Source organism: Lactuca sativa, chromosome 9 (assembly GCF_002870075.4).
Source record: "Lactuca sativa cultivar Salinas chromosome 9, Lsat_Salinas_v11, whole genome shotgun sequence".
Lineage (NCBI taxonomy): Eukaryota > Viridiplantae > Streptophyta > Magnoliopsida > Asterales > Asteraceae > Lactuca > Lactuca sativa.
In genome coordinates this window covers 7,478,441-7,550,529 of record NC_056631.2, presented here as the reverse complement: position 1 = coordinate 7,550,529, position 72,089 = coordinate 7,478,441, and the positions used below count along the sequence as shown (strand labels likewise).

Below are 72,089 nucleotides of genomic sequence, written 5' to 3'. Positions count from 1 at the left end.
TTTGAAACCCAAAATTGTGGATTCGTCATCGGAGAGGAGTGAGGCCTGAATTGCTTGTACCAAAAACCCTAATTCGTCGGTGTCTTAGTCGATAACTTGCACCAAAAAATAGTAAATCGCTATGAGAGAGGAGTGAGGCCTGAATCGCTTTCATTGAGATGGGATTTCTTGAAGCAGAGATGTATAGCAGTACGATAGGGCGGGGATAATTTACTCATGCGGCACAACTAGACGAATCAAGGAGGTAGAGCTAACCCACAGGAAATCTATAGAAGTTCCTGCCTCGAACCTTGCAGTTGTCGTAAAAAATACACAAAAGTATTGGGCTAACAATATACGTATAGTTGTTGGTCGCCATTTTGTGATCTTTAGAAATGAACGCGAGTTTCTAAGAAAAAAATTGTAGAATGGTTATATGAGTTGTCGAGGTGTATAGCAGAGATGGTATTGTGATTAGGGTTTGCAGAGAGAAGGGAAGAAGAGAACGAAGGGAGATCTGAAGCGGGGTATTTAAAAATTTTAGAATTTTAAGAGAATTTCGTTTCCCACTTTTAAGAAACGCGCCTTTTGAGTAAAAACATAAAGCAACACTGAGAGAGGATGCACATTTTAGATAAAGTGCCCTCCGTGTTTTTAATTTTTTCACATCAGACACTAATTTAAGGCACGCAATAATGCGTGACCTAAATCCTTCAATTTTTTGAAGAGATGACACTTTTTTTAACGTCACTCTCTTTTGCATAACATAAATCAATGAGTGTCATGGTTTGTGCGTCGTAAAAGGGTCTTTTTCTTGTAGTGATCGAAAACACCAGATTTCTCTTCATCTAGCACTCTTTCCGCCTTAGAACTCGTTTTGGAGCATCAAAACATCCATTTTTCATCAAATTGAGCTTTGTTGTTATTGATTTCAAGGCCGTGAACCCTTCAAATCTTCATATTCACCAAGAACAGACCGTGAAACCTTCGAACCTTCAAAGGTCGTAAACGCTTCAAGGGCAGTAAACTGTTCACGGTGGCGAACAGTTTACAGCCGCAAACCTTCCCAAGCTGTGAATCTTGGTTGCAAACCCACTTTTCCACTTCGATCGAGTATCGGTAACATTCCTTAACCAAAAGCAAGTGTTTTCTAACACTTTATCTAATGGATTCGCTAATTTAGATACATATCTATATTTAAATGTTATTAGGATTTTGTTAAGTGCCGTGTTCATCAACCTGAGGGTCTTCATTCCCAGCTACATTTTCTGACACTTTCACGCAACTAATAGTGAGTTCATACTCCTATACTTTTGCTATTTTAACGTTTGGGGGGGGGGGGGGAATACAAGCCAAACACAAATGATTTTGTGAACCTATACAGAATGATTAAAACTTATGCAATCGATACAATCAAAAGATTTCCATGTTTTATAAAATATTTAGATATTTTATCTCTTTTGTAACATGCTGAGCATAAGGGACATTTTTTAGCTTTTAGCCAAAATTGCATAGTTTTCAGATCAATAGATGAACCAAGTACATAACATACATGCAAACTATAATAGGTATAGTTTGGGGCTTCAATATACAATTTTACAAATTCAAAGCTTATACATTGATAAACATATAAACTATGACAGACTTAGTTTATGATATACATTACTACTTTCGGATTTCAAGAGTATATCATTAAAATAATTATCTAAGTATACTTATTATTACTCTACAAAGTATACAAATGGATTCAAATACAATAGAAAAATACAGAACTACACGTAAACTAGTTAATACATGATTGTGAGACAACTCTTCAATTATACCTTTCGGGGTACAGGTTAAATCCTATCATTTAGTGTAACCAGAGTCTCCTGTAGGGAGAGCATGAGATTTGTGAATAGATCTATTCGGCACTGACAATTCCACACCTAAACTGCTAGCTATAGTTAGGCAGGCATGCCTGAGGCGACAAATATCATACCGTCCGAAGCCTGAGGAACGTCGTAGAGGTTATCAGTCATATCAAACGTGGTTATACGACTCGCAATAGTATAAACTAACCTTTCCTTTACAATATTTCATTCTTCATTAGTTTTATTTTCATTAATAGAACTACTACATACTACAACTGGAGGATTCCATGGATTATAGTACTTGGTTTTATTTTAAGTAATAAAACTAATATACATTACTGGTGGTAACCAACGTTTTCAAAACAGAACATTTTATACATTACTGGTGGTAGCCAGGGTTTTCTTACAAAAGGTCTCATTCAAAACAATATTATGAAGTAGAAATGGTGGTAACCTGGCATTTGAACTAATACTTTATGGAACACAGTAACAAACACATATGTTAGAAAATATTGGATTTTCTTGGATAACATACAAATACTCTTTTACAGATTCAAAGATAGGTTTACATTCAAAAACATGCTTATGAACTCACCAACTTTAATGTTGATACTCTTTTCAAAACCACTTGTATTCTCAGGAAATCAGTAGACAGGTACTCCCGAAGCTTTTGAGAAGATGGAGCGTATAGAGTCACATCTTTTATATTTTCTTATACTTTTGGTATATACAAACTATGTATCAAACAGATGTAAATATTATACTTATTCAATGTAATGGTTGTGTTTACTTTGATTACTATGATGCAATTTTTGTGATACTGTACATGACGTCCTCCACCCCCGAACGTTTCTGGCGTTTCAGTTTGGGGGTGTGACAGATTGGTATCAGAGCACTTGTTTATAGTGAACTGAGTATACCGAACCTTATATGGTATACAACTATAAACACTAAAGGAGCCGAAGCGCTCTGAAACTAAAAGTATACTTTTAAAAATTTAAGTATTTTTACAAGAAGTATACAAGTATACCTACATAGTAAGAACTACATAAAAGTATTTAGGACGAATTAGACATTGCGGTTAAACCTGAATGGTTATGTAATCATATGTGGGGCCAATATAACCTGATCAACTATATTTGTCTGAGATATGACCAACATGTGTATGGGAGTGGCTGTGGTGTCGCCACAAGTCTAAAACTTACCAAATCTGATACTAATGAAGCACATAGTTAAAGTACTATAGGATTATTTTATAACACTATATCACTACATAAGGTCGTTACAAGTAGTGAAAATCCTCACAAATGAAAGACTTGCAATTCCTTGTTTATGTTAGTAAACCTTTGTTGTAGATCTTTGTTATCGCTATAGGATTAAGATATATCTTACTCGAAAATATTTGATTCGTAATCAATGTATGAGGCTTATCGTCATTTTTCCCATGTATTATTTAGAGAAATATCCCTCCCAGGAAGAGACCCAACAGAAAGAACAACAACCCTCCAATAATTCTGCCACCACCACCTCCTCGGTTTGACCCTGCAATGTTTCAGGTAGCGGTTACGGCCGTTGTGGCTACCGTGATGTCGCAGATTAACTTTGGTGGCTCTAGCGAGTCGGTAAGTGGTACCGATCCCCTTAATCTTGATGGTGGTAGGGGCATCATAAGGAGTGTTCCTACAAAGACTTTATGAACGTGAAACCCAAATCCTTTGACAACAATGGAGGTTTCATTGCCCTAACCCGTTGGTTCGAAAAGATCGAATTGATCTTCGAAATCTGTGCGTGGCCCGAGGCAAGCAAGGTGAAGTTCGCTGTCTGCACCTTCACCGATAGAGCACTAACTTGGTGGAATAGCCGAGTCAAATGCCTTACTCTGCCAGTAGCCAATGTCATGGGTTGGGAGAGTTTGAAAGAGTTAATGCTTGCAGAATATTACCCAAGGGCGTGAGATGCAAAAGTTGGAGCACGAGCTCTGGAACCTAAAGATGAAGGGTTCCGACATTGCTACATACACTGCTAGGTTCTGTGACCTGGCTCTTCTATGTCCCGGGATGGTCACCCCGGAAAGCAAGAAAATTGAGAGGTACATATGGGGATTGACACCCCCAACTCAAGGAAACGTATTGGCTGCTAAACCTCTCACTTTCGACATGTTGATATGTTATATGTTATAAAAATTACATATGGGGATTGACATCCCCAACTCAAGGGATGTGATACGTGCAATCAGCCGAGCTCAAGTAAGTGATTCCTAGAATACCCATACATGTTGATATGTTATATGTTATAAAAATTTCATTCTAGATTACGGATAAGTACCTGACCAATATTTTGGCCATATATCATGACTCATAACTCTGATTGACGTTATTTAAAATGATCTGAAAACTATACACAATTTCAGAAAACTTTTATGTTTTGAGAAAATGTTGATTCTCGATAACCACGACGTGGTGAATGTAATCTTCACGGTTCTTAGCGCTGACTTTGAGAATACGGGATATACATGAAGACCACGATATGGTGCCATTACCACATCGTGGTGGCCAGATTTTAGGCAAGTATATATATCCAAACATTAGGACAAATTGGGAGACCTGGAGGTGACTTTTTGGAGAAGTATTATGATAAAAACCCTCTGGAAAACCTTTAGAAGAAGAGGAAACGATAGGAGCTCAAGATTTGAAGAAATCTAGAAGAAAACATCATCAATTCACTCGGTTTAGTAGACTTTCATTTAGTTATATGAAACCTAAAACTATGAGTTAGTTTCTTACTTTATGGATTATATGAATTTAGTTTATGCATGTGTTTGATTATCATTACCTAGCATGTTAAGGTTTGTATCTTTGTTGCTTTGATTCAAGTTAAGTTTAGCTTAGTGACCATTAAATTACATGAACTTATTACCTAGTAATTTAGTGACCATTAAATTGCTAGAGCTAGGAGTGGCCACATCTTAGATAAAGTAATAAAGGTAATAAATTTAACTGTGTTGGAGAACATAGTTGTGTTTGATTAATTGTATTGACCGTAGATAATTATCTTAGATATACCTTACATAGCCCAATCATCATTAATAATCAATTTTGTGTTTGCCTGTGTATGACCATTGCATAGTAGAACATGAATTGCTAAAAATATTAGTAGATTGAACCAAAATTGCTAATTGCATATAAATTGGTAACCAATTTCATTAATCCATAAATAAGAACTAACCATAGGAAATAGGTGGATTCAAAACTAAACGCAAGTGTTTTTATTATCATGATTACATCCGTTTTTAGTTAAGAGTTTGTTTGAAGTTAATATGAACTTGCAAAATCAGATAAAACCCCCCACTTTAGTTAATTGTTTTTAGATTAATTTTTATTAGTTAAATTATTAGCTAAATCTCTTCTTTGTGTTCGATACCCAACTTACTTTACTATACTATATACTGACTAGGTACACTGCGTATAGGTGCATTAGTAGATAAGTAGTCAGATTCATAAATTTAAAGCTAGATAGGTATAACTTGTGCACATCAAATTTTTGGTGTCGTTGCCGGGGAACGGCTTGTTTGATTTTCAATTTAATTGTTTTAGGTTAAGCGATCCTTTTTGTGGGGTAAAAACCTCATAAAGTGATTTTTTATGTATTTATTTTTTTGTCTGATTTGTAACCTCGTCGTGGTCATCTTTACCACGTTGTGGTCACATTGTAGTTCATTTTTTGTTTTTGTTCATTTTACGTGTGTGTTTCCTAGTTTTTTTAGCAGGAAATATGGGGGACATCACGACCATGTCAATGGAAGAGTACAAGCGACATATGTGGAACAAAAATAGTTGGGGTCTCGATCCAGCAAAAATCCCAACCACGACAAAGTTTGAACTAACGGGACATATTATTGGCATGCTAAAAGATCTACCTTTTTACGGGAAGGAGCACGAGGACTCCCACGAGCACATAGAAGGGGTGGTGGAGATTTCAAATTATTTTAACGCTCCAAACGTAAGTAAAGATGTGGTGATGCTTCGACTTTTACCTGTCACATTGAAGGGTGAAGCAAAAGAATGGTTCAAATCACATCCCTTTGGAGTAATCATGACGTAGGCTGAATTTAAGAACGAGTTCATCAACCAGTTTACTCCTCCTTCAAAAGTGGCGAATCGACTCACTGGTCCTCACTCGACTCGTTGAGTCAACCCTATACTCAACAGGTTATCACAGGTCGCGAATCGCGGGGCAACCCAACTGGACTCATCGAGTCCCTTATGGGCTCGGCGAGTTCCTCCCATGACAACACTCAAACGATCCTTTGAGGTCAAATCTGCTTCACCAACCAGTAGATCTAACCTCCTAACACTCGAAAGTCACGTAAAGGTTCAAACTTTATGTTCATGCAATGCTTATAAGACCAAAAATGGAGAAATAACCTTTAAAATGGGGTTCTACTCTCAAGGATCACATGAAACCTCATAAAGCTCGAAGCTTGGAACCTTTTGGACCTCTCAAGGTCCAGATCTATCATCTATACCCAAAGGGACCTCATATGCTTCACAATCTAACTCAAAATTGTGCAAAGGAAACCCTAGATTCAAGGAATCTACCAAATACACGAAATGGGAAGGAACTTGTACCTCAAAATGTGAATCTCAGTGTGAACAACACGGATCCAAGCTCCACAGCCGATCTAGCTTGGATTTTCCCACTCCTTCTTGCAAGATCACACCAAAGGATGAAGAATTAGCCTCCAAAATGCTCTCTAAGCTCTCTTTGCTCTCTAGGGCTTTCACAGGGGAGTAGTGGACGCAAATGATGGCCATAAGGGCATTTAAATAGGGCTCAGGCCCTGAGATTTAGGGTTTCACTTAACAGTGCGGACTCGCCGAGTCCACTCATCAACTCGTCGAGTCTGGTCATTAATCCAGACAGAAAACGCAATCCTGCTCGGCGATTCTGAGCGCCTACTCGCCGAGTTCCTCCCTAAAACTCAATATATATACTTAAAATAAGATACATGGGAATTCGGATGTTACACTCGTGCCATGGAAAATCAGGTGAAGCAAGGAAACACAATGTACATGGATCATAAAGAACTTGAAGAGCAATTGGAAAAAGAAGAAAAGCATTCGAAACCTCCAATTCCAACACCAATGATTTTTGAGGTGTTTGCTTATACAAGGTCACCGGATCAAGTCACAAAGATAGTTAAAGAAAAAGAAGAAGAATATGATGAGCCTCATTTTGACAAGAAAAAACCCAGAAAGAGATAAGACAAAAGCCAAAGACATGGGAATGCGGAAAGAACCCAAACGAAAGCACAAAAAAAATGTCAACCCAACAATGCAAGAAAGCTCAGGAAAGGAATTCAACAGACGAGTTGCCTTCAAATGAAAAAGGTTCAAGATGATGGAGAACGGGGAGTTCACACTTCCACCCGATGCAACGTAGAGTGGGAAGGAGTCCGGCATACGACTCTTCTAAAAGAAGTGCTTCTCGGGAGGCAATTGAATGTTTTTAGAGTTTCCATTTTCTTTTCTTTTTTATTTAGTATTAAATTATTTTTTCGTTTTAGTTTTAATTTACCTTAACCGAATGATCGTGTGTTTCTTTAGTCTTTTGATCTTATTTTCTAGTGATGAACAAAAGTGAAGCAATGAAGGGGCTTAATTTGAAGAAGTTGTGTGATTTCTGAAGATCATAATTGAAGAACAAGTTTTTGAATAAGTGTGGGGTTCCTACATAATGAAGAGAAAAGCATTTTGAAGCGTATTTACTGAAAAGAAGAGTAGGGATGGTCTTACACATTACAAAGAGTCGATGCCCACCTGTTTCAATCTTAGAAGATTCTCTGAGAAGACGCCACGATGTGGACATCATCAACATGTCGAAGAAATAATTTTAATCGCGAATGAATATGACTACACCACGACGTGACATCCTTAAACCATGTTGTGGCGACATTATTTTGCTCGACCTTGATGACCATTTGCTTGACACCACGCCGAGGCTTTGTTTTCCCACGTCGTGACAGTGGTTCAACTCATTTTTCAAGAAGGGTTCATTGATTTCATTCGATCCGGCACATCTTCATTCACAAGAAGAAGGTCCAGAAGTATTGTTTCCAGCAATTATACGAGAATTCTAAGCTTTCCACACAAGTCTCAGAGTTCGATCTCGCCACTACTACCCAAGAGGAGTCTGTTCCAGTTCTTCCTTTTTAATTTTTACGTTCTTTAATTGTTTTAGTATGTAATGGGGACATTGCATCATTCAAGTGTGGGGTAGGGGGTTGAATTTAGGAAAACAAGCATTCTGATTTAAAAAAAAATTAAAAATGACCAGAATTTTCAAAAATATATTATAAAGACTTGAAATAATAATCTAAAATTAAATCTAGTGACAATTAACAAATTAAATGCTAGTATTGTGTGGGATGATCTGTGACATCCCCATTTCACGGCCAGAAAAAACCGATTTAATTTATGCTTTTAAAATAAAATCAAAGTAATCATTTGATTAAAAGAGTTGCGAAATTTGTTCCTAAAACAAAATATGATAAAGAAATTTTTGAAAGCATTTCTTAAAGAAATGTATTTTCATTATATAACAAAATCTCGGGATGTCATGTTCCAATACAGACCAAAAGCATAAATAGTACAAAATAGACCTTAAAACAGTTATTTACAACTACAAATCTATAATCCAAAATATCTTGATAAGTCATCCAACTTATGCTCTGGTGCCACTACCTGTAATACAAAGAAAAACTGAGTGGGTCAGGCTTGGGAGCCTGGTGAGCATATAGGGTTTTCAACCCAAAAATAATAAATTTATTAATTTTCATCAACCAAAAATAAATTATTATATTAATTTCATTAAGCAACAATAACCCGATTACCCATTCCTCTTATCCTCACTTTACGTCCCTAAAACAACTATCACCAAGGACCTAGCTTAAGGATCATCATCGGGTTAACAACACTCCTTAAGGGTTCTACAACTTCTTAAGGTTCCACCCTAAGAATCCTCTATCATTCACTCATTCATTCCAAATGATTGTCCTAAGGTATAGTCACAAAGTCCATCTTTGCCAATAGCACACCTGTCAACGTTCCCTATTAGGCATATCTATCAATATTATCCTTTAGGCGCAGCTGCCAGGATTGTGTTGTTCTCAACCAGGCGCGGTTGCCAATATTATCTATTATGCACAGCTGCCAATATTTTCCTTTAGGCGCAGCTGCCAAGATTATGTTGTATCTATTAGGTACAGCTGCCAATATTATCCATTAGGCGCAGCTGCCGGGATATTTAGACTAAAATTGGTGAACATGTAAATCAAAAACACCTAAGGGTTATGGCGTAGCTTCCAATATTCATCTATATTATATTTCAATCCTCATTATTTATCTACCCATGTTCTACCCAACATATTCGTAGATATAAAAATCCATACACAGTTTAAATAATTTAAAACATGTATAAAATATTCATTCAACATCCATCTCAAATAAACAAACAATATAAGTATACACATAGCATGTATTTTATACAAAATACTTCATATCTATATGTAAGATGAAAGTGACTATACACTCACCTGATAAGACGATTATTGGACAACACTACAACTCTTAAAGTAGTACTCTTCGATGAAACCGAGATATCTTCACACACCGGGCTTCTCGCGGGCAAAGCTTTGACTCGAAACTCTTTTCTTCTCGGGATCTTCGGAGCGTTGGGACTTGCTTCGGGTGTCGGGATGATATCGCGGCTTTGGGGTGCTTCAAGAGGGCTAGAGAGGGTGTAGAGAGTGAGAGAGTGAGTGAATTAGCAACCATGGCCGGCTGCCCTTCGGTTTCTATTTATAGGGACGAGTTTCTGGATTCACGTCGTGCACCTCAAATGTTCATGTCGTGAGTTCAGTCGTCATTAGGTGTGTCATCGCAACTTAGGTCTGTCATCCTCTGGAAGACATCCATCACATGTTCATGTTGTGAACAACATGTTCACATCGTGAACTCTGACAGTGGGGGAAGTTCGTGCCTCGAACTTCATAAATTCATATCTCTCGGATACGAGCTCCGTTTTCGATGTTATTTATATCCACGCGTAGGTGATATTATTCTCTACAACACTCGTTTAGACTCCGTCGGCTAGTTTTGACTTAATTTTTATTATATTATTTTTAGTAGGTCGGGATAGGAAAACCCTGTTATAAATTCATAACTTCTTCATCTGATGTCCGTTTTCGTCTGTCTTTTTCCCGTCGAAATACTATCGAAAAGATCTTCGATTCTCGTTTAGATTATTTTGGCTAGAAATCTCTCGATCGCATATTCGAACTTAGGGCTGCATACTGTTGAGCTGAAACTTAGAAAAATCATAACTTCCTCATACGAAGTCAGATTTTGACGTTCTTTTTATGCATGCTCTCGGTTTAACGTATTCTACGACTTTCGTTTAGATCACTAAATCTAAAAATCGCTCTATCGTAAATTCACTATTTACGTCGTGTTGTGTCGTGTCGGTTCTGTCGCGAAACTTCGACAGGTCATAACTTCTTCATTATAACTCAGATTTCAACGTTCTTTATATGTACAGAAACCCTGTGACATATACTACAACTTGGGTAAGATTATTTATTCTACACACTCTTCTATCAAAAAGTCGTTTTTGATGTTTATCGTCTCTAAATTTACTAGCCCAGATCCACGAACGTTACAATTATCTCCCCCTTAGGATGATTACGTCCCGTAATCATCAACGAAATAGGTCTGGTATAATGATTCCATACGTAATCTTTTCATGCTAGGTAATAATCGTACTTCTATGTTTCTTTGAATGAGTATCTAACTCTTGGACTTCTTGACCGCAGACGATGCTCAATCTTGCAACTGTTCATCGTATTATGTTGGACTTTCAATCGTAACCTTCGAGTTACAAAATAAATCCATATTGAGCACTCCTTCTTCATTTTAGAATAAGTACTTTCCTTCATTTATTGTAACAGGCTGATGGGTCATGCTCTAATGATCTCTCATCGTAAGATGCAATGCTTAGACTCAAGTCTCTTAGAGTCAAATTCCATAATGCAATATACCTTACTTCATATTCTAATGTGATATAATCACATTTTAGCATGCTGCATTTCTAGATACAAGCTTCTTTAACAACGAGCGTGATGCTATTGATTGCATTGATTTCAATCTTCTCACTTAAGTCAGATGTTACATCGAACTTGGTTCTCTGAACCACATAACAAACTCATCGTAGTCGGACTCAATTTGATATGACCATTAGGGTCGGAATAACAATCATCTCATTAGTCATTACCGAAACAATGGTAACGACATACTTGAATAAAACGAGACCAATCACTAACTTCTTGGTAACCTTGTGACTTTCCCTAATCCAAGCGTGAGTCATGTGCTTCCGGTAGTATAGGCCTCTACTACCATTCACACCTACTCATACTCGTCCCAAGTATTGTCCCGCAGTCAATACAAGTCACCATACAAGAAAATCACACAATCATCCAACTCATCAGATAACAAAACTAGGGTTTAGATTATTTCTTGAAACGATTACACCAAGGTTCAAGTTCACCCTATACTATGCCTCTAATAGGCTACACAACATGTTACTATTCACATTGCTACTTCATAACTCGATCTTTGGATATAAAATCCTTATTCCTGATCCCTTGCATCGTCACTACTTCATTAATTGTAACACCGTAAATTTTTAAAACAAAATTTTCATTTAAAATCACTAAATCCTTGTAACACATTTCATAAAAATCTCATTAATTTAATTTACACTTTGCAACTCCACAATTATTCAGTTAAAAATCCAGGATCCTCAAAAACATAACTCTTCCACTGGTGTGTACAATCAAGTCGGCGCCTTCCTGCGATTCTGAGAAAAACCTGAAACACATGACACATAACACGGTAAGCACGAAGCTTAGTGAGTTTCCCATAATACCACATTCAACAAATTAGCCACTTGAGTCTATGACTCTGTATGACCCTCTGGTCAATGTGTCTCAGTGGGACCCTCCAGTCCCACAACACTGGTGGACCCTCCGGTCTAACTCTATGGACCTTCCAGTCCTAACTCTGTGGACCTTCTGGTCCTTACTCTGTGGACCTTCCGGTCCTTACTCTGTAAACTCTGAATAATACATAGCATAAATCACATTGAAATAATGTAGTATATCACAATACACAAATAACATATAAGATACTCTGTCACACAACTTTAATTACCACTCTAGGTATGTATAGCGAGAAGACTCACCTGACAAGCAGCAAGTAAATAACCTCGCACCCGAATCTCGAGCTAGCCTCCGCCTAACATAAGGGATGAATATCTCTAATTAATACTCTTTTACACGACCCTAATAATTGAGGGCTATTCTTTCTGTCTCTAACTCTTGAATTGGGTAAAAGACCATTTTACCCATCCATAGTCTCCATTACTCATGTTAACCAACCCCAGAGTCAACAGAATTCAAACTCGAGTCAACAGTCCATGTTTGACCCGACTCGTCGAGTGCACTCATGCAACTCGTCGAGTCCACTCACATCCTCAGAAGTCTCATGAAGGTACAACTCAGCTCGTCGAGTTGACCTCCAACTCACCGAGCCATCGCACAATTCATCTCTTCGGGACAAACCTTAACCAACTCGGCGAGTTCGTTCAGACCCAAAGCTCATTTAGACGATTTAAAACAATCTATCACTCCAAACACTAGATATATCATCTCAAGGCTCAATAGTCACATAAAGCTTCGATCTTTACGTTCATGCATGATGTTATTGCTCCAAAAATGCTAATACTTGCCCTTCATGAGTGATTGAGCCCAAAAACCCTCTGATGGATGAATAAAGTTGGGACACCTGGACTCTAAGGACCTCACAAGGTCCAGGTATGAGGTCCAGACTTTTGATAACTCATGCTACTCAAAAACCCAAACAAAAGATGGCAAAAAGCCCTAAAACTCCATAGATATGAGATCTATCCGAAATAAGAAGAAAAGTGAAGACTTCATACCTTCCTCAGGAGCTCTGGACAGGAGATCATTGAATCCAACAGCCTCACCTCCAGCTCCTTGCTTGATAACCTCATCCTCTTCCTCAAATGATGCACAAGAACCACAATATGAGCTTCTCTCTCACTCTCTAGCTCAAATAACAATTACGGTTTGCTCTCAGGGGTGTAGGGTAACTGATGAGGCAGAAATGGGGGCATAAGTTCCCTTATATAGGCCCCAACCACGGGAAATTAGGGTTTCTCTGCCCAACACCAACTCGTCGAGTCTGCCTCCTGACTCGTCGAGTCCATTCATTAAATCCCACACGGCAACTCGATCCTACTCAGCGAGTTGGACTCCCAACTCGTCGAGTCACTCCATAAACCTCAAGAATTCAAACATACGATAACATTCCTGAAATCTCGGATGTTACATTAAGGATCATTGGGAATGTTCTTGCCTTTGGCTTTGGCAGCGCATTTTGCTTTGTAGCTCCTTTCCTCTTTGGGTAGTCTTGCTTGAAGTGCCCATCCTCACTACATTCGTAACATACCCTTTTGTTGAATGCACATTCATTGGCGTAATGTCCATGATTTCCACACTTGAAACATGTAACCTCCTCGCCACATTTTCCCAAGTGTTTCTTCTTGCACTTATCACACCATCTTGCTTCATCTCCTCCTCCTTCGAGCTTCTTCGAACCAGACTTTGAGAATTTTCTCTTCTCATCGGACCTTGAGGATCCTTCAAACTTTCTATTATTGCCAACTTCAACTTTGTTGGTGGCTCTTCCCTTGATCATATCTTCAACAGACTTGGCAGCCCAGATAGCTGCCTCTAGAGTAGGTGCCTGGCGTTCTGGCACCGCATACTCCTAGGGAAGTCCCTTTGTGTACCTGTCAACTTTTGTCACCTCGTCAGGAACAATGCGCAAAGCAAACTCCATTTTTTCTATGAAGTCGTTGGTGTATTCATCAACAGACATGTTGTCTTTCTTCAATGTTAGGAATCGGTTCTCCAGCTCTAGTAGATTTTGGGCCGAGCAGAACTTGCGCTTGAATTGCACCAAGTACTCTGTCCAAGTCACTTGCAGTGGCTCATTAGGGCTTAAGGTCTTCCCTAGAGTGTTCCACCAACGAACAACGCCACCCCTGAACTGACGTACTACATATATGGTTTGTAGTTTTCCCTTGCAACCGCATGTCATGAAAGCCAACTCCATCTCCAAGATCCAATACATAACTCCGATCGGATGTTCCTTTCCAGTGAAGGTCGATGGGTTGCAAGTAAGAAAATCTTTGTACTTGCATCCAACTCCATCATTTCCTCCCTCTTGGTTGTTTTGTCTAATTATCGGTGGGTTGAATTGACCAACAATCTCACTGAAGTTTCCTCCTTCCGACTGCCCTTCATTCACTTCCGGCTGTTTAACTGGTATTGTAAGTTCTTCATGATTCTGCTGAAGCAGACGTCTAGTTTCCTTCATTTGACGATCCAACATTATTTGAATCATCACTTGTACCCTAGCCATTGTCATTGGCTCAGGTGCTGATGCTGCAACAACTACTTGCTCAATCACAGGTGGTTGACTCCTTTTTTCGTTCGCGTTTCGAACTCCACTTCTAGCTCTTACCATTTTTGATCTATACACTGAATAAGGTGAATTTAGATCCTCATTCACGATAGATATTCAAATCATCTTTATCACTTCGAAATGTTTACATGCTAGTTCTAATATCGTAGTCGTACGCTTAGAATCCTAGACACATAACGTTTCCAGATCCGATCGGCAACAGACCATAGATCCGAACAAACAATTTCATATATGGCAAACATATAGCATTTAGCACATAAAATTATTTTAGGCATCTTTCCTAAAATATACTAGTGCTCGTGTCTAAAACATGGTAGACACTCATCTCACAATCATCGCTTAGCATTCTAAGTTTAAGTCAAAAAATGCTACAAATTCCTAGTTCGCTTAAACTAATGCTCTGATATCACCTGTGACATCCCCATTTTCACGGCCAGAAAAGACCGATTTAATTTATGTTTTTAAAATAAAATCAGCAAGGTTGTCAAGATCGGGATCCTACCTATGATCGTTTTTGGGTTTGCAAGATCGGAATCTTAAGATCGGGATCGGATCCTAAGATCCCATAAAATAAAATATAATTTTAATTTATAATTTTTAATAATAAAAATATTTCAAACATTTAATTTTTCGTTCAAAAGTTATAAAAACTTCAAAATATTAGTCATAAGTCAAAAAATGATAAATGGTAAATTAGTAAAGGGTAAAAGACATAAAGTGGTAAAAAATTCATTTGCAAAAAAAAATCAAAGGAATGTAGGATCGGATCGGATCGGATCTCGATCCTACGATCATACCTACGATCTTACGATCCTACCTGCGATCCTACATCAAATACGATCTTTTTACGATCCGGATCGTTTTTCATACCTAGGATCGTACGATCCTACGATCAGGATCGCGATTTTGACAACCATGAAAATCAGAGTAATCCTTTGATTAAAATAGTCGCGGAATTTGTTCCCAAAACAAAATATGATAAAGAAATTTATCAAAGCATTTCTTAAAGAAATTTATTTTCATTATATAGCAAAATCTCGAGATGTCATGTTCCGATACAGACCAAAAGCATAAACAGTACAAAATAGACCTTACAACAGTTATTTACAACTAATGATCTATAATCCAAAATATCTTGATAAGTCATCCAACTTATGCTCTGGTGCCACTACTTGTAATACAAAGAAAAACTGAGTGGGTCAGGCTTGGGAGCCTGGTGAGCATATAGGGTTTTCAACCCAAAAATAATAAATTTATTAATTTTCATCAACCAACAATAAATTATTATATTAATTTCATTAGTCAACAATAACTCGATTACCCATTCAGGTTATCCTCACTTTACGTCACTAAAACAACTGTTATCAGGGACCTAGCTTAAGGATCATCATCAGGTTAACAACACTCCTTAAGGGTTCTGCAGTTTCTTAAGGTTCCACCCTAAGAATCCTCTATCATTCACTCATTCATTCCAAAGGATTGTCCTAAGGTATAGGCACAAAGTCCATTGTTGCCAATAACACAGCTGCCAATGTTCTCTATTAGGCACAACTATGAATATTATCCTTTAGGCGCAGCTGCCAGGATTGTGTTGTTCTCAACCAGGCGCAACTTCCAATATTATCTATTAGGCGCAGCTACCAATATTATCCTTTAGGCGCAGCTGCCAAGATTATGTTGTATCTATTAGGTACAGCTACCAATATTATCCATTAGGCGCAGCTGCCGAGATATAGACTACAACTGGTGAACACGTAAATCAAAAACACCTAAGGGTTATGGCGCAGCTGCCAATATTCATCTATATTATTTTTCATCCCTCGTTATTTATCTATCCATGTTCTACCCAACATATTCGTAGATACAAAAATCCATACACACATTTAAAACATTTATAAAATATTCATTCAACATCCATCTCAAATAAACCAACAATATAAGTATACACATAGCATGTATTTTATACAAAATACTTCATATCTATATGTAAGATGAAAGTGACTATACACTCTGTAACGACCCAATTTTCAAGTCCAAACATTTCTTTTTAATTAACTGACTCATAAAAAAATTCATAAGAAAATACTGTGAAATCACATCATCTCATAAAACAATTTATCATGTCTGAAAACCCAAGTCAAAAAATAATAACATGTCAGAGTACGATCCCAGAATATCCATAGTGCGGAAAACAATGAGTGTGTGTATGATGTGCCGGTATCGTGCTAGCTCCTTCCCCTTCGCTGAAGAGGTACCTAAAACCAAAACTGTAAACTGTAAGCACGAAGCTTAGTGAGTTCCCCCATTGTACCACATACCATACAATCACATAGCATACATATTGTCGGGCAGTTATAGGGTGCCTAACCTACCCGTACGGCCATTCTGGGGTGCCGACCTACCCTGGCGGCCATTCTGGGGTGCCGTCCTACTCGTGTCAAGCCATTATGGGGTGCTGACATACCCATGTCAAGCCATTCTGGGGTGCTGACCTACCCATCGGTCCTAACAACCGACCCTCGGGGACTATTCCACCCCTACTGCTACTATCACATATATCATAACATAAACATGCTATCGGACATATCTGGGGTGTCTGGACTACCCTTCGGTCCTAACAACTGAACTTCGGGACTATTCCCCTCCTACTATCATTATCACATATAACATATCATGCCAACATATAAACATATCATCACATACTGTCAGACATATCTGGGGTGTCTGGCCTACCCTTCGGTCCTAACAACCGAACTCTACTACTATCACATATAACATATCATGCCAGCATATAACATATCAGGTAGTAGCAAACCTAGATGATATCACAAAGACAATCATCTAATCATACAACTCCTACTGGTGGGCCGGCATTGTGGCCGTAGACCCACTACAACTGGAAGGTAACTCACCTCGAACGAGTAGCTGCTGATAATCTGTGCGGGAAACCTCTGTCTGCTGTTGCTCCAGAAATCCTCCGACTATAATCCCCACAAAACACTCAGTCGGAAACTGATATCTACTCTTGGGGTAAAATGACTATTTTACCCCCAACCAAGTCCAAGTCAAAGTCAACTGCCAGTTGACCCGACTCGCCGAGTTGGGCCGTCAAGTCGTCGAGTCCCTAACCCTTAACATGTCCTTTTCCACGACTCGACTCGTCGAGTTTCGCAACGACTCGACGAGTTCCTCCTCTATATGAACATCGAATGAACCTTCATCCGACTCGCCGAGTTGTATGAACAACTCGTCAAGTTCATCTTCAACCATAATGAGATTGCCTTGGACTCGTCGAGTCTGTTCTAGCACTCGTCGAGTCCCATGAACTCCAGGTCTAAGGCTAAGTCCAATACATTAGTTCACTCCTTCGGACCTTCTACAACCCTTCTAACACCCAACTGAGTTCTTTTGACCCTCAACAGACATGGGACTTTATGCCTTGGACTCGTCGAGTCCCAAGAACGGACTCACCGAGTCGATAACGTCCACACCCTAAATCCTTGATTTCTGATGTACAACCTTTGACCAAAAGATAGATTCAAGCCCCTAAGCTCAATCTAGCATGTAAAGTTTCGAACTTTACGTGCATACATGGGACTTTTGAGCCTAAAAGGCTCTAAAATGGCTGTTATGTTGCATGGGACCTTCCTTGGGTGCAAAAGCAACCCAAATCTGCCTTGTGACTCCTCCCAAGACTTAGATCCGAAGTCTTGACCCCCAACCATGTTTGAAATCATGGTTGGCTACCTCATATGGCTTAAAAAGCCCTAAATCTTCCCCCAAAAGGGATCTAACAAACAAGTAAGCAAGGTACAGACCTTATAACTTTCAAAGACTGCAAATGATGAACCAAACTCGAGTCCTTCAGTCTCCTCTTGATCTTTCTATGCTCTTCCTTCTTCCTTGAGGTCAAAACCCACAAAAATCACTCAAAAGCCTTAGATCTTCCACCAAAACACTTAGGGTTTTCTATGGAGGGTTTCTGGGAGTAATAGGGACGAGTGATGGCTGAAATAGATGATTAAATAGGGTGCAAACCCTCATATTAGGGTTTTTGTCCAGTCAGAGCCTACTCGTCGAGTCCGGGACCCGACTCGACGAGTCCAATACTTAAATCCTGCGTCCCGTCCCGATTCTACTCGACGAGTTGGTCCTTCAACTCGCCGAGTCCCAGGACAAAAATGAAAAACTCTTAAATGGAAATACATACCAAGAACCAGGTGCTACACACTCACCTGATAAGACAATTGTTGGACAACACTACGACTCTTAAAGTAGTACTCTTCGATGAAACCAGGATATCTTCACACACCGGGCTTCTCGCGGGCAAAGCTTCAGCTCGAAAACTCTTTTCTTTTCGGGATCTTCGGAGCGTCGGGATTTTCTTTGGGTGTCAGGATGATACTGGGGCTTTGGGGGTGCTTCAAGAGGGATAGAGAGGGTGTAGAGAGTGAGAGAGTAAGTGAATTAGCAACCATGGTCGGCTGCCCTTCGATTTCTATTTATAGGGTCGAATTTCTGGATTCAAGTCGTGAACCTCAAATGTTCACGTCGTGAGTTCAATCTTCATTAGGTGCGTCATCGCAACTTGGTTCTGTCAGCCTCTGGAAGACATCCATCACCTGCTCACATCGTGAACACCTTGTTCACGTCATGAACTGTGACAATTGTGGAAGTTCGTGCCTCGAACTTCAGAAAATCACATCTCTCACATACGAGCTCTGTTTTCGACGTTATTTATATCCACGCGTAGGTGAGATTATTCTCTACAACTCTCGTTTAGACTCCGTCGGCTAGTTTTGACTTAATTTTTATTATATTATTTTTAGTATGTCGGGACAGGAAAACTCCGTTATAAATTCATAACTTCTTCATCTGATGTCCGTTTTTGTCTGTCTTTTTACCGTCGAACTACTATCGACGAGATCTTCGATTCTCTTTTAGATTGTTTCGGCTAGAAATCTCTCGATCTCATATTCGAACTTTGGGCTGCATACTGCTAAGCTGAAACTTAGAAAAAAAATTATAACTTCCTCATGCGAAGTCAGATTTTGACGTCCTTTTTATGCACGCTATCGGTTTAACGTATTCTACGAATTTCATTTAGATCACTAAGGCTAACAACCGCTCTATCGTAAATTCACTATTTACGTCACGTTGTGTCGTGCCGATTCTGTCGCGAAACTTCGACATGTCATAACTTCTTCGTTATAACTCGGATTTCAGCGTTCTTTATATGTACAAAAACCTTGTGACATATACTACAACTTGGTTAAGATTAATTATTGTAAACACTCTTCTATAAAAAAGTTATTTTTGACGCTTATCGTCTCTAAATTGACTAGCTCGGATCTACGGGCGTTACATGACCTAATGTAAGCCCAAATGTTTACCTGAGCTAATATATGTTATAGTGTATTTTTGGCTTCCCATTCTTAGTGAAAAGTCATGAGATATTAAAGGTAATTGAGTAGTTTCTACAGTGTAATAAGTTTTACAGCATGTACCTACAATCTATCTAGGAGAGCTTATGTACTGATTGCAGTTAGACTATTACCTCTAACCAATATAGTTTGAAGTTAAGCTCCCTTGCCTAAGCATGTAGGATTTGGGAGAAAAAAGTGAGTTTTATATATATATATATATATATATATATATATATATATATATATATATATATATATATATATATATATATATATAAAGAGAAATTACAAAAAAGTAGTAAGAATTTTGGAGATATCAAAGTATGAAGATCAAAATATCAAAAATTCTGAAGAATCAAAAATTGAAGATACCAAAAATCAAACAAAAAGGTGTTGAATTCGAAGAAATCAAAGAGTAATTATCAAAGAAGAGATGAATTCAAAGAGCTCCATTGTGGTATCAAAGTTGTAATTCTTTCTAGATCATATGTATGCTTGGGAAGCTTAACCAAAAATACATTGAGGTTAAGAAAAATTTATGAGGATGGATTCGAAGGGTTGCAAAAATAAGTGTCATATAAAATAAGGGATGAAGGTTCATAAGTATTGTAAGTATTTAAGAATGAGAAATTTTTAGGACTTGTAGACACAAATACACGCATTGAGGTCTTGAGATAATGGATGGGTTTAAAATGAATTGTATTACATCAATGTACTTTCAAAAACATATTCATACATTGCTTTAGACCTAAACATATTTTTCATACATTGTAATTGTGGTGCCTAACTTCGACTGTTGCAACGATTATGGTCTGTATATGCACCAATATTATAAAAGGATGCTAATGAAAATAAGCTTTGAACAAAATATAGGACCAAAATTACTTTCAAAGTACAATGCATTAATAAGAAAAAACCAAGTATAACATTGTATCATGGTATTTTGGCAACCTACTTATGGTTTATAACTTTTTAGCATTTGTAGCAATTCACTTCCATTATATTTGAGAAAAAAAACATTAAAATGACCGTTAACGGAGTTTTTCAGTTATAGCATTGTACTTTAAAAAAATTTATTACTTAAATAATCGCTTTAATGCACTTGTTTAAAAATCATGTTCGTCCAAATTATGTAACTTGTTAGAAATCAGGGTAAAAAGATTGCATGGAATCCATTGAAAGTCATGAATTACTATCAAATTAAAATATTTATATTTTACAAATAGAAAGTTCAATTGCATAAAATTCAGTGGTTTCTAACAAAGTTAATCGTGAAGTTATGTTCTTGAGAATGTACCAAAATTATGACAAAAAACGGATAATGTAGCAGTTGCAAAAATTTTCACCAGTCATTAACTGCTAAAAGTGACAAACATTAAGTATATAATAAGTTTAATACGTAATATTTATCAATCTATGGTAAAAAAAATGCAAGATTTCGTATTAAATTAGCTAAGAAAAATCAGTCATATCATAAGTGCATAAAAAGTAATGTTATTTTGAAGAAATAATAACATATTCTAAATGTACGCGTCTTCCCCATCCCGGAAATATAAATTTCGTAAAAAACTGAATCCGTATGAATTATATATGATTTTTATAAGATGTAAAAGTCAACCGTGCATAAAGAATGTGCAACGTCAAAAACTATGAAGAAAATGATTGACATGTAGCTAAAGTCACCAAAATAAGAATTGTAGTACTCCTCGAGATAAGAGTATTGAGAAAAAGAATACAAAATTCGGAGTTCGTACGAGAGAGATATGATTTTTGCAAAATCATTTAAACATATAAAAATAAGGGCTAATAATAAAATCATAATTAGCCAATGAAACCTAAAGGAAAGTTGTTTTACTCGTCGATAGCTACACGTGGATATAAAAAACGTTGAAAACGGAGCTCATATGAAGAAGTTGCGTAATTTACAAAAATCAGCATTTTCAACGCGCTGAGTGCACAACGCGCACACCTTCTAGAATGGTGACGCGTACCTACCAGAATCTGAAATGTGGCAGTAGCCGACTAGATTGACATAACGTGCATGGGGCGCACCCATAAATTTTAGCTATAAAAAGGGCAGTAGCCCCCTTCCCTTTCCCCATTCTCGATCAACATCTTTTGGTGATTTCTTCCTTCCTCATTTCCTTATGGAAAAATTCTTTTATTTTTATTTTGATTAAATATTTCCCCCTCGAGTCCGAGCAGTCGTGAGCCCCTTGCCACTTCTCGGCAAACTTAAATTATCGAATAAAGCACACTTTAAGGGTGAGTTTCACAGCTCATTTTTCTAATTTTTTTTTATCAAATATAGGGGGAATACATGAGTAATTATTTCTAATAATTATTATATCGTTATTATCGTTGCGCTATAAAAATTGATATTTTTATAAAATATATTTTATATCACTACTCTACTCAAATAAAATAATGGATATTATACCCTATCATTACTCTTAGGATATATATTATGTCTGGTAGATACTCTGCCTAATTATCATAAATAACATTATACCTAGTCGTTGCTCTACCAAATTCTTATAGATAATATTTACACTACGTCGTCGTTATGCACGATTTAAACGGATAATAGTAGTATATTATGACATTGTTACACTCGATTCAAACGGATAATAGTAGTATATTATGTCGTCGTTACACTCGATTCAAATGGATGATAGTAGTATATTATGTCGTCGATGTGCTCGATTCAAATAGATAAATAGTAGTATGCCGCCACTATGCTCAATCTAAATGGATAATAGTAGTATATTATGACATCACTACACCCGATTCAAACGGATAAATGTAGTATGTTATGCCGTCACTCAACTCCGCCAGTTGGCTTAACTAAGAATATCCATTTAAATATTTCTATATATTAATTATAATTATAATTATAATTATAATTATAATTATACAATAAAACATTGAGATTCTATTTATGTCATAAGTACACTTGTTGAAGTTGGATGGCATGCGATTAACCTACATTGAGTATGAAAGTTTACTCTCAGTCAATCTACTCTACTCTATAGATAAGAAGACCCTCATTCCCATGAGTACACACTCAAGGCATTGATACGCTAACAGTACATATGATGAATAAGAATCATGGAAGCCATAGTACCTATAAATAGTAGAACACTATTTTGAGTATTTTCAAATGAAATAATCAAAATACTTTTACAACCAAAACAAAGTTATGTAAAAAGATTATTTTCAAAATATAAAAACCTGTGAACTCACCAAAATTATGTTGACCTTTCAAAACCACATGTATTACTAAGAAACCGAGAGATGGAAGATTACACCTCCGAAAGCAGCGGTTAATCAACGAAGCTACCGAATACTTGTTATCATTATAGACTTATAGTTATGCATAACCGTCAAGGCACCTTTTGTATTAGAATTTCTAGTATTTCAAAAACACAATCTGATATAATATTTTTATCCATAATTGAATTGATATTTATGTTATATATTGTTTTTACTATTCAATGTATGTTCAATGTCTGTGATCTAACGTCCTAACGTCACACAGCCCGACGTTTCCGCCATAGGTCGGGGGTGTGATAGATTATTAACTTCTATGTATGAATATTGCCTAAACTCTCACAACGCAGTTTCCAAACTGTCACAAAACTGCCACAAAACGAGTTTTAGATAAGGGTCAAGACAACGATCAAAACAGGGCCAGTTTTCTAAAATCCGAATTTCTATGCATTTTCTACCAAGCAACATTAACCCAAATAAAAATTCTAAGCTGACTTGGGGCTCTACGCCTTGGACCCCGCTACCAGGGAGGTTGCCCTCAGACCCCCGTCGGTTCAAGGGTTTCGCCCACAAATAACAGTGTACTTTAAATCTTGAACAAACTCAAACAAGTATGCACTCTGCACAACCCTTACTTGTCCAATGTTTATCAAGATTGTATTCAGTCAACAGATTAATCAATTACACTTAAATAACATTGGTAATATAAAATCATCAACATAACTCAATCTAATGGTCGATGAGTGAAATTTCATATAACATAGCAGATCAAGGGTTCAAACCATCACAGATCAAGGGTTCAAACCGTCACACACCCAAAATATTGACATTGTTTTGTGATTAACCTCCTACATAAACTCTCTGGAACCGATTAATGTTAGTTGTTTAGATGATGAGGTTTAATATATAATAATAAATTGTTTGCATGATAGTGATATTTTATTTTATTATATAATTATTTGTTTACCCTACAAATAGGGAAGTGAGATCACAATGGATTGTTAATATATTGATATAAATACAATGTAATAGTCGAATGCATTGATTTTGTAATATTTCGTGTTTTTCAAGAAAATAAAAGTTTCTAAATACATGGTAGTAGTAGTGTTGATTATGGCAAAGTTTTGTTCCATACTTCCATTCCACTTGATGCACTCGCGAAACAATTAAAATCGATTTTATAATCTATAATATTGTAAAAATGATAAGTTGAGTTTCACAAACATAATCAGATGTAGACGTGCACATATCAAACCAGTTTTTTTTAATCTATCGAAAAAACCAAACCATTTTTTGAGAACTAGTTTATATTAAAACCGAAGTTTCGGTTACTAATAGGTTTTTATAAATATATGAAATTGGTCTTTTTCTATTGTTTTTTCCTAAAAGAATCCGTTCGGAACTGATTTTTAACCGAAAAACTGATTTTTTTTTAACACAATTTCACTTATGGAAAACTGATGTTTTAACATAATTTCACTTCCGTAAAAGCCAAACCGATTTTAACCAAAAATAGTTTAGAAAAACCAGAACTAGTTTAAAACTACTATTTCTAATCCTATTGTTTTTTGGAAAAAAAAAGGTCATGCAGACATTTTTATGTATGTGCTGTTTTGAAAAACAAACAACATTTTGCTTTCATAGTTGGTTATTTATCCACACCCACCCGGAGACTTAAGAGGACACATACACCTAACTAACCTAACCATTAGGAATGACGTTGTTAACAATGATCACTGAAAAATGAATGATTACGGACCGATCAAAATAGATAATGTGTACTTTTTACACTTGAATCAAATTGAATTTCATTTTTTTCTCTATTAGTGCCGAAATGATCATTTTATAGTGTTTAATATCATCGTTGAAATAAAATGTCACATTTTAAGTATTTTTTATTGTATCTACTCCCTATTAAATATTTTATTAAAAACTTCGTCATATTTGAATAAAAAACAATTTATTTTTCCAAAATTTAAAAATTGTTCATCTGATTTCGGATTTATTTTTGAAATTCCAGAACAATTTTTGTTTTTTGTCGATAATCCATTATGGTATGGAATGTGCTTTTCTTTATCATACTTTAATATGCTTTAATGTGACATAAATGTAGTCTGAAATGGTCTCTTTCGGACACTATGGTCACGTTGACAAAACATTAAATACTTTTGTTAACGATTTTGTTAATTGTTACTTTTGTTAATATGTAACGCCTGTGTTTCCGGACTTGTCATTTTTAGCAATGTAATAGTCTAGGTTAACCTTTATAACCCGTTTTGAAATAATAAGAGTGTATTATTTGAGTATTATGTGTTTTGTGCTTAATTGCTTAATTATGTAGTTTGATTAATTAAGAATAAAAATAAGCGTCAAAATTTGAGTGTAAAATAAACTCGTTATATTTGGATAATGTTGTAGTAGTTGAAACGAGGTTTCCAAATATATATAGAACGCCCAAATCTGACTTCGTATGGGGAAGTTATGATTTATTGAAGTTTCGACTTAGCGGTATACAGCCTGAAATACTCGATTTGAGATCGAGCGGTTTTTAGCCGAAAAAATCTAAACAAGAATCGAAGATCTCGTTGTTGGTATCGAAGCGATGAAAAGTTAGGCGAGAACGGACGTCAAACGAAGAAGTTATGAATTTATAACGAAGTTTTTCTGACCCGGCCTACTAAAAATAATTAATAAAAATAAAGTCAAAACTAGCCGACGGAGTCTAAACGAAAGTTGTAGAGCGTAGTCTCACCTACGCGTGGATATAAAGAACGTCGAAAACGGAGTTTGTATGTAGAAGATATGAATTTCGAAGTTTATTAAATAATTTGTATTTAAATTTAATCTTTAATTCGGATGTATATCCGAAGGAGTCACCGATCTGATCCGAAGTACGCCCAACGTACTGCGAAACATGACGCACCTCGCACTCAAGTAACTTCGGATGACGAATGCCATGACGATTTCGGACCAGTACGCCTCGCGTAAGGTCGTACCCCCCGCGTACTCCGAGGCTCCAGCCTCCTATAAATAGGATGCGAGGACAGCCGACTAAATTGCTCTTTTTCTATCTTCTCTCTCCCGTTTTGCATCGTTTTGCGTGCCAGAAGTACCCCGAAGCCCCGGTATTATTCCCGAGCCCCGAAGCAAGTTTCGAAGTCCCGCAGATCCCGAGAAGTAATGTAGTGACAAAGAACATGGTTTGGCATGCGGAATTAAAGCTTGCACAATTGAACATGGTGATTTGGGTGTTTAAGAGATATATTGAATGTATATGGTGTTACAAAAAGATCTAGATCTAGACTACATAATTAACACACACTTACACACTCACTTCTACATCTCTCAAGCACACCTCTACAAGTGATATGAACCCACTATTTATAGAGGTGTTTACATGTCTCTCTCTCACTCTAACTAACAAATGGGTCTAAAGGCTAAAGCACCACATGCAAGTGGGTTTTACAAAAGTCAAACATTTACAAAGTCATGAATGAATAACTTTGCACCCCAACATTCTCCCCCTCAAAGTTAGGAATGAATGACCCATTTCAAATCTTCCAAAATCAAGCACTACGCGGTTCGAGCCTCAAAGGTGACACATGTCGAAACGAACTTCAATCTTCAATTCTTCCATGACTCTTCAATTTGGGCTCTAGGATGTGAGACCTTACAAACCGAGCAGCAACGAATGATTAAGAGTATTCCAAACTCCAAATAATCACCCAAAAGTTGCGCATAAAGACACACCCCAAAAATCTTCAATAAAACCAAACCCATTTCGAATACATCACTTCCGAACATCCAATTGCATCATCTCGTAGGCTTCAAAACTTCAAGATCACTTCGGTCATCAAATCCGCGTAATATGAAAAATTCAAGTTCGAATTTCCATATAAAACTTCTCCCCCTTTTTATAATCGAAATTTGATTATAAAACTCCAAAGGAAAAAGAACGTGCTCTATTCGGAATTTTTCGTTTCAAAACTCCCCCTTAACATGTGGCATAAACTTTGTGCTTCAATTCGGAAAACCCAAAAAATATTGAATTTTTAGCTTCGTTCACGGATCGCCTTTGACAAAATTTCTCAAAATGGGTAGAAATTGTCAATTTCAAAATTCTGCAGTGACCCGTTGCGCCCAAAACAGCGAAATATGCAAAACTCTCCCCCTTTTCCAAAGCTGGGTGTAACGCCTATGTTTCCGGGCTTGCCATTTTTAGAAATGTAATAGTCTAGGTTAACCTCTGTAACCCGTTTTGAAATAATAAGAGTATATTATTTGAGTATTATGTGTTTTGTGCTTAATTGCTTAATTATGTGGTTTGATTAATTAAGAATAAAAATAAGCGTCAAAATTTAAGTGTAAAATAAACTTAATATCTTTGAATAATGTTGTAGTAGTTGAAACGAGGTTTCCGAATATATTTAGAACGCCCAAATCTGACTTCGTATGAGGAAGTTATGATTTATCGAAGTTTCGGCTTAGCGGTGAGCAGCCTGTTTTACTCGATTTGAGATCGAGGGGTTTTTAGCCGAAGCAATCTAAATGAGAATCGAAGATCTCATTGTTGGTATCGAAGCGATAAAAAGTTAGGCGAGAACGGACGTCAAACGAAGAAGTTATGAATTTATAACAAAGTTTTTCTGTCGCGGCCTATTAAAAATAAATAATAAAAATAAATTCGAAATTAGACGACGGAGTCTAAACGAAAGTTGTAGAGCGTAGTCTCACCTTCGCGTGGATATAAAGAACGTCGAAAACGGAGTTCGTATGAAGAAGATATGAATTTTCGAAGTTAATTAATTATTTTGTATTTAAATTTAAATGGAAATTCGGAAGCATTATCCGAAGGCGAGTCACCGGTCTGATCCGAGGTACGCCCCGCGTACTCCGAAGAGTGTCGACATTTCGGATGACGTACGCAGTGACGATTTCGGAAGCAGTACGCCCCGCGTACTCCGAGGCTCCAGCCTCCTATAAATAGGAACCGAAGACAGCCGAGTCTTTTGCCAATTTCCTCTCTTCTCTCTCCCGTTTTGCATCGTTTTGCGTGCCAGAAATATCCCGAAGCCCCGGTATTGTTCCCGAGCCCCGAGGCAAGTCCCGAGATCCCGAAGATCCCGAGAAGTGCGGTTCCCGAGCCGAAGCTCTGCCCGCGAGAAGTTTGATTTTTGAAGAGATCTTCCAGATCTGCTGAGGATTACTACTTCTGCAAGTCGTAGTGCTGTCCGATCATCTTCTGATCAAGTGAGTGTATACTACCTTTCATAAACACGATAATAATACAAGTTTGGTTCGAGTGTATTAAGTATATTGTTGTTTATAAGCCTGAGTGTGTAGTTACCTTCTTCCAAATACAATAATATGAAGTATTTTAAATAAAATACATGCTATGTGTATATATTTGGTTGTGTTATGTGTGAATGTGTATTCACTCTCTTCTATCTATGAGATATGTGCTATGTGTGTGTGTACCTCATCTGTTATGTGGATTATGTGTTGATTAAAGCATGCTATACAGGTTTTCAAAACTATGTATAAAAATGTATATTTTATCTACTAATATGTTGGGTAGAACATGGGTAGATAGTTGGTGTGTAATAAACAGATGAGAGGCCTCGTTGTTGTTTGATTGAGTCATCTAGCGGAGTTTAGATGACGACCACTGGCTATTCTAGACAGTCTTGTGGAAACATTAGCGGGTTCGCCACCTGTAGGTGTTAATGAACTCGGGTGTCCATTTGCTGTACTCCATCCCCCTAATGGTTGCCTTATTTGACTTATATTGCTGAGGTACCCCCGAAGCATGTGTTGTCGCCCCGATGAAATATTCTTAGACTAGGTCCCTTGTGTTAGCTGTTTTAGGGACATAAAGTGAGAATAAAGGGAATGGGTAATTGGGTTATTGTTGGTTGGTGAAAATTAAATATGATTATTTATTGTGGGTTGAAAACCCTATATGCTCACCAGGCTCCCAAGCCTGACCCACTCAGTTTTATTTGTATTACAGGAAGTGGCGCGAGGGCATGAGATGGATGAACCATCAGTTGTTTTGTTTACAAGTCTGTATATGTATATATATTTGTTGAATGACTTGTAATGTTATCGTTTATGCTTATTGGTCTGTATCGGAACATGACACCCCGAGTTTTGATTATATAATGAAAAATACATTTCTTTTATGAAATGCTTTGGTAAACATTGTTTTATCATGTTTTGTTTTTGGGAACAAATTCCGCAACTCTTTCAAATCAAAAGGATTTACTCTGAAAATATTTTAAAAGCATAAATGAAAAAACGGTCTTTTCTGGCCGAGATTTTGGGGATGTCACACTGGGTAGAAAGTGTCAATTTGCACAAACTGCAGGGGCCTGAAATGCACTTTCTTCAATTTTCAGCAAAAAATAGTCCTTTTCGAATTTGGGTGCAAACTGCCAAAAATCCGAAGCCCTAGGGACCATTTTCGAAAATTCTGCCCTTTTTCACAAACATACGAAGCATGCCCATTTTCGAAGACTTGTGTTATTCTGCCATTCATACGAAGAGTTGGAAAAGTTGTTAAGCTCACAAAAGTTTAGGGGCTAATTTCGAAACTTTGTGCTATTTGATCAAATCATTCGAAGACTTTTAGCAAAACATACGAAGACTTGTTGCAGTGAACACAGTAACCCTTCGTTAATTGAGACCACCAACTTAGTCTTCGAAAATTAGTAACCCAAATTAATCCTTTGCTTTTTGGTGTAAACCATCTGTTCTTACAGTCTTCATTCCATACATTTCTTCACCAATTCATGGATCAAATAACCAAAACCAAGGCTTCGTTTTTAGAGTTAACAACACAAATCAAGCCATCTACTCTCCAACCCTTCGAATCAAAATCACAAATCATAGTCTTCGTTCAAGAAACCCAGATACATTCTTCAAAATCGTTCTTACAGTTCTTCGTTCCTTATCGCTCTTCCCAAACCCAAAGCAAGTACCCTTCGAATCTTGACTCTAAAATCTTTGTTTTTCAATTCAGCGAGATCAAAATTTCGAGACTCCAAAATCAAAACTAACACCAACTCAACCTTCGCTTTTATCATTCGAACCAAAACATCATCGATTCCAACAAACCTATCGATTCCAAACTAACGAATATAGACACCAAGTCTTCGAAAATTTTCAACACTAAAGAATCTCGGGTCTTTCACGACTCACCATCAATTCTTGATATCGACTTTCAAGAATCGAAAATTGAATCAAAAATCATCACATTCGTTTTTAGACATCGACATCAAAATTTCGATTTCAATGCTTCGTTATCTATTAAGCTCCAAAAACTCACAATCGACTCCAAAATTCATTCTCTTTATCCCATCAATCGATCTTTTCGAAATCAAACTGACTATCATCAATATCAATCCAAACATCGATCATTTAACATCTAAGAACACATATTTTGACTTTTTGGTTGACCCTGTTAACGCGAAATTCATCGATCTTAGTTTTTTTTTTCGAATTTAAAATCATATATTGACAAGATGAACAATCGATCCCTGTACGTCAATCTAACCGTCAATCATCAGCCTTCACCGTCGCTTTTCACAATTGATCAAAAAAAAACTCATCCATTCAACAATCCCAATCAATTTCATCTCCAAAACTGATTTAGATCATATAGTCAATGTCGACTATGCCACTTAGCAATCAGTTATGAATCAAAATACTCGATAGATTCACAATGATAGATTCACAGCGAAAGATTGCAAAGATACAAGAACTCCGATCTTGAAGAAATTTAAGAATGTACAAATCTTTATGCGTATGGTGCTAACTAAGAACTGTGAATGAGTGAAACAATTTATGGACTCAATATTGATCTGTTATTAGGCACAATTCTAATGAGTCAATAACAGATTCGTAAATTGGATCAAGTTAAACTTTCTTTTGGGCTCAACAAAATGGATCATGAACAATAAACAAAATTTGATTTTGGGCTCAAAATACGTGAATAGTAACAGAATTGATTTTTGATTTTGTTTGGACTTGATCTAAACAAAAAATTTATTGGATCATCAATAGGGTAAAAACGGATTAGATCCAAAGAAACAAAATGATCAAAATTCAAGAACGTAACGCACGATTCAATGAAATTAAGAGAGATCATAGAGAGAGACTCACCAAAATTGTTCCAAATTGCGACAAAAATTCCCAAACCGAGAATCGTTCTTCAAATATCACCTTGATCTTGAAGACCCGCTCTGATACCAATTGTAGTGACAAAGAACATGGTTTGGCATGCGGAATTAAAGCTTGCACAATTGAACATGGTGATTTGGGTGTTTAAGAGATATATTGAATGTATATGGTGTTACAAAAAGGATCTAGATCTAGACTACATAATTAACACACACTTACACACTCACTTCTACATCTCTCAAGCACACCTCTACAAGTGATATGAACCCACTATTTATAGAGGTGTTTACATGTCTCTCTCTCACTCTAACTAACAAATGGGTCTAAAGGCTAAAGCACCACATGCAAGTGGGTTTTACAAAAGTCAAACATTTACAAAGTCATGAATGAATAACTTTGCACCCCAACAAGTAAGATTCCCGAGCCGAAGCTCTGCCCGCGAGAAGTCCGGTTTTTGTGAAGATCTTCCAGATCTGCCGAAGAATACTACTTCTACAAGCCGTAGTGCTGTCCGATCATCTTCTGATCAAGTGAGTGTGTAGTTACTTTCTTCTAACGCATAATTATGAAGTATTTTATACGAAATACATGTTATGTGTATAATTTTGTTGTTATATGTGTGAATGTATATTCATTCTCTTCTATCTCATAGATCTGATTTATTTTCTATGAAATACGTGTTATGTGGGGGTGCCTCATCCGTTATGTGGAATAAATATTGAATGAAAATGCTATACAGGTTTTAAACTATGTATGAAAATATATATTTTTATCTACTAATATGTTGGGTAGAACATGGGTAGATAGTTGGTGTGTAATAAACAGATGAGAGGCCTCGATATTGTTGTTGTTGTTGATCTAGTTATTCAGCGGAGTATGGATAACGACCACAGATTCTTTCTAGACAGTCATGTGGAACGCTAGCAGGTTCATAACCTGTAGGTGTTGTGAACGATGTGTTCACCGGTGTACTCTATCCCCCTCATGGTTGCCTTTAGGACATCTATTGTTGAGGAAACCCCTTAGCAGTAATGTCCGTCCCGATGAAAATCCTAGATTAGGTCCCTTGAGATAGATGTTGTTTTAGGGACGTAAAGTGAGGATAACGGGAATGGGTAATCGGGATAGTGATTGGTTGGTGAAATTAAATATAATTTATTTATTGTGGGTTGAAAACCCTATATGCTCACCAGGCTCCCAAGCCTGACCCACTCAGTTTTATTTGTATTACAGGAAGTGGCGCAAGGGCGTAAGATGGTTGAATCATCAAGTTGTTTTGTTTACAAGTCTGTATATGTATATATTTGTTGAATGACTTGTAATGTTATCGTTTATGCTTTATGGTCTGTATCGGAACATGACATCCCGAGTTTTGATTATATAATGAAAATGCATCTCTTGATGAAATGCTTTGATAAATATTATTTTATCATGTTTTGTTTTGGGAACAAATTCCGCAACACTTTTAAATCAAAAGGATTTACTCTGAAATTATTTTAAAAAGCATAAATGAAATCGGTCTTTTCTGGCCGCGATTTTGGGGATGTCACAGTTGGTATTAGAGCATTAGTTTAAGCGAACTAGGAAATTGTAGGATTTCTAGACTTAAACTTAGAATGCTAAGTTGAATTTTAAGATGTGTGTCTGATAAATTTTGGACATGAGCACTAGTTTATTTTTAGGAAAGTTGCCTAAAATGATTTTATGTGCTAAATGTTATATGTTGCCATATATGATATTATTTGTTCGGATCTACGGTTTGTTGCCAACCGGATCTGAAGGTTTATGTGTTTAGTATTCTAAGCGTATGTATACGATATTAGAACTAGCATGTAATCATTTCGGAGTGATAAGGATGATTTGAAATCTATCGTGAATGAAGATCTAAATTTCACCTTATTCGGTGTGTAGATCAAAAAATGGTGAGAACAAGGAGTGGCCTTGGAAACGCGGATGAAAACAGGAATCAACCACCAGTGATTGAGCAAATACCTGTTGTAGTAGCAGCACCAGAACCAATAACAATGGCTAGGGTGCAAGCCATGATTCGGGTTATGCTAGCCGAACAAAGGGATGAGATGCGACAGACGTTGCATGATAATAGGGACGAACCTATCATACCTATTGAGGAACCTGAATTGATTCCCGAGCAATCGGAGGAAGGGAACAATAGTCGCATTATGAGTCAAGTTGGGACTCAAGGAGAACGAAGGAACGATCCGGAAAGGAGAAACAACAAGGATGGGCGAATGTACAAGAACTTCTTGGGCGCCAAGCCGCCAAGTCTTTCAGGAAGCCCAAAGCCTGTTGAGATAATGGATTGGATCTCCGAAATGGAGATGGTATTTGAAAGTTGCGACTGTAGCAACAAACAGAAGACTGTCTTTGCAGTCAGACAACTGAAGACTGGAGTCTTGAGTTGGTGGAAGTTGTTGGCAGATATTATGCCACGAGGAGAAGCCCTGACAATTTCATGGGAGGAGTTCTTGGAACAGTTAAGGGTGCAGTATTGTTCAGAGATAGATCTGATTGATCTGAACAATGAGTTCCAAAACTTGAAGAAAGGGAGGATGAGCATAGATGACTATGCTACTGCATTCACTGAGAAAATGAAGTTATTTCCGTACCTAGTGCCAACGGAACTCTCCAAGATTAAGAGGTTTGCTAATGGACTGCCTGCCGACTTTGGTCCGACAGTCAAGATGGCAACTACTCTGAAAACAGCTGTTCGTGCAGCTAAGAATGTGGAGGCCCAGCAGAAGGAAAAGGGTCTGGAGAGGATAGATGTTGGTGAAAAGAGGAAATTTGACGGACCTTCAGGGTCCAGCAAGAAAAGCAAATTCTCGAAATCTAGTTCGAGAGGAAGTGGAGGAGGTGAAGCGAAATGGTGCGAAAATGTAAGAAGAAGCATCATGGGAAGTGTGAAGTGGTGGCCACATGCTACAAGTGTGGAAAGCCAGGGCACTATGCCAATGAATGTACCCTCTCTAAGAAGGTTTGCTATGGTTGTGGTGAGGAGGGACACATGTCGAGAGACTGCCCGAAGAAGAAGGAGGCAGCTAGACCCAACATTCCGCCAAAGCCAAAGGCGAGAGCATTCCAAATGACACTGGAAGCTACCAAAGATGAATCTGATGTCGCTTCAGGTACCTTTCTCGTTAACGAATTGCCTGCCCAAATTTTATTTGTCTCTAGAGCCAACTACTCCTTTATATCGCATGAATTTGGTAGAAAACTAGCTTTGACTGTTGATAGACTAGATAATCCCTTATTAGTCGAAGTTGCTAGTGGCAAGTTTGTACCTGTTAGCCATCGAATGAAAAACATCTTAATTGATCTGAATGGGAATAAGTTCCACAAGGAATTATTGCCTATCGAAATTAATGGTTTCGACATCGTTTTGGGAATGGATTGGCTTAGCGCCAATGATGCCGAGATATTGTGCAAAAAGAAGATAGTCAAAGTAAACCCGCCTGGGAAGGAATCGTTTATGGTGTATGGAGACAAACGCAGAGTAAATTCTGGAATCATTTCTCTAATGAAAGCCAAGAAATGTATGACCAAGGGGTGTACATCATACTTAGCATTCGTGATCGACGCTAAGAAGGAAAAGAAGGTGATGCAAAATATTCCTGTTGTGTGTGAATATCCGGAAGTATTTCCCGAAGATCTTCCTGGATTACCACCCGATCGGCAAGTAGAATTTCGTATCGACTTGTTGCCCGGAACAACGGCAATTGCAAAAAAGCACCTTATCGATTAGCACCGACGGAGATGAAGGAGCTGATGATGCAACTTCAGGAGTTATTGGACAAAGGTTTCATAAGACCTAGTTCATCACCCTGGGGAGCTTCGGTGTTATTCGTAAAGAAGAAAGATGGAAGCATGAGGATGTGCATTGATTATCGAGAGCTGAATAAGGCAACAATAAAGAATAGACATCCGTTGCCGAGGATTGATGACCTATTCGATCAACTACAAGGTTCAAGTTATTTTTCAAAGATCGACCTAAGGTCAGGATATCATCAGCTGAAAGTAAGAGAGCAGGATATAGAGAAGACTGCATTCAGAACACGATATGGACACTATGAGTTCTTGGTTATGTCGTTTGGACTAACCATTGCTCCAGCAGCATTCATGGATTTGATGAATAGGGTTTGTAATCCATTCCTTGATAAATCTGTGATAGTGTTCATAGACGACATTCTGATTTATTCGAAAAGCCAGGAGGAGCATGGCAGACACTTGCAAGAAGTGTTAGAAGTTTTGAAGCAGGAGAAGCAATATGCAAAGTTCTCCAAATGTGATTTTTGGATTCGTGAAGTCCAATTCTTGGGTCACGTGGTCAACCAAGAAGGGATAATGGTTGATCCAGCGAAGATCGAAGCTGTGATGAAATGGGAACAACCGAAAAGTCCCACGGAGATCCGAAGCTTTTTGGGATTAGCCGGATATTACCGAAGGTTTATCCAAGGCTTTTCTTCGATCGCTACTCCGTTGACAGCTTTGACCCACAAAGGAGCTACTTATGCTTGGAATGATAAGCATAAAGAAGCATTCGAGAGGCTAAAGATGAAGCTATGCGAGGCACCGATACTTTCTCTACCCAATGGAGTTGAAGACTTCGTTGTTTATAGCGATGCGTCTGGGGTTGGATTGGGTTGTGTTTTGACCCAAAGAGAAAAGGTGATAGCATATGCTTCTCGACAGCTGAAAGAGCATGAAAAGAACTACCCGACTCATGATTTGGAGTTGGCAGTGGTAGTTTTCGCTCTGAAAATATGGAGGCATTACCTCTATGGCACGAAGTGCAAACTTTTCACTGATCATAAGAGTCTCCAATATCTCTTTAGTCAGAAAGAATTGAATATGAGACAACGACGCTGGCTAGAATTACTCAAGGACTACGACTGTGAGATACTTTACCACCCCGGTAAAGCTAATGTTGTTGTTGATGCTCTCAGTCGGAAAGTCAATCTTGAAAGGAGAAGGCCAAGAGCGTTGAGAATTGAAGTTGTCTCGACTATTTTGGAAAGTATAAAGAAAGCTCAAAGCGAAGCTTCTGAGAAAAATGACCGAAAGGAGGAACGTTTGGGCAAAACGTTGGTGTTCGGTATAAACAGTCATGGATTGAAGGTGTTCCAAGATCGGATTTGGATACCTAAGACAGGAGGAGTCAGAGATCTTCTAATGGAAGAAGCTCACAAAACCATGTACTCGATTCATCCCGGTAGCACTAAAATGTATAGGCACCTAAGACCCTACTATTGGTGGCCAACGATGAAGCTTGACGTTGCAAAGTATGTGGCTGAGTGTGTGACTTGTGCGAGAGTAAAGACACAACATCAGAAACCGTACGGGAGTTTAGAACCATTGCCTGTGCCTATGGGTAAGTGGGAAGACATTGTTATGGATTTTGTCACTAAACTGCCCAAAACAAAGAATGGTCACGACATGATTTGGGTGGTCGTTGATCGATTCACTAAGAGTGCGCATTTCATAGCAGCCAAGGAGAAATGGTCTATGGAGAAGCTTGCAAATTCTTACGTGAAGGATATTGTGAGGCTTCACGGTGTTCCGTTAACGATTGTGTCGGATCGTGACAGCCGTATCACCTCACGATTTTGGAAAAGTCTACAAGAGGAATTGGGTACCAAGTTGTGTTTAAGTACAGCTTACCATCCGTAGACTGATGGTCAGAGCGAACGGACGATACAAACACTTGAAGATATGCTTAGAGCATGTACCTTGGAATTTCTAGGTAACTGGGACGAACATTTACCTTTGGTAGAATTTTCCTATAATAATAGTTTTCACTCGAGCATTAAGATGGCACCTTACCAAGCTTTGTATGGACAGAAGTGTCGTACGCCGTCTTGTTGGCTTGAGGCTTGGGAAAAGCAGTTTATGGGACCGGATATGGTTCATCAAACTGCTGAAAAGTTGAAAATAATTAGGGAAAGAATGTTAGCAGCTCAGGATCATCAAAAGAGCTATGCTGACAAAAAGCGAAGACCGATGACTTTTGAAATTGGAGATTCGGTTTTGCTTAAAGTCTCGCCATGGAAGGGACTTATAAGATTTGGTAAAAGGGGAAAATTAAGTCCAAGGTTTATTGGACCATTTAAAGTTCTTCAGAGGATTGGGAACCAAGCTTACAAGCTCGAACTACCAGAAGAACTGAATGGAATTCATAACACTTTTCATGTGTGTTATTTGAGGAAGTTCACGGGAGAAGTTCCCGACATGATTCCACTTTCGGAGTTGAGAATCGATGAGAACAAAAGGTTGATTGAAGAACCAGAGGCAATCGTTGACCGAAAGACTAAGAAGTTGCGACGCAAGATGGTCGAGTTAGTGCTTGTCCGATGGAAACACACGAATGGGCCGAATCTCACCTGGGAGACGGAGAGTGACATGATAGGTCGCTATCCGCATTTGTTTGTTGATGTGTGATTCCGGGGACGGAATCATTCTAAGGTGGAGAGAATTGTAACGCTTGTGTTTCCGGACTTGCCATTTTTAGCAATGTAATAGTCTAGGTTAACCTTTGTAACCCGTTTTGAAATAATAAGAGTGTATTCTTTGAGTATTATGTGTTTTGTGTTTAATTGCTTAATTATGTGGTTTGATTAATTAAGAATAAAAATAAGCGTCAAAATTTGAGTGTAAAATAAACTCGTTATCTTTAGATAATGTTGTAGTAGTTGAAATGAGGTTTCCAAATATATATATAGAACGCCCAAATCTGACTTCGTATGGGGAAGTTATGATTTATTGAAGTTTCGACTTAGCGGTATGCAGCCTGAAATACTCGATTTGAGATCGAGCGGTTTTTAGCCGAAACAATCTAAACGAGAATCGAAGATCTCATTGTTGGTATCGAAGCGATGAAAAGTTAGGCGAGAAGGGACGTCAAACGAAGAAGTTATGAATTTATAACGAAGTTTTTCTGACCCGGCCTACTAAAAATAATTAATAAAAATAAAGTCAAAATAAGCCGACGGAGTCTAAACGAAAGTTGTAGAGCGTAGTCTCACCTACACGTGGATATAAAGAACGTCGAAAATGGATTTTGTATGAAGAAGATATGAATTTCCGAAGTTTATTAAATAATTTGTATTTAAATTTAATCTTTAATTCGGATGTATATCCGAAGGAGTCACCGATCTGATCCGAAGTACGCCCAGCGTATCGCGAAGCATGACGCACCTCGCACTCAAGTGACTTCGGATGACGAATGCCATGACGATTTCGGACCAGTACGCCCCGCGTAAGGCCGTACGCCCCGCGTACTCCGAGGCTCCAGCCTCCTATAAATAGGATGCGAGGGCAGCCGACTAAATTGCTCTTTTTCTCTCTTCTCTCTCCCGTTTTGCATTGGTTTGCATGCCAGAAGTACCCCGAAGCCCCGGTATTATTCCCGAGCCCCGAAGCAAGTTTCGAAGTCCCGCAGATCCCGAGAAGTAAGATTCCCGATCCGAAGCTCTGCCCGCGAGAAGTCCGGTTTTTGTGAAGATCTTCCAGATTTGCCGAAGAATACTACTTCTACAAGCCGTAGTGCTGTCCGATCATCTTCTGATCAAGTGAGTGTGTAGTTACTTTCTTCTAACGCATAATTATGAAGTATTTTATACGAAATACATGTTATGTGTATAATTTTGTTGTTATATGTGTGAATGTATATTCATTCTCTTCTATCTCATAGATCTGATTTATTTTCTATGAAATACGTGTTATGTGGGGGTGCCTCATCCGTTATGTGGAATATGTATTAAATGAAAATGCTATACAGGTTTTAAACTATGTATGAAAATATATATTTTTATCTACTAATATGTTGGGTAGAACATGGGTAGATAGTTGGTGTGTAATAAACAGATGAGAGGCCTCGATATTGTTGTTGTTGTTGATCTAGTTATTCAGCGGAGTATGGATAACGACCACAGATTCTTTCTAGACAGTCATGTGGAACGCTAGCAGGTTCATAACCTGTAGGTGTTGTGAACGATGTGTTCACCGGTGTACTCTATCCCCCTCATGGTTGCCTTTACGACATCTATTATTGAGGAAACCCCTTAGCAGTAATGTCCGTCCCGATGAAAATCCTAGATTAGGTCCCTTGAGATAGATGTTGTTTTAGGGACGTAAAGTGAGGATAACGGGAATGGGTAATCGGGATAGTGATTGGTTGGTGAAATTAAATATAATTTATTTATTGTGGGTTGAAAACCCTATATGCTCACCAGGCTCCCAAGCCTGACCCACTCAGTTTTATTTGTATTACAGGAAGTGGCGCAAGGGCGTAAGATGGTTGAATCATCAAGTTGTTTTGTTTACAAGTCTGTATATGTATATATTTGTTGAATGACTTGTAATGTTATCGTTTATGCTTTATGGTCTGTATCGGAACATGACATCCCGAGTTTTGATTATATAATGAAAATGCATCTCTTGATGAAATGCTTTGATAAATATTATTTTATCATGTTTTGTTTTGGGAACAAATTCCGCAACACTTTTAAATCAAAAGGATTTACTCTGAAATTATTTTAAAAAGCATAAATGAAATCGGTCTTTTCTGGCCGCGATTTTGAGGATGTCACATAATATCTCATAGTTTTTATCTATATTAATTTAATTATCTACCTTTTTAATAACTCTTCATTAGAACTGCATGTAGTCGTCTTGCAACTATTGGATAATTTTCAATTTGCAAGTTGCTATGATACGTGGTAGTGGGTAGGTGACACTGATGGCTCTTTCTCGGTGAGGGTTGTTAGAAATATTATTGCAGGTACAAGAGTTGTTGATATCCCGAAATTTAGGTTTAAAACTGTAGATAGTCAATTCACCACGAACCTTTTTGTAACCTGAACTATTGAGCTTTAATGCATATTTTGAAAAATAAATAGTGTCATTACAATTAAAATAAGATATGGGATGGTATCTTACTTCTAATTGTGGAAAATCTCAAACGAATCACAAAACACAAACTTCAACCCTAGTTAACACGTCTAAAAAATTGAAAGTAATAAGAATTTGTGAGCAAAGCAAACATTCTAATCTCGTAGTACATGTTTACCTGGTTCCGAAAATACAAAGAACGTCTAAAACGGAGCTCAAATGCAAAAGATACGACCGTTATAAGAAAACAAACCATTATAATACTGATTTTCTTTAAATTACATAAACTATTTTGATCCGTTGAGGCACCTGCTCACCTCAAATGGAAATTCCGAGAACAATTTTGGACTCAGAATACGGTCTATTATTTGATCTCACACTTGAAATATTTTTAGCAAAAATAGTTGTAAAGTCAAAAAAATCGGAAGTTTCAGGTCAATTAAACACAAATCTACAACTCAAAAAATTAATGTGTTCAGGTTTTTGGAATCCTTGAATTCGGCTCTATCATTCGCAACTTTCGAAAAAAAAAATATTAGACATCAGGATCTTGGCATACAAATCTAGGAAGGTTTTAAGGACTTTGTAGGATTAGTGACATCATGCAAGTACATGTCACCTAGCATAAAGTAAGAAATCAGCCATATCTCTTCTTCTTTTCCCCTTTACTCATGTCTACCTCTCTCCATCACCACCTTACCTCGTGAGTGCACTCTTCTTTTAAGTACAAGCATGGGTTGATTGTGTATTTGACTAACTTTTGAAGTATGGCTTGCATGGCTAGTCAAGGCTTCCATGGGCTATAAATTGAGACATTACCATTCTCATTTGATCACAAATACACAGCCAACATCTCCCTATTTCCCTATCCCTTGATATCTCCTTCTCTCGGTTTAGAAAACCACCACCGAGGGTGGTTGTGCCCTCGACTGTTTAGCCACCGAGAACCATTAGTAGCCACCTTATTCCTCCGATGTTCGTCGACCAAGAGCCCTCGAAACCATCTTCAACCACCTGCCTCCTCCCTACCTCCGACCACTTGTTGCTTCCCTCTCCCCTTCGCCGATTTACTGCCGAAAACAAGAAAACAAGAGGCAGCCGAGAGGCTACTGGCGTAACCTCCTTGTAACACCTCAAATTTCAAACCAAAATTTTCATTTTAAATTACCCAAAATAGTGTTCATAAACCAAAACCATTAGAAAATCACAAGTATCAAATACAAATCATCATCACAAATATTAGAGTACCACAAAATGCCTAGTAACAAAATCTCCTAGCGAGTGTGTACAATCAGACCTTCACTTTCCTGCGATCCTCATAAGTAGCTGAAACACATATAGTTAACAACTGTAAACACGAAGCTTAGTGAGTTCCCCAATATATCTCATACAACACAACACATAAATAGTTATGGGTTTTTAGTAACCTTAGAGACTACACGAAGTCTCGATGGGAAAACAACACGTCCTGTGGGTTATCAACAACCCTGGAGACTACCCGAAGTCTCAGTCACACATAAACAACATAACACAATACTAACAACTAGACCCATCTGGTCGTCACACATACAACTATTCTACCATAATAAGTGAGGAGACTCACCTGATACTGATGACAGATAAATCTCACACCCGAACTGCCGGAAATAGACTCTGCCTAATAACACAATAATTAACCCTAATCAATAATTCAGTTCCATAACCCAACTCACAAGTCCAAACACCAAAATTATGATCCTTAAGGGAAAAAGACCATTTTCCCCTTCCATGGTCCAAAACCCTAAATCTTTAACCAAAAGTCAAAGTCAGCAAAAGTAAATCGTTCAGCGCGTGCACTGGGTGTATGCTCCCTACGCGTCGTGTACTCGAAGAACAAGGTAAGTTAGGGTCAGGCATGGATACGTTGGGCGTAGCCAGAAGTATGTTGGGCGTATGTTGTCTGATCCCAAAAGTCATCCGACAACGTCTTAATCATTATGACATGCAATCCAAACATAAACCTGACCTCCATAGAATGTCTTGATCCATAAAGTCCATAACCTTAAGCCTTTGCATGGCTGAAATAAGCTAAAACCTCAAAACCCTAACTTAAACCATACTCACAACCACCACACTCATGTATGGGAAGAAAGGGACCTTCAAGCAAGCGTTTTTATGATTCTAGATGACCTAAAACACATGAAAGGACAACTAATATGCTATGGAGTGCACCACACTCACAAAGATCCAAGCTTATGACAAAAAGGTTCATAATAACCCATTTAAGACAGCTAAAAAGAAACACACCAAGGTATAAAATTTATACCTACAAAAGATACACAATGTGAGGTAGTTTCTGGATCCACAAGTTGCAAACACAACCATCGTCTTCAATAGTCTTCTTCTTCACCAAGAGAGCACCAAAAACTCTAAAAGTCTTCAAGGATGAGACTCGAGATTAGGGTTGGAAGGAGTGGAGGTTGTCTCTAGAAGGTCCAAGGGATGTATAATGTTGATTAAATAGGAAGCAAACCCCTAAATTTAATGTTTAGGGTTTGAGCCAGTACGCCTTGCGTACCACATGTACGCCTTGCATACTAGCATGAGCCCCACGTTTCCAAGGCTTGATCATGTACGTTGTGCATACCTCACGTACGCCTAGCGTACAAGCTGAAATGCAAGGATTTTGATACAAGGGACCAATAATGAAAATTACCTGAAAATCAGATGTTACAATTCTCCCCCACTAGAATCAGACTTTGCTCTCGAAGTCAGCCTCGGAAAAATAATCAGGGTAGTGCTCGCACATCTCATTCTTGGGCTTCGAATTCCACTGCAACCCTTTCTGGTGTTGCCACTGAACTTTGAACAAGTTCATTACCTTGTTCCTCAAGGTCTTTACTCTCCTATCCAGAATTGCCATTGGCCTCTCGATGTAATCCAGGCGATCATCGAACTGAATGTCCTCCAAAGGAACCACAAATGTCTCATTAGCTATACATTTTCTCAACTCGGAAACATGGAAGGTATCATGAATACGATTCAAATCCTCAAGTAGCTACAATCGGTAAGCCACCTCACGCACACGAGCCAACACTCTGAAAGGGCCAATAAACCTGGGGACCAGCTTTCCCTTCCTCCTGAAGTGAATAACACCCTTCTAGGGTTATACCTTCAGAAGTACCAAATCTCTGACATGAAACTCTAACTCAGAGCATCAGCGATCCGCATAACTCTTATGGCGGATCTGGGCTCACAAAAATCTCTGCCTAACTTGTTGAATAAGCTCGTTCATCTTGATCACTATCTCAGTGCTCCCCATGACTCTCTGTACGACCTCGCCCCAACAAATAAGAGTCTAACACCTCCTCCCATACAAGAGCTCAAAGGGAGGCATGTCAATGTTGGCATGATGGTTGTTGTTATAATAAAACTCAACCAAGGGAAGGTAGGACTCCCAGCTGCCACCGAAATCAATGATGCAAGCCTTCAACATATCCTCAAGTGTTTGAATAGTCTGCTCGCCCTGCCCGTCCGTCTGTGGATGATATGCAGTACTAAAATGTAACCGGGTACCCAGCTCCTCGTGAAACTTCTTCAGAAACCTGGAAGTGAAACGAACATCCCGGTCCGAAAAAATATAATTTGGCACCCCATGTCAAGCCACCACCTCTCGGACATAAATCTCAGCTCACTTCTCTACATAAGAGCCCTCACTTATGGCTAGGAAGTGAGCACTCTTCGTCAAATGATCCACCATCACTCAAATAGTATCAAAACCCCTTACAATCTTCAGCAATTTTGTAATGAAATCCATCATGATCTGCTCCCACTTCCACAGTGGAACCTCCAAAGGCTGTATTTTTCCATGAGGGCACTGGTGCTCGCCCATAACCTTCCGGCACGTCAAGCATCATTCTAAAAACCAGGCCACATCCCTCTGCATATACGGCCACCAGTAGCTATTTTTCAGGTCAAGATACATCTTGGTAGCCCCTGCATGAATGGAAAATCTTGACTGTGGGCCTCCTCCATCAATACGCGTCGATCCCCACCAGTATAAGGCACCCAAACGCACCCGTGAAGAGGTAAAATCCCCCTGATGTCGATATAAAATGCTAAAATCTGACCGATCACCCACTCACTTTTCCGATTTTTTTACTTTATGGCCTTTGACTATGCTTCTTTGATCTTTTCCAAAATGGGGGTCATCACAGTCAACCACATACATACATATTGAATCGGGGTACTGACCGCCCTCTGGCTCAAGTCGTTGGCACCATATTGGCCTTGCATGGGTGATACATAATCTCACAGTGATAATCTTTCACCACACCCAACCACCTCCTTCGCCTCATGTTCAGATTAGGCTGATCCATAAGATATCTCGGGCTCTTATGGTCCGTATAGATGGTACATAAAAATCCATAAAGATAGTAGCGCTAAATCTTGAGAGCGAAAACCACCGCCCCTAATTCCAAATCATGGGTGGGATACTTCGCTTCATGAGGCTTCAGCTGCCTCGAAGCATATGAAATCACATCCCCCTCTACATCAAAACATCACCCAACCTTGAAATGGATGCATCGTAGTAGACCACAAAATCCTTATCTCCCTCAGGGAGGGAAAGTATTGGTGCCTCACACATTCTCTAGCAAAGAGTCTTGAATGATGCCTGGTGCTTAGGCCCCCAAATGAACACAAAATCCTTCTTCATTAACTTAGTGAGAGGAACAACAATCTTGGAGAATTCTCGAATGAATCTCCGATAATATCCCGCCAACCCAAGGAAGCTCCAAATCTCAGATGAAGACTTCGGCTCTTCCCACCGCATCACCGCCTCTATCTTGGTTGGGTCAACCAAGATATCGTTCTGGTTGACGAGGTGTCCCAGAAACTGAACCTCGCGCAACCAGAAATCACACTTGGAGAACTTGGCATAGAGCCTATCCATCATCAAAACTTTGAGAATCTCGTACAAATGCTCCTCATGTTGCTCTATGGTCTTCAAATAGACAAGAATGTTATTGACCAAGACGATCATCGATCGATCCATCATGGGTCTGCACACTCGGTTCATGATATCCATGAACGTCGCCAGTGCATCAGTGAGTCCAAAAGGTGAGTCCAAAAGGCATCAACACAAACTTGTAATGTCCGTAATGAGTTCGGAAGGTCGTCTTCTGAATATTCTCCTCTCGCACCCTTATTTGATGGTAACTAGATCTCAAATCGATCTTGAAAAACCAAGATGCCACCTGCAACTGATTAAAAAGATCATCAATCCTCGATAATGGATAATGGTTCTTCATTGTCAACTTGCTGAACTCCGGATAATCAATACACATCCGGTGTGAACCATCCTTCTGACAAAAAGGATCAGTGCTCCCAACAAAGAACTTCTTGGGCAATTAAAATCATCTCCGAATAGATCCTAAAGCTGCGAGGATAACTTCTGCATCTCATAAGGTGCAAGACGATACGCTTCCTTGGCAATTGGCACCGCACCAGGGATCAGATCGATCTGGAACTCCACTTGCCTCTTAGGAGGCACACCAAGTAATTCCTCTGGGAAAACATCGAGGAACTCACACACCACAAGAACATCATGAATAGAAACTGATCTATTCTCATCAACCTGAGTATCCACTACATATGCCAGATAACCCATACACCCATGTTGTAAACTCTACCTCACCCTGACGGCTGAACAGAAAGTTGATACTGACTTAGTTCCCTCTCTGTAAATTGTCAACACTCCCCTACTAGGACCTCAAACTGTCACCATCAGTCCCTCGCAGACAATCAGGGCCCCAAACTGGCTCAACCAATCCATACCCACGATAACATAGATATCTCCCTTCGCAATAGGAATAATATATATCGGATATCGAACACCAAAAAACTCCAGCACACAACCCCAGTAGATGTCAGTAGCAGAGACCGGATGCTCATCAGGTATAGAGGCTCTCAATGGCCTCCTCAAGGCCTCCCATGCAATACTAAAACCACAACAAAAATATGATGACACAGAATACCGAATAGCACCTAAGTCAAACAACATAAACGCAGGTACAAAATTCACAAGGAAAGTACCTAACATGAACAATATCATAAGAAACATAAATCAATCAACATAATTATAAATAACACATACCAACCATGAAGTATGGAGTTGATCAGGCATCCTTTACTGTCAACTGAAATGCTCTCCCTCGAGGGCCTTCCTCTATCGGCCATCAGTAATATGCAGGGTAGCGAGGGTCGGAGTCTTAACCACCCTAGATGGAAAGTGAGGACACTCAACCCTCAAATGAACCGTCCGATTGCAATTGAAGCAAACCTGAAACCCCTTGGGTCTATCCTTAGCCAAATGCCCCTCCTTGCCACACATGTAGTAAATAGTCCCGGACCGGCAGGGTCCCTCATGCCCCTTGTCGCACTTACCGTAAGTGCGAACCTTCTGGCCTCTAACTTTCATGTCAGCAGGATTGGGCCACTTGGTCGCCGACTGCGACTACACTAGTATCATGTCTCTCACTAGGATCTCCCTCTTATCTCTAGCATGGGACTCCAACTTGATCTTTCTCCTCCTGGCGTTGGTCTGCAGCTTTGCTAAAGTCTGATACAAAGTGTTCGACATGAACTCATGGATATACCTCCTTATAATACTCAGATACCGACCCACACATGCCTCTTTAGTCAACACATGCTTAGAGAAGAATAGACCCTCTCATGAAACATCCTGGTGATCTCATTCATCGTCTATATCTTTCGCTTAAGAGACAGGAACTCCTAGGACAACCACTCTCTCTCTCTCTCTCAACCACTGTGTGACATACCCATTTTTCAAGGCCAGAAAAGACCGATTTTGTTTATGCTTTATAAAAATCAGAGTACCTCTTTTAATAAAAATGTTGCGGAATTTGTTTCCAAAAAAACATGATAAATATGTTATCAAAGCATTTCCAAAGAAATGCATTTTTATTCATTTTAAAACATTTGGGATGTCATCATCAATACATAAACATAAGCATAAACAAAACTTACATTCATTATCACTAGTGATTTATATCTCCTTAATCTCTCAGTGTAATGTAACTTCATATCGACACCTGTGATTCAAATAAACTAAGTGGGTCAGGTTGGGAAATATGGTGAGTACATAAGGTTTTCAACCCACAATAATATAATTATTATGTCTAATCATCAAACAATTAACCCAATTACCCATCCCCATTCTCTTCTTTAATCTTAAGGATCTACCCTAAGGGTCAGCTATTCTTCATTCATTCATTCCTAAGGACTGTCCTAAGGAATAGGCACGAAGTCCATCGTTGTCTATGACACCACTGTCAAGCACATCTGCTAGTTCTATCACTTAGGCGCAGCTGCCGGAATTGTGACATTCTCTATAATGCGCATCTGCCGGTATAGTCCTTTAGGCGCATCTGCCGGGGGTTATGAGGTTCTCTATTAGGTGCTTCTGCCGGTAGAGTCCATTAGGCGCATCTGCCAGGGTTATCTCGCTTATTGACAATATCTTTTTCAAGAGTCCACTCGCAATACAGGTCAATGGGTTTTTAGAGTACACCAGTGAACACATCGTTCACAAAACCTACATGTTGCGAGCCTGCTAGTGTTCCACTGGACTGTCTACAATAGTTCGTGGTTGTCATCCGTACTCTGCTAGATGATAGGGCCAGCATTTGGGTAAAAGGCTTATCACATCGTCCACCTCTCACCCTCACCTCATGGTCTATATCACCTCTCAACTCATCATCCAACTCATATTTCATCTACCCATGTTTTACCCAACATATTATGTAGATATAAATACATATACAGTTTAAATCATATAAAACTTGTATAAAATCGTTCATCCAGCATAGATAGCAAGTATATAGATAATATGCACACATAGCACGTAGTTTATATAAAATACTCCATATATGTGTGTAAGATGAAAGGGACCATGCACTCACTTGAAAAGGTGGTGACTCGGTACTCGGACATCACTTCGTTTTCTTAAAACAACTTCCTTGGACAAAACCTAGTATCATTACCACTAGAGTTTAGTCTAATGTTAACCGAGACTAATTAATAGTCTAGCTATTATTACTATTATATAAGCGTTAAACCATACTCTTCACCTACTACGTACAGACAGGGGCCAGACATAAAACACCGGAGCGCAGGACCATTTTGGCATATAACACTTCTGAAATCCAACAACCCTATGAGGCCCTTTAAACCAGATTCCCCATACCGTGAGTGGTTGAAAAGATATTATAACGACACTTATCTAACTCATAATAATAACCCAATACTCATTATAAGGTCCTAATAACATTACTATATTAGAACATAAGCTATACTAAAGATACGTTAGGCGTAGCTCGCTTACAACAGGTTTTTCTCAAAACCGGGCTCCGCCGAAGCAGAGTTTCTGAGTTGAAGGCTCTTCTTTTTGCAGCCGCCGGGCGCTCCGGGCTTCCGCCTCGTGCTAGGATGGTTCCCTAGGCTTTCTTGGGGGGGGGGGGGGTTGGGGGCTTAGAGAGATGTTCTAGAGAGAAGGGAAGAAGTTGGAAGGTGTGAGGAATGAAGGGAACCCAACACCTCTATTTATAGGCTTCCTGGAGCGTCACCACGTCGTGGTGTTGCGTAGGCTCCAAGGTTTCACCTGGTCCTGACACGTGGCATCGCACATAGGGTGGAAATCAGCAGATTTTCAAAAATTCATAACTTTTGCATACGAGCTCCGTTTTCAACATTCTTTATATCCACGCGTAGGTGAAAATAAGATCTACAGCTTTCATTTTGACTCTGTTGGCTAATTCTCGACCAATCTTAAATTTAATAGTACAAGGAGATTATATTGTTAAATGTCCGCGTAAAATTATAACTTCTACATACAGACTCCGTATTCGTCTATCCTTTTACCGTTGAGTTCCTATTAATGAGATCTTCAACTCTCATTTAGGACATGTAGGCCAAAAACCGCTCGTTCTAAAATTTGAGTTTCGGGTCGTGCACTGTTATGCTAAATTTTAGAAAATTCATAACTACGTCATACGAAGTCATATTTGGGCGTTCTTTTTATGGATGCTCTCGGTTTAAGATATTCTATGACTTTTGTTTAGATTAATAAGGCTAAAAGTCGCTCTATCGTAAATTCACTATTTACACTTCCCGGTGACGTGCCGGTTTTGCCGTAAAACTTCACGGGCCATAACTTCTTCGTTATAACTCGAATTTCGGCGTTCTTTATATGTACGGAACCCTTGGGACACCTTCTACAACTTGGTTAAGATTATTACTTCAAAATAATCTTCCATAAAAAAGTCATTTTTTGACGCTCATTGTCTCTAAATCGACTAGTCCGGATCTACGGGTGTTACACACTGGTACAAACTCATCTCTGAACATCTCAGCAAATCTCTCCCAGGTCACCGCAGAATGTTCTACAAGAGTATAATCAACTGTCACAAACTTCCACCAATCATTCACTCCCAAGCGAAGCAGATTTAACGCAAAACGAACCTCAGATTCTTTGGACAAGAGCAAGTGTAAAAACAACCCTCAACATCATAAATCCATCTCATCTCAACAATTGGATTCTGGGTCCCATCAACTTGGGTGGCTTCGTGTTGTTGAACTCCTGGTACCACAACGAATCACCCCCTTATGGTCTCGTAGCAACAACAACTGCGGTTGCTACGACAATAACAACCTCAGTGACGGTAACATAGTGCTCATCAAAAGTCTCAATCAGCATGGTCTGAATAGACCAAAACGTCTCTGGTATAGCTCGTTTGATAGTTGCAGCCACCTTGACGGCAACAATCCTACGAAGCTCATCATCACTGGCCCTCGGCCTCTCAGGGTCGCTGAAGCCAGAACCTCGGGTAACCACCATACTGAAACACACAAGAAAACCATCAAAAATAGGCTAAAGTGCATACACAAACACCCACACATTCCTGTAAGTTCCATAGTTCCTTAAGATTTTCTTTGAGCCACGTACAGATCCAATGCTCTCAAGACGCTAAGTCACAAGGACTCTATTTCTCAAGATCAACTATACACTCGCCCTTTTGGTTCCTCATAACCACTACTAAACATTTAGGTACTCATACTAGACTGCTCCCCAGCATTGCTCCGCCTCACAAGATCTCTGTTGTCCTTGCCATTCGATTTGTACAGGCCAATTGTACACAATATGGGACTCAATATACATATGAATAAATGATTCAATCTCAGATCCACAACCAAACAAGGAACATGAAGAAAAGGCTAAATCAGACATTTTATGGCTATAAAATCCTAACTATGTACAATTATGCAACATCCACCAAGAAAATAGCAATTACAAATTCAATCTCACAAGAACAAACTCCTAGGCTAAAGGCATCACAAATCAGGAAAGCCCATCACACATTTCCTGCAGGATCCTTAGCCTATCCCTGGCATGCAGTTCTATCAACTCATAAGATATCAACTCTACACTACTCATAATATAATTCGAGATATTTTGGGAAACTACCGCTTGAGATTTGGATGATTGTACACATTGCTTCACTGTGTTTTCTCCTGTAAAATTCTTTGTTTCTTTGAAAAGTTTTTATAAAAATATTTTGATCCTTAGTTTGATTTTGGAATTCCCCTGTAGTTCATCCAAATTCCTCAAACCAGGGTTCTGATACCAAACAGTAACACCTCAAATTTCAAATCAAAATTTTCATTTTTAAATTACCCAAAATAGTGTTCATAAACCAAACCATCAGAAAATCACAAGTATCAAATACAAATCATCATCACAAATATCAGAGTGCCACAAAATGCCCAGTAACAAAATCTCCCAGGAAGTGTGTACAATCTGACCTTCGTTTTCCATGATCCTCATAAGTACCTGAAACACATATAATCAACAACTGTAAGAACGAAGCTTAGTGATTTCCCCAAGATATCTCATACAATACAACACATAAATAGTTATGGGTTATCAGCAACCCTGGAGACTGCACGAAGTCTCGGTGGGCAAACAACACACCTTGTGGGTTATCAACAACCCTGGAGACTACCCGAAGTCTCAGTCACACATAAACAACATAACACAATAATAATAGCTAGACCTAGCTGGTCATCACATATATAACTATTCTACCACACAGGTAAGAATAAGTGAGGAGACTCACTTAATAATGATGACAGATAAATCTCACACCCGAACTACAAAAACTAGACTCCACTTAATAACACAATAATTAAACCTAATTAATAATTTAGGTCCATAACCCACATCACAAGTCGAAACCACACAACTATGCTCCTTAAGGGCAAAAGACCATTTTGCCCCTTCCATGGTACAAAACCCTAAATCTTTGACCAAAAGTCAAAGTCAACCATCTAGCGCGTACGCTGGGTGTACACTCCCTATGCGTCGCATACTCGAAGAGCAAGGTGAGTCGGGATTAGGCCTGGCTACGCTGGGCGTACGCTGTCTGATCCCAAAAGTCACCCCACAACGTCTTAATCATTAAGACATGCAATCCAAACATAAAGCTGACCCCCATAGAATTGTTGGAATAGTGTCTAAGTCCAAAACTATTTTGGTATGTACTTGACCCAATGGTGCATGGTCCTTTTGGGTTGCCTTCACCAAAGCAACTTGATAGGATGAATTATGGAGAGAAAGGATTAAATATGATTTATTAATATATTATGGGAATAATATATTAAAGGAGAAATCATATTGTTTAATTAATATTAGTCAATAATTAATTGGTAATTAGTTTTGTGACTAAAAGAGATTAATTAAACTTAAGGGACTGGAATTGTAATTATAAGATAATTGCAATTTGGGCCATGGATTGTCTTAAATCAAGAGGTGGACGAATTCTTATGGGAAGCCCATAAGGAAATCGTCCAAGGGCTTGATTAAAGGAGTCTATGGGTTGCTTAGGGCTTAAGCAACCAAATTAGGGTTTCCTTGTTAGATAACCCTAATAGTCTCACTATATATAGAACCCTTAAGGCTCAAAAACGTGGGGAACTTCTTTTCTAGGGTTAGAACACGTTTTGGGCAGCCTCCATCCTCTCTCCTCTTCATCCTCTTGCTTATGGTGTTTGTGAGCCATTAGAGGAGTGACACTTGTGACTCTAAGCCTTCCAAAGTCAATTCAAGGAGGAATTGGGATTGTTATTGCTACATAACAATCAAGGTAACATCTTAAACCTAATTATATGTTAATATTGATTTCCATATGCTAGAATTAGGTTTTATAGTCTTGGATTCAAAGCATGTACAATAGAGAAACCTAGATCCAAGCATTAGGGTTTGTATGAGCACATAAGATGTCTTATGACCAAAAACCCATCAAGAATGTCGTAATCCATAAAGTTCATAACTGTAAGCCTTTTCATGGTTTAAATAAGCTTAAACCTCAAAACCCTAACTTAAACCATACTCAAAACCACGACACTCTTGCATGGGAAGAAAGGGACCTTCAAGCAATCGTTTTTATGTTTCTAGATGACCTAAAACACATGAAAGGACAACTTATATGCTCTGGAGTGCACCATAACTGGGTCTGGCAATCGGGTTGGGTTCAGGTTGACGGGTCGCAGGTTGGTAGGTTAGAAAACATAAACTTAACCCAATCCATATAAAATATGGGTTGGCAGGTCACGAGTTAGTGGGTTGGAAACCTCAACCCAACCCAATCCATATAATCCGTTTAATAAATAAGTAACACATTTTTCAAAAATAAGGTTTTTCAACCTAAAGTTATAAAGTGATTAAAGTAATTAACATAAAAATGAGGTTTTCAACATAATTCCATAAAGTTATTAACATCTAAATAAAATTGAAAAATGAAAACATTTATACAAAGTGGATGGTTCTTCATTTGTGACTCATGAGTATCTAAAAATGACGATGTGGGGTTTTCTTTTTTGATTAGGGTATCACAAATGCAGACTAGCCACATAAGAATACGGAAGGAATATAATGATACGAAATATTATGAATACGAAAGGAAATTAGATTTCATTAATAATTAAATATATCTCGTTCTTAAATGTAATATATATATATATATATATATATATATATATATATATATATATATATAGGTTGGCGGGTCAAAAATCTCAACCCAAACCCATCTATTTTCAGGTTGGGTCTGTGTCAGATTACGGGTTAGGTCGAGAGTTTTCACCCCTAATAATAACCCATTAAAGAGATCTAAATAGAAACACAGCAAGGTATAAACTTTATACCTCCAAAAGACGCACAAGGTGAGGTAGTTTTTGGCTCCACAAGTTGCAAGCAAAACCACCTTCTTCAATAGCCTTCTTATTCAACAAGAGAGCACCAAAAACTCTAAAAAGCTTCAAAATCTTCACACACAAGGATGAGACTCGAGATTAGGGTTGGAAGGAGTGGAGCTTGTCTCTAAAAGGTCCAAGGGAGGTATAATGTTGATTAAATAAGGAGCAAACCCCTAACTTTTGGGTTTAGGGTCTGAGCTAGTACGCCCTGCCTACCATATGTACGCCTAAGGTACTAGCATGAGACCCCTATTTCCAAGGCTTGACCATGTATGCCATGCGTACCTTACGTACGCCCAGTGTACATACTGAAATGCAAGGATTTTGACACAAGGGACCAATAATGAAAAATACTTGAAAATCGGATGTTACACTCCTGCCACCGCTAAACCTCCCCCGGCCACCACCTTTTTTTACCATTCTATGTTCTTAACTTATTTTTGGCATTTCCATGTCTAATTCTCGAGTTTTTATTGTGGTTTCATGGGTTATTCCGAGTCCAAAACAGCCCGGGTGTAAGTCGTTGCTACTTCGTGTTTTCTCAAGGTGCTTCCCGGAAACAATCACATTCTCGAGTCTAAACCAAGTTCACGTATCTTAGGTGAGTGCTTACGAACCCTTTTTAAAGATTACACACACACACACACACACATATATATATATATATATATATATATAGAGAGAGAGAGAGAGCTAGGTTGAAATGCTTCTAGCAACTATTGTGTGTATGTATGCACCAATGAGAATTGAGGAAATAATAAATCATTAAATAAATCATTTAAGGGTATTATAGTAATCTTTGTTTATTTAATTATGGTATATCATTAGTATGGTTATTATCCCTTTAAATATGGTATGTCAGAGTAAAAACCTGTTGAAAAAACCCTACAATTGTCGTCTTCAATTTTCTTCCTCCACGTCTCTGTTGTCTCGCTGGTTGTCTTCTTTATCAACCCATCATCGTATATTATTCCACACAAAGCCAACAAGCACAGTGCGATCTCATCTACAGAATTATCTTTCTTTCACTCTCGTCTCTCTTTATAACAACTGATTCTTTCTCTCTTTCTTTGGAATTCATCTTCGCGCTCCAAAAATCAGCACCGACATCAAAATTGAACCACCATAAGCCACAAAAAAACCCTACCAATAAACCTAGCGACACCATAGAAACAACACCATCACACGCTATCCCTGATTGATACAACAACATTGTTGCCGCAACAATAGAGGAAACCGACCACCATAGCAGCGCCACTGTAGCAACGACAACCAATCTTCACAGTCGAAGCTAAAAACAGAAAAATTAAAGTGAAAATCAATGTGATTGAGTTAAATACTTGGATGTTTATATGCCTATGTTTAATACCTAGTTTATGTTCCCCATTGAAATTCACATCAAATTTGTGTTTTAACTTTTAGCTCTTCTAACAATTTTCTCGTATCTTGTTACAAAATTATGTGATAATTTTATACTAACTGCAGTAAGCTACATTCCTATTTGATGGAGTATATAACAAATAACTACCTTAAAATTAAAAATCATAGAAGTATTGAAAAAGAACTATATAATGAAAAAAGAAAGATGATAATGGATGGAAGCTATGGTTATGTTCATGGCAACTCAGTGTGCATTTATATGCGTTTGTCTACTCTTATTTTATTATTTTTAATTATTTGTTTTTGAATTTTTGTTATATATCTATTTGCATTTATTTCGTTGTCGAAGAAATCAGTAGGTGCGAAACACAAAAACTTTAACTATCATTTACAGTAATGGGTAATTGTATGATGCTATTTTGTTTACTCAAATAGCTATGCTTAACTGGCTGGTGATACTATTTTGGTTACAAATATAGTAATGAGTAATTGTACGATGCTATTGTGGTTTAGTAAAATCAATATGTTTAACTTGTAATACTAACGAGTAATGCAAATTGTTCTTTTAGAATGACTTAAAGAAAGAATCAAAGATAGATCGTACAAGAGAAAGACTTGGAAATTTGAATAATATTCTTCAGAATGGATTATTGCTTTTGTTAGATTTTGATGTTTTTTTTTCTTTTTAGTTTTTAAACAGACTGCCTAATGTGGAATAGAAAGAAAAACATGCATACCAAGAGTGTATTCAAACCCGCAAATTCTTTCAAAATGAGAAAACACGGTATTCTTTTAGAATGAGGTTAGTAACACTCATCGATTTGATGCCTATTATTCGCAAAAGAATGTTATTTAAGTGCATCCTGTAATATATTCTATCAAAATTTATTTATATAAATGCATTTTGTTATAATGTCTTTAAGAATGTTTTTTTAACAACAAGTATATTGTTTAACGGGTAATATTATCGAGTAATGTATCTTATTCTTTCTGAATTGCGTGGAGAAAGAATTCAATATTGATCATACAAAAGAAATATTTGGAATCGAGTTCAACAACAAGTATATATGCGAAGATCAAGTGAATTATATGGACCACTGAAGAAGATCAAGTGGATTATATGGACCACAAAAGAAGATCAAGTGTATTTGTTCAATAATTGTATATTTAAGAATGCTATTTTTAAAGAATTTTATTCATTTTTGATGATATTCTGTTAAAATGTGTATAACTATATTAAAATGTATAAGGATATTAGTCTGTAAGAATATGTATGAATTTGTATTTTATTTCGGATGTGTATTAAAAATAAAATCATAGACCCAACTTAGATGTTTATGAATAATATCTAGAATTCTTAAATCAGGTTAATTATCAAAAATATCTGCATTGGAAATATATTCTGCAAAAATAAAATCGAAAATATATTGACTAGTTTATGGTTGGCATTTTGTCATCCTGACAGAATAAAATCAGATTTTTAAATTTGAATTAATTTAAAATATTTAGATTTTTAAAATAAAGGAATTAATTATCCCTAAAAATCCGAAAATTTCCTTTTTTAATATAGGTTAATTGAATAAAATGCCCTTATGCTGAAATTTGTGTGGTTATATGGTACATGTTACCCTATTGTAATATCATAGACTCTAAGATCATGACATTTGATTCTATTCCATCCGGTGGTCCAGATCTGTGCATTATGTGTAACAACTCGTAAAACTCGGTCAAAGTTCGACGGTCAAACCATGACGAACCGTTATGTGATAAGAACCAGTTGTGTGAAATTTTATGTTTATAAAGTATATTAAAGATATTATATTTACAATTACCTTGCAAACGTCTCAAATTGCTCAAAACATTTATCGTTGAGAATCGAATAAAAAATCAACAAAAATTAAATTCATTGGTGACGTTAAAAATGAATTTTTGCATTAAGTATATCTGAGAGTTATGGATAATAAATTCGAATAGATTACGTTCTCCTAACTTCGTGGATATAAAGAACGTCCAAAACGGAGGCCGTATGAAAAAAATTACGCATCTTTTAAGTTATAAAATCGGTACTTATCTGATTTTCTTGAAACGAACAATGCACTGTTTCGTTTGGAATATCTACGAGTCTTGTAAAGTGTATTTGAGCACGTTTTTGAATTCAGACTATGGTATTTTATTATATTTGTATAATATTTTTAAACCCAACCGAAATCAGATTCGTAAAATTTGTCGAATTCGATCCTATAAATCGCGAAACTTTAAACGGATTTTACGGAAGTTCTACTTATCGGATTCAAGATCTGTCTGACTTTTTGGAAACCTTATAACCGATATTATCATTTTTTATTTTCAGAAAAATTATTTCATATCCAGATCAAAGGCACGCGAATCGATAAAGTTAAGAAAATATTATCATTTTTCAGATATTCAAATATGACATTGTACTTTTGACACTTTGAGTCATGCAAAGTGGAATTTATACTTTCAACAATATAAATAAAGCATCTACATTTATATTTTCTACCACATCACTCAATAATACATAAAAAACATGTTTATACATATACAAATACATGTTTTTACATGCACAAATACATGATTATACATATACAAATACATGTAATATATACACCAATACATAGAATGATTGAAGGAATACATTGCTTCTAAATTTACCTCAAAGTACAACAATAAATGGAACTGACAAGTACGTTTCTTATACACTTCATCTTACCCAAAACTACACACAACTGTGTTATACAAAATCACACTACACATTATACAAAAACACACTCAATCTCTATCAAACAATCTTCTTCTTCTTCTTCTTTCTTCTTTGATCGTGGCTGCCAGGAAACAACAAGAGGCCATCAACCTCTTCTTTTGGTTCTTTTCTTACACATTCCCTGTTAATCAAAACAAACCCCAAATATCCAATCCTTCATCAGTTGCTATCTAAACAATCAAAGAAGAAGAAATTTTTGTTGTTCTTCCTTGTGCCTTACCTGTCGATTGAAACAACCCAAACACACTTTTTGATCGTTGCTACTGCTGTTTTGCTTCCCTGCAATTGTGATTACCGAAGACAAGAAGAAGGACCCACAAGGGTCGCTGGAGAAAGGGAAAACGCCCCTCCTTCTTCCCCTTCTGATGACGAGAAACACCACCAATCACCCCCAGTTATTCAGCTCATTCTTCCTTGCCATCAGTCAGATGAGGAACAAAACCCTTCTTCCCTTCACGATGGAATACCTCCATCAAGGCACCTAATTCGTCGTCGATTTCTTATTCCCCTTGGTTGTTGTCACCGATGATGAGAGAAGGACTGTGGTGGGGCATTGGAGATGGGTGGCTAACCCTCGTTGTTGCCTTCGTCCCCTTCACTTTCTTGAATAGGTGAAGACTGGAGATCCCCTTCTCCCTTCGTTTTCCTTTGCTGCTGACAAAGATTCATCGGAAACAAGAAAGGCTCGCCGGAATTAGATGGTTGGCCCTCGGTTTATGCATTTGTTCCCGTTTCACCTCTGATCGACCCCCTTGATGAAAGCATCCGTTTCTTTTCCTTTGCTCAACCTAATGAACGGATTAAGAAGACACATTCCTTTTGTCCATTTGATGAACTTGGCAAAAATTAGTCCCTCTCCTTATTTTAAAATAGCAAAACCCACTCCTTGTGGTAATTGTTTGATCAACAACTCTATTGTTAGTTTTATAATTACCAAATCGGCCCTCCGATACCTTGCTTTATTTAAATCAGTTCCTATTGTTTATAATAATGGAACACAACAATTCCTTTATTTTAATTGGTTGCAAAAGGAACCCGAAAAAGTTTTAAAGTCCAAAAGTGGTTAAAATACGGTTTCTCACGACAAGCTTCACAAAGCGAGCCTAGATCGAGATCACGCATCGAATGTGAGTTTCTACGGCCCTCATTTACAGTTTTAATATTTGGGGGAGAATACATGAGTGTCTATTAAAGTTTTGATGATTTTCAAAGTTTTATACACAAAATAGCATCATACTTTATTTTTAGTCATAAGTTTATTAAAATAACAATCTAGAATGTATAAATCATAAATCAATTATAAAAGTTATAGTAGAATGTTATAATTGACTTAATTACACTTTATTATGATATATTAATTAATATTAATAAAAATCACAAGATTAAAAGTAGATTGACATAAAGATCTAAGTTATTCGACGAATCATAAACCGTAATACTAGTTGTATATATGTGTACGAAAATATTGAGAAAACATAAAAAGACATTATACACATAACAAAAATATGTTATTCAATATAATTGTGTACAAATGAAATGTACATTGTCTTAAACAACTATAAACGAAGATTTGACAAATATATAATAATTAATTGAAAATATATCAAAAATCAATTATTATTTGTATACCCTTGATCATAATGTAGAAACAATTTCTAAGTAAACGATAATTTATTTTTATAAATATTATAAAAATATAGATTATTTTAGTTGTGATACGAAATTCGTCACATATGATAATATAATTGATTTTCGGATTTTTGGGGATTATTATCTAATAAATTATACATCATATCAATTATGCAACTTATCGAATATCGGCATAAATGAGTATTCGGCTACGCGAACGAACATCCTCCTTATCGGCTGAAGTAAGGAACTACTCAAATTATTATCGCTATAATAGTCGAACGCTACGTTAAATTCATTATTTAACTAAATACACTAAGCTTTGAAAATCTTAATAATCTAAGATTTGCGTTAGTGACTCTAGTAAACGACGGATTTGTGAGTCGAAGAATCTTTGTCATGGATTTTGTGGATTGTGTATCCTAAGTGTGTTTGTGGGAGGAATAAATCCAAAAGGGGTGAATGGGGGAGTTTTATCATGGTGTGTTTTCTTTCATAACAATCAAATCCTAGAATTGAAACTTAACTCTATAACCGTTAATGTCACAACTGGCATTTTTGCTAGGAAATTCTATTCTCATGAAAACATCAGCTATTGTAAGGCTTGTACTCTAAGTGAAAATCATACCCTATGTTCAATCAACGTCATCCATTTGAATCCAAACTATTGAATGAAGGTCAAAACCTAATACAATACATCTCATATGTTCAACTATGAGTTGAAAACCCTAGACATCCCGGTTCAAGTTCACTATGGACTAGGATTCTCTTATTGAGCCTAATGGACCAATAAACCTTCAATTTGAACTACTTTGGGCCCAGAAACCCTAATTGGGTTCTAATTGGACCCACACTCATAAAACTTAACATTTTGGGCCATGTGAACCTAAAATGGTTCATTTAAACCCTAATGGGCCTTATTGGGCCATAACTAATCCAATTAACCCTAGTAAGCCATAAATCCATTCTTTTATACTATTGGGTCGTGAGATACCCTAAAGACCCAATGGGCCGAAAGATTTTATGATTAGGCTCCAAAAATCATAACTAAAGTTTAATGGGCTCAAGCTATTCCAATTCCTACCTTATTGGCCTAAAAATCTCGGCCCATTTATTGAACAAAAAAAAAAGAGAATGATGGTAGATATTATGAGTGCCACCTCATTATTATTTACCATACTTTGATACAAATGTCTAACATGTATCAAGAAAATCAAGATTTGTCCAACATACTTCAAGAACCACTCTTCTCACCCTCTCTCTTTTTCTTCCCTATCCTCGGCCAAAGAACACACACACGCATTCTCACATTCAAACTCTCCAAAAACTCTCTCAAGAAATCCCCTCATCTCCTCAAAATTTCGAGATTTTAGGTTGGGTTTCAAGAGTCTTCACCAAGTTTTTCAACCTCTTGGTAAGTTGTTATTATGCATCAACATCTACTCCCCATCTTTGAAGATAAAACTCTTGTTTACATCCTTTGTTTGTGTTAAAAACTCTTAGATCCACCACCATTTCGAGATTATCTCAAAGAACTCAAGCTAGGTTCAAAGATTCTTCTTCTTCTTCATCTACATCTCAAAAACCCCAAGGTGAGTTCATACCCCCTATTTTCGATTTTTACTTGGTTTTGAGGGAGAATACAAGTTGCTTTGTGTAGATCTATGTGTATATGCATGATTATGTGTGTTTTCTTGAACCATTTGGTGATTATGTGTTGTTTACTTCATAAACCAAAGAATATGTTAAGAACATTAAGTTTATCACTTGGATCTTCATGAAAAACCTTGAGAAAAGTATGTGTTATCACATATAATACATGTAAACTAGTAGATCTGGAATTTATACACTTAAAATAGTAAAAACGAGTGTTGTATTCCAAGATCTATAAACTAAACTCAAAAATCAGCTCTTCACAGAAAAGTTTTGGTCCAATCTAGAACTTTTTTGACCACCTGAATGATAATATTTTTCAAAACTGTTTTACATGTAAGAAGTTCAGGTTTCTACCTTTAAAATTACTACTTTCACATTTTCATACGATTTTTCTACAATTTTTGGCGAATTTTACAAAACTGTCTATCAGATTTGAAATAATTTCGGACCAGCCTGTGAAGGTGAGAAATTTCAAACTTGTTAGAAGCCATTAAAAATTAGGAGAAAATTTCTGAACAAAGTAGACAAAATTTCCAAACTTCCAGAATTTACGGATCTAAATTTTGACTTACGATGATTTTTCTACACATTTTCCAACAACTAGGTTAGAAAAGCCCAAAACCAGAAAAATGTGTGTTTTCACAAAAATCAAGCCAAAAATGATATTTTTGACAAAAATGGGTTTAAAATGTTATTTTTACCACAAACTAGTCATCAACACAAGTTTTGAACAAAATTGAGACTAAAGTGTTATTCTTACAAACATTGGGCCTTAATTGTAATTTTTGGCTTATTGGGACAAGAACGTCATTTTTACAAAAAGTGGGCTTTTATGCAATTTTAGTGAATACTTGAACCAAAACCAACGATAAACTAACAAACGAATTAATTTGATCATTTTCTAGGTTATTGGGCCTTAGTGGCCCATTTATATGTTTGATAGATCTTGTATACTATTTATATGTTTATTGGGCATCATTGACCCATTAACATGTGTGACGGACCTTGGATACTATTGTGTGCTATTTGGGCCTGTAAATACCTTACAGGTGAAATGGGCCTTAGTTGTCCTTTCATATATATTTCAGGCCCATGTTATATAATCTCATTCCAATTGGGCCTTGAAATGATTTACATGTTTAGCGATGCCTTAGTGGTTCGTTTACATGGTTCATTGGGCCTGGAATGAGTTTATACTTATCTTCGCGTAAATTCGATTAAGGATCTAGTGAGTTTTGTCGGTTGGCACCTATTAAGTGTATGATCGTTGCCAGTAGTTTATAACCAGAGTCTCTAGGAGGGAGAGCGGGGATTTGTGTATAGATATATACGGGGATAACACCCCACACCTGAGTTGTTCGCTACAGTTAGACTAAATCAGTCTAGGGTGACGAAAACCTTATAATCAAAACCGGCGTCCAACAACGCCAAGACAGGCGAAATTGTCATTATTTAGTATGGTTATGACGACTCACTATGAGGAATTAACGTTATGAAGTTTACGGAAGACCATTCTCTTTTCTCTTGGATTACTCGGAAACATACTCGTACTGGTAATCAACCTCGGGGGTTGGTATGGCAGCTTTCTTTTTTTTACAGACAACATCGAGTTGTCTGGTAACATTCTCTTTACATTCCCTCTACATTCTCTTTACCCTTTCAGTCAAATAAACAATAACATACATGCATTAATACAAGATATGACACAAACATACTAAACAATTTGCAGAAAATATAGGATTTTCTGGCGGTTCAAAAGTTATACAAATCATTTTCACATACATGCTTATGAACTCACCAACATTTTTATGTTGACCTTTTAAAATTAACTTGTATTCTCAAGAAACCGTTGAAGCAGGATGAACGAAACAAACTAATGAATATTGTGTTATATTTTGTTTCATCATACTCTGATTATTTTGGCATGTAGTATCCAAATACAATACTCGATGTAAACAATGAATGTTTTTATATTACATGTGTGATGATGATGATGTTATGTTTCATTTATATTCACTGTAATGATATTTCAAGATGAAGTCACACACAATCCCCCAGACGTTTCCGCCGTCTGGTTCGGGGGTCTGATAGTTAATCCAGGAGGGATCATATATTGTAGGTCTATGTACACGGCATAGATTTATAATAAAGAACATTGGTGTATATTTGTTTCTTATGGAATGATTTATGCGTGATGACGTAGTTTCCTCGTCTGTGGTTGTTAGCTACAACTTCGTCTGACGAACAAGACAACATGCATCAAGTGTTTCTTTCTTCGTTACTATACGAATGTTTAAAAGCGTTACTAATGATCTCGGTTCCTCCATTTTTATTTATATTGTGTCTGTGTGGCTTGTGGAGGAGCGACATATAGTGTCGGTTATAGGCAAATTGATACATTGAAGATTTTTACTCGAAGAAGTATAGGTCTAGATTAAGTCAATCCTCCCAATTTGGGCCGAGTGTGTAAGAGTGTTCAGGTTGTTAACTACCTCTCCCTACGACATAATTCTTCCTAATCAGAAACGGTTAAACTAATAAAATTGTAAAGAGAATGATTAATATTTGTCGTTGAAATTATACGACTGGTAAAAATACGCATTTATAATTTACCGGTTGTTGAAAAATATTTTGTGATGAGTTTGCCCCAGTGGTTAAGTTTCGATTTCCAAATTAAGTAAGATAATACTTAATTAATAATACGACATGGATTTACAAAGTTTATAAAATTCGAAACTTATGAGGTTTACATATAAACTATACAAATGCTTGTACAAGGTTTTCAAGAGTAAACTTGACTACTTTATATTTTCACAAAGTGTAATATAACTTTATTTTATATAAATTGGTATTCAAAATCTTTATATAAAAAACATTTTGGTCATAAGAATCGTAAGAAAGTTGTTATAAGTTTGGTTTACTTATATATTTTACAACTTGTGTATTTTTGGATTTGAGCAAATGACATTTATAAATGAGTCTAAATACACTTTTACGACTCAAATATCTTACCTTCAATATAAAAGTATGTGTTTATAAAAGCTCTCATGAAAATCGTATCTTGGTTACAAATATTACTAGTTTAAACTTTGTTATATTGTTTACTAAAAACTAATTATAAACATCCTCCTTAATAAATAAAAAACTTTTTGTCACTTGTCATACTCTCATTGATTTAACCACATATCATTTTGTGGTTATTTTCAATTAAATTTTTTCCATATGACATTTTGTGGTTGTTTCATTTGTATTAAATGTATTAATTGCAATAAATATAATAATAAAGACATTTCAATTTCATTAATTGACTTTCCTTTTAATTTCAAAAATTTTAAATTAAAGTCTATTAGTTTTCTTTGTTTGATTATCTAAATTATTTGTTTAATTTAAAAAAACACTTTAATTTTAATAATTCAATATTTTTTTTATTTTTCTTATAAATTCAACTTCTCAAATGTTTAGAATTTTATATATAACTTTTTTAAATGAACCCATGTAATACGTGGATCTTACACCTAGTGTTTTATATATGTTATAGTTAGTTCAACATGTTACAACTAGTCAAAATAACATATTGTTTCCCTACAACAAAGTTATGATTTTATGTGACAATATATGTCACAAATCAAATGTCAAAAAGATTACCACATTTGTAGTATTTGAAACTTATATCGTGCATATATATATATATATATATATATATATATATATATATATATATATATATATATATATATATATATATATATATATATATATATATATATATATAAAAGTTATAAATATTATAACTTAGAATATATGCATGTACTCGTGATCATTACTATGACATTTACCACTAATTTAAGCAAGTATTGTACACTTTTACGTATGTACTTACTCGGCTTTTATAGTAAAACTTTATTCGTATACCTTAGTTAATGGCTTTTATAGTGAGATGTTATTCATTATATAAGTATAAACACTTAGTATATCCACTTGACTATAATCGTTAATCATCGGAGCAAAATATCATACATACTTATAAAGCTAGCATTTTTTCTTGAATGTCATGCATTTGAAACCCTTTTTTAACTTTCTCAAACCACATTCATTTGAATCCCCCCCCCCCCCCTTTTTAACTAATGCAACTCAAATGTTTTTTTAATTATGATTTAACACTCAAAAGTTTTATAACTTATATTATGTTTAATTAGCATTTAGTGAAAAGTATACTATAAAAAGGTCAATCTTTTGTGTCTTTTGTGTTATATAAAATCTTACATGTAAGAAGAATTTGAAAATACTGTGATTCAAAAGTTTTCATATAGTTGAAGCCTTCACGATCCAAATATGATGATTTGAAGAAATGGGTTATGTCGCATCGATGATAATTGTAATATAATTTTTTCTTTCAACCAAAACAATCGAAGTTTTTCTATTCTTTCTTTATATTCACTTTATCATTTAATCTTTATATGTGATTTGTGTGTATTACTCAATCTTGAATGTGACTCTCCAAACATCAATGTTTTGCTTGGAATATCTTTCTGCTTCTTCTTTTTCAAGAAAAATATTTTTATTGCAGGTTAGTGAAGAATTGTCATCAAGTTTCTATGGTTGAATGGTGTTAAATAAAAAAAGAAGATTCATAAAATGGATATAGGTTTTTTTGTTTGAGCAAAGTTGACGAATGTTAGTTTTTTCTTTTGATTTAAATGTATGTTTATGTAACATCTTTATATATATATATATATATATATATATATATATATATATATATATATATATATATATATATATATATATATATATATATTCAACCATCCAATGCTCTTATTTATTTTATTGTAGTTTTTCTATTTTGATTATGTTTATTTTCTATTATTTTTTTGTTGGGTTATCCTCCACAACATATTTAAAAGATAACATAATTTTAAACATTTGATATATAATTATGATTAGACTTATCATGATATGTTTTTCATATAAAAGTAATTTATCCATATTACTACGACAAAAATTACATTTGACATTTATATATATATATATATATATATATATATATATATATATATATATATATATATATATATATATATATATATATATATTATGTGATTTGTTTAACATGTATATGCAGCTATGTATGTTATAAATTTATAATTAAATATCTTTATGTTTAATAACTGAAGGGATTAAAATGATGCATCAAAACCAATTATTTAGAATAATAATAATAATAATAATAGTTATTATTATTATAATAATATAATAATAATAATAAATATACATTTCTAAGTACCACATTCATTTGAAACTCGCACTACAACCCAAGAGTTTTCTAATTTATGTATATTTATTAGTTATAACTCAAGAGTTTTTAACTTATGATTATTAATTAGTAATCACTAATAACTTTTCATTTTCCTTTCTTTTATAAGGTTGTAATGTTTTGTTCATTAAGAACATTAATGTATTTGAAGAGATTTGTGATTTAAATGTGAAGAGTTAATATAAATGTTATAATAGATGTTTTAGTGTGTTTATGTTATTAAAAGTTATAGTGTTTATTTTTCATATTTTTTATTATTCTTTGTATATATATCTTTTTTAATATAAATGTTATAATAGATGTTTTTCTATTTTTATGTTATTAAAAGTTGCAATTCATATTTTTGTTTATACGTTTTGTTACCCGTTATATTATCATTCATTTGATATATAATTTACACAATTTTAAACGGTTTATAAAATTATCAAATAATTGTATATATCACAATGACTTAAAAATTAAACTATAATGTTTAATAAAACTAATATGTTAACTATATGTTTGCTTTACTACTAACATTTTGTTTCAAAATAGAAATATTAAATAATAATTTGGTAAAAGTTATTATTTTAACTATATAATTCTATTCTCGCGCAACGCGCGGGGATTCGCCAAGTATATGTATAGTCTATATGGGTTGACACCCCCACCCGCGGTTGGTAGCTACAACTTCGACTGATCAATCGAAGCGGGTGATAAATATCTTAAGTCTTTATCCACGATGTCCAATGAAGCGTCGTAAGGGGTTATATCTAGTCACATATAGCTCAGTTATAGGACTCACTATAAACATTAATTGAATCTCTCTCTATCTAGAAACCACAGATTCAGTTTCTCTCTTCACAAAACAATTATAAGTAAGAAACCACGGATTCGGTTTCTCTCTTTACAAAATAGTTATAAGTATGTTTTATTTATGAAAAAAATACTTTTTGGTTTTCAAAGTTTCTTAAAATCCTCTTTACCAACTCATTCATAAATATGGTTTACTTACAAAGAAAATATTTTTTGAACGCTTTAAAAGTTGCACTACTGCTCTATCTAAAAATCTGTAACTCTTACCAACCTTTTGTTGACGGAATAGTCATTGATTTCAGACAACCTAGTTTTCTAGTTTTTGTTATATATGCATGCCTGTTTAAGGCAATTCATGTAACACCCAGAATCCGAAAGACCAAGAAAGGAAAGAAAAGCCCTTAGTTAAAGGTGTCAACTCGTCGAGTTCAACGAAGAACTCAACGAGTCGGAGCGAGCTCCGTGTGGAAGAGTAAGTGACCGAATCGACGAGTCGGTGAATGGAATCGGCGAGTCTGGTCTGGGTTGGTAAAACCCTAATTTTGGGACTTGGTACCCTATTTAAGCATCTTATTCCCTTCCATATGGTTCATTACAACCTCTCTCGTCCAGAACCCCAAAACCCTAGCCACCCAACTTCATTTTTGGAGCTTTTGGTGAATATTAAGGTCCATTGGAGTGGATTTTGAAGGCTTGGAAGAAAAGAGCAAGGAAGGAAGTGTAGATCCAGCCTTCACATCGATTTGGCAACTGTTGGAAGGTAAAAGTCTGGACCTTGAGCTTTCAATTGATATGTAACACCCCGATCCTCAGGTATTAATTAATTAAGAATTTCTGGATGAAGCTCTACTCGACGAGTTGGTCGACCGACTCGTCGAGTAGCAGCGGGGTGAGAACACGTGTTTAGTGACCTACTCGGCGAGTCCACTTTGGGACTCGGCGAGTAGGAGCTGGCAGATGAAACCCTAAATCCTGGGGTTTGCACCCCTATTTAAAGGAGCCTCAACCTCCTCTGGGCCTCCTTACAGTCTTTGAGAGCCTTTAAAACTCTAATTCGTGTGTGTGTGCCTTGGTGTGGGTTTGAATCTTGGAAAAGAGGATCTTGGAGGAAGGAAGTTAAGAGTGCTAAGGAAATTGAAGCAAGAAAGGAGTGGGAAGCGGGTTTTGCCTCAGCTAGCATCTTTTGAAGGTATCAAAGTGCCATTCTTACTTCCCTTTTCTTCCCTTTTGTTGAGTTCTAGGGCTTTTTATGGATTTTCAAGTTGGGATGGTGAGCTATGGGCTAGATCTAAAGTTGTAACTTCAGATCTGGACCCTCCTTGGATACTAGAGTCGTAAAGTTGTTGTATTGGTTGTGGTTGAAGTCCCTCTTGGACTTGAAGCTCCATTAAGAACTTAAAATAGACATTTGGAACCTTTATAACCATGCATGCACGTAAAGTTTGCAACTTTACGTGGTAAGTATGCCCTAGAAGCTTGGATCTGTGATTTGGAGCCGCTGCATGGCTCAAAACAAGTCTGTATGGAAAGAGGACTGGATGGACTTGACGAGTCGCAAGGATGACTCGGTAAGTCACATGAAGATGGTCATGAACTCGGCGAGTTGGATGAACAACTCGGCGAGTTCGATGAAGATCACCATAAAACTCGACAAGTTGAAGAACAACTCGACGAGTCGGATGGATTTTCCCTTGGATATGCATGCGTGTGTACCCGTCGAGTTGCAAGGAGGAAACTCGACGGGTGGCCTTAAGGATTGATCGGGATTCGAAGGAACTCGACGAGTCACTCCGATGACTCGGCGAGTTGGAATGTGCTCCATGGACTCGGCGAGTGGCCGAGTGTACTCGGCGAGTTGAGGTCAACATGGACTGTTGACCTTGACTAAGGATTTTGACCTTGATCAGGAATTACTAAGAGGTTATGGGGTGTCTCATGAGAGTAAGAACTTATGAGTATATTGTGCTATGGTTATAGGTGGTGGAGCCGGTGTCAAGTGATCCGATAGTTGGAATTTGCAATTCGAATCGACATCTGCGAGGTGAGTTATCCTCACTATATCGATAGGGTCTACGGAACCAAGGCCGGCCCTTTATGATTTACATCCTGGTTTAGGATGGTTGCTTTTGTTATTTCCATGTTAGATTTCATCCAGGTTTAGGATGGGTGTTATGTTATGGCTATGCTAGAATTCATCCTGTTTAGGATGGTTGTTATGCTAGAGATCGGTTAGATCGGTTGTCATGGTATGCTACATATGATTCTGATCTGTTAGATCGAAATCAAGATAGATAGTATGTTATACTTTTATGATCCGAAAGGATTGGTATGTTAGTGACCTGTTAGGTCGATGCTCTAGTTACGAGTGAAACTTTATGATTGATGGTAAATGAGATAGATATGTTTGCTATGTGTATGTGCCAGTATATGATAGTATGCGTACATGGTTAGTTGCTTGTTGGTTGGGTTGAGGCGGTCCTGCTTTGTACTAAAGGCCAACACACCCTTTGAGCGGTCCGGGGAGACTGTAGGCCCACGCGGTGGACTAGTCATGCCGAAGGCTCGGGATAGATTCAGATAGAATGTAGGCCCAGTAGGGCGGACCAGTCCGACCGATGGCCCAGTATGTATGTTGTTTGATTGATCGTTATGGCTATGGTTTCTGCCAGCGTGGTATTGGTATTTTGGGGGTAGCTCACTAAGCCCTCAGACTTACAGTTTTCAGTTTATTGTTTCAGGTACTTCAGGAGAGCGATGGAAGGCGAAGGCGTGACCGTACCGCTCCTCATCCTCATGATCTATTTTGGGACACTCTGATGATAAATGAATTGGAAATGTTTTGTAAAAACAATTACTATTTGATTCTTCTGTTAGTATTAAAAGTTTAAATTTGGCATAAATTTTATGGGTGTTACATGATAGATCCCCTTTCTAGCTTGTCTTTGGTCACATTTGTATCATTTCCAAGGTTAACCCGAGTATTAAGCCTTTGAGGATGGATTGGAAACAGATCTAGACACTCCGGAGCTTTAGAAGCTCAAAGTTGTTGGCTTTATCCAGGCTAAGGTCCCATTTCATGACCTAGATTTTCTTTGAAGCTTGGATTAAGTGTTTAGCCCCATAACACCTTGCATGTACGTAAAGTTAGCAACTTTACGTGCAATGCTAGCTTAAGGAGTCCATATCTATGAGTTGGAGGTATTGGGATGGACTGTAATCGGCAAATAGAGATGTCACAAGATGAACTCGGTGAGTCAGTTCATGGACTCGACAAGTCGGGCCGCAAACCCAGACCTTTCTGTTTATGAGTCGGATCAGTGAGTGGGGTTTGAGAAGGACTCAACCAGTCTGTGTCCATTTTGGACATGAAGAACATGGTACTCGACGAGTTCAAGGAGGAACTCAGCGAGTCCAAGGCAATCTCCTTAGCTTTTGAAGATAGACTCAACGAGTTGAAGAACAACTCGGTGAGTTGGTTGAGGATAGTTCCGAATGGTTAGTTGAAGGAGAACCCGTCGAGTTGTTGCTAGACTCGACGAGTAAAGTCGAGGTTGTTTTGGGATTTTAGGAGGATGGACTCAACGAGTTAGTAGAATAACTCGACGAGTCGAGTCAACTGGAAGTTGACTCTGACCGTTGACCTTGACCTTGCGAAGGACCGTGACCAGAGTTGACCTGGTTGACTTCTGGAGGGCAGTTAGGCTAAGTGTTGTTATTGGTATTGGTAGCTCGGGAGCTAGAGGAGCAGCAAGTTCGGGGAATTGTCGGTTAGCAGCCAAAAGGTTATCAGCAAAGTTCAGCAGTGCAGGTGAGTTTTCCTTCCAGTAGGAACGGGTCTACGGCCACAATGTCGGCCCGTTTACTTAGCAGTAGTTCCGGATTTCGGTCTAATGCAGTAGTTCAGTGTGCTTGATGTCTTCGTGACTCATGCATGTATTTGTGTTATGTGTTCCGAACTTCGGTCTGATGCAGTATGCAGTATATGTGTTTATGCTAGTAGTTATGATTATGGTATGCTATGTTCAGTTAATTCCGGACTTTGGTCCGATGCAGTTTCCGGACTTAGGTCCTATGCAGAGGGCAAGGCCCTGGTTAGTTCCGGACATCGGTCCGATGTAGTTTCCGAACATCAGTCCAATGCAGAGGGCATGGCCCTGGTTAGTTATGGACTCCAGTCTGATGCAGTTTCCGGACTTCGGTCCGATCTAGTGGGAAAAGGCCCAGTAGTTGCTTTATATGTTATTGTATGGTATGTGGTAGTTTGGGGGAGCTCACTAAGCTTTGTGCTTATAGTTTTCAGTTTTGGTTTCAGGTACTCAGTTTTCAAAAGAGGAGCTCGGGAAGATTGCAATGCACCCACCATTTGTTTAGCCTGGGATGTTTATACTCTGATATATTTTGATATGAGACTTGATACATGACTAATGATTTATATGTGAAGAAGTTATTTATGATTTTTTTAGTAATGTTAAAACGAAAATTTTTAGACTGTATTTTTTGGATGTTACAAGTTGGTATCAGAGCCTTGGTTTGAGGGATTCGGACATACTTTTGAGTGTATCTGAACTCAAACTGAGGGATTGGTATAGGAATTTTCAAAAAGGAAATCAAATTTGTAAAATGGACTTTTAGAAAAGAAAAGAGTTTTAGAAAAACCGAAAAGAATTTTAGAAAGAAAGGAACTTGGAAAAGAGAAAAGGGTGTGGTGCATGCAATCAGCCGGGCTCAAGTAAGTACTCCCAAATTATCCATACAAGTTTATGGTATGTTATGATATTAGCTATATTAGAAACAACATGCTAGATTAGGATTAAGAATCTAGGAAGGATGCCTTATGTGCCTGCTATATGTGTTTCAGTTGTACGAGAGTTGCATGCTAGTATCGAGTAGACAGTAGTAGGATAGCCTATTTAGGTTATGTCTGATAGTATGAGCGTATATCGCATACTAGTGTAGTTTCTTGTTATG

General features: G+C 37.2%; 1 long non-coding RNA gene across 1 annotated transcript; it reads right to left on the bottom strand.

Moving 5' to 3' along the window:
• Window positions 1-57,478: 57,478 nt before the first annotated feature.
• Window positions 57,479-58,755, bottom strand: LOC111886440 (uncharacterized). The gene is made up of 2 exons (XR_002848469.3): window positions 57,948-58,755; window positions 57,479-57,848 (listed from the first exon to the last, which is right to left on the bottom strand). It is a non-coding gene; the product is annotated as an uncharacterized LOC111886440 (long non-coding RNA).
• Between the last annotated feature and the right edge of the window lie 13,334 nt (window positions 58,756-72,089).